Source organism: Dromiciops gliroides, chromosome 4 (assembly GCF_019393635.1).
Source record: "Dromiciops gliroides isolate mDroGli1 chromosome 4, mDroGli1.pri, whole genome shotgun sequence".
In the NCBI taxonomy this organism is placed as follows: domain Eukaryota; kingdom Metazoa; phylum Chordata; class Mammalia; order Microbiotheria; family Microbiotheriidae; genus Dromiciops; species Dromiciops gliroides.
In genome coordinates this window covers 124,842,739-124,913,567 of record NC_057864.1, presented here as the reverse complement: position 1 = coordinate 124,913,567, position 70,829 = coordinate 124,842,739, and the positions used below count along the sequence as shown (strand labels likewise).

Genomic DNA, 70,829 nt, shown 5'->3' with positions numbered 1-70,829 from the left:
ATGCCTTCTTCATAGCATCATACATTTAGATCTGGAAGGGACATTAGAATGCATCTAGTCTAATCCCCTCATTTTGGTAGGTAAAGAAAATGAGTCCCCCAAAGTTAAATGACTTACCCAAGGTCAAACAGGTAGTAAGTGACAGAGGCAGGATTTCAAACCTGGGTCCTTCAGCTCTAAATCCCATACTCTTCCCACTGGGCTGCACTTGACTCAATTTGAAGACGTTAGGTTCATTTCTGACCCTAAAGGACTCTATTGTATTTCCCTTTCTGTTCCTTCTGGGGATAAGGATTAGAAGTAGGAAGGGGTATGTCGCCTGATGAAGGTAGACCTTTTATTTCCAGAGGTCTTTAAAAGAGTAGGGTAACTTTTCTGGGTTGTCCGAGGAGGGGTGTTGACCAGAGGCAGAAGGATAGGGTAGAATGATGAGGACTCTGGGTCCCTTGCTGTGGTTTCCTGGTTCTAATAGGACTTTTGGGAGATCTCTGTGTGATATTGTGTGACATAATGAATGGTTCTGTCTTTTCAAAGCTGTGACAAGGTAAAGAATGTTTATTTCTCAGACGCAGCTTTGGGAGAGGGCACAATCAACTTTCCATTATTCCCTGGGGGTCAGATAACAATTTAGGCCCTTTGTTTGTGGATTATTTTGGCTCTTTGTTTCTTTCTACTTATCTGAATGCTTGCCTTTGAATCACTTCACTACTCATTAGTGCCTCCTCTTAGGGGAAGACAGGCTAAGTGACAGGAAATGAAGCTTTAACTAGCCTAATTAGTTACTAGCTGCTTCGATGGATGAAGGGCTTGGTGGTTCTGAACAACTAGCAAAAATAAGGCTTTTGGATTGTTTGTGGATTTTAATTATTTGGGTTTCAAATCTTTCTCCCCTTCCCTCCCCTTCCCACCCCTATTTACCCAACTTGTTTTCTTTCCTTATTTTCCCTTGGTAATTCCGTATGATTGAAAATTAGGTATTTGACCCGTCCTAGTCATAGAACATTAAGTACCGAAATCTGTCTTAACATTTCTCTTTAAATTAGAATCATAGGCATAGAATCAGAGACCTTAGAGACAATAGTCAAACCCACTCATTTAATAGAAGAGGAAACTGAGGTTCAGAGATTGCCCAAGGTCACACAGCTAGTCAATGGCAGGGTCAGATCCCATGGATTCCACTCAGGTGCTCTTTTGTTGTCCCCAACAATCTTAAAGACTTTGTCAGACTGGTTCAGGTTTTGATATTGAAAGGTCTGCGTAGGGGAGAAGCTATCTCCCTTTGGCTAGACTGGCATGAGTATTGGAAGAAGACAAATGCCTGAGAATCTAAAGAGGACCCTCACCTCAGCCACTGACCCCTCCTTGATCTTGGACTCCATCTTTCTTCACCTCTCTGCCTCTTTTTTTTTTTTTGACAGGTCGACAGTTTGACTTTATTAGCCAAAGGTAGGTCTGCCCCCCCTAAGTACTCTTGGGTGGGTGGATTCGCTTCTTCTTCACCACTACTGGCTTCTGACTCTGCAGGATGGCACTGGCCCGGCGCAGAGCGGCCATGCAGAGATCTTTCCTGTATTTGTTCTTGCGGATGATGTGCCGGACGCTGTCGAGCGTGGTCCGGGCATTTTTGTTGATAGTGGTCCTCACATAGGAAGTGGCAGGCTTCCTCTGACCAGCCTGGCGCTTCAGCGCCACCATGATGCCCTTGCCGTCTGCAGCCGGCTCTTTGCCCACCGTCTTCTGGTGGATCAGCCCGTTGTAGTGGAAGGAGTTTCCCGCCTTGAGGTTGTTGGGCTCGGTGCTGTACGTCTGCTTGTTGCGCTTGATGAGGAAGCTGGAGCAGTTCCAGAGGACCATCCACTGCAGATGGCCCGACATGGCGGCGGCAGGGGCTGCTCTCTCTCGTGGCTACTCCCGGAGACGGAAAGCTCTTCTAAAGAAGATCTTTAGAAAAAAGTCAGCGATACACTAGCATATCTCTCCTGTGCAAGACCTTTCTTTCTTTCTTTCTTTCTTTCTTTCTTTCTTTCTTTCTTTCTTTCTTTCTTTCTTTCTTTCTTTCTTTCTTTCTTTCTAGTGAGGCAGTTGGGGTTAAGTGACTTGCCAAAGGTCACACAGCTAGTAAGTGTCATATATCTGAGGTCGGATTTGAACTCAGGCCCTCCTGAACCCAGGGCCAGTGCTTTATCTACTGTGCTACCTAGCTGCCCCCAAGATTATATTTCTAAAATATCTCCCTCAAACTTGATGGAATAAGGGAAAGTTTATTGTCTCTTTTCATAGCCAAGTTATTCCTACTCTATAAATGTTGCTTGTAGGGGCCCTGCCTTCTGGCTAAAATGCTCATTTGCCAACTCTCTTATTGGATGGGATGCTGATAGCCTAGCTGCCATTTGTCTTTTGGCATATAGGAGAATTCCAGATGATAATGATGAGTGAGGCCTGGGTCCAAAGCTGGTTTTTACCAAATTGCTTGTAAAAGTTTGTTTCCTGAATTTTGAGAGCTTGCAAATGGAAAGACCATTTCTATGATACTCCTTCTTGCCTCTTGTCCCAAGCAGGAAGGTTTTTACATCACAATTTTCTATGTTATGATCATATTGAGGAAAGGGTTGGACTGTGAAGAAAAGAGAACTGTAGAAGAAGGTTAACCAGGATGACCTGAAAAAGATAGGTTAAGCCCCAGAGAAGAATCTTTCTGTGATCTTCCAAGGTTCAGCTATTTAGAGGAAGAAGGGACCTCAGACACTATCTTGGCTAACCTCCTCATTGTATAAACTAGAAAACTCAGGCCCAGATAATTAAATTAACTTATTCAAGATCACATTAGAGTAAGTATTTAAATGAGGATCCTTTGATTCCAGAACCTGACTTTCCCTACGGTTTCATTCTCCTTCCTCGGTCAAGCCTCTTGTTTTACAGATAACGAAATGGACCCCAAGAGGGCAAGGGACTTTTCCAAGGTCTCAAAGTCAGTTAAGAAAAGAGCCAAGGGGCAAAGTGTCACATCAAGAAAACAAGCATTTATTAAGTACCTACTAGGTGTCAGGCACTGTGCTAAGCACTGGGCATACAAAGAAAAACAAAACATAGTTATTGTTCTCAAGACTCAATCTAATGAAGATGACATGCAAACAACTATGTAGAAACAAGATATATACAGGATAGATTGTAGATAGTCACAAAGGGAAGGCACCAGCCTTAAAGAGGATCAGGGAAAAGCTTCTAGCAGAAGGTGGGATTTTAGCTAGGACTTGAACCGGACAATGTACTTGGAATCAAATAAGACAAAGTCAAAAAGGCATCAACAAGCATTTATTAAGTTTCTACTATATTCCAGGCTCATTGCTAAGCACTGAGAATACAAAGAAAGGGGAAAAATAGTTCTTGCTGTCAAGGAATTTACAATCAACTATGTACAAGCAAAATGAATATGGGATAAATTGGAGATAATCTCAGAGGAAATATACTAACATTAAGAGGCACCCTGAAAGACCAAATTCAAGTTCTAGACACTTGCCAACTATGTGATCCTGGCAATCACGTCACCTCCCCCCCCTCTCTTTCGGCATTGGGGGTTAAGTGATTTGCCCAGGGTCACACAGCTAGTAAATGTCAAGTGTCTGAGGCTCTTCAGGTCCTCCTGAATCCAGGGCCTGTGCTTTATCTACTGTGTCATCTAGCTGCCCAACATCACCTCTCTTGTGTTTAGTTTATAAACCTTAAAGCACTGTATAAAGTTTGTTGTTATTTTTCTAGGTGGTCAACCAAGCTATATTTTTAAGTGGACCAGTGCATCCATCCATCCATCCATCCATCCATCCATCCATCCATCCATCCATCCATCCATCCATCCATCCATCCATCCATCCACACATACACACACATCCACACACACACACACACACACACACACACACACACACACACACACACAAGCAGCAATGGATGATTAAGCACAGTTACTGATGAGTGCCTTATGGTAAGGGGATTGTTCCAGCCCACAGCACAAAGGTTCTCCACCTCTGTTTTTTCCATGAAAAAGCAAATAAACTTGCTGTCTCTCTGCTGTTGGCTAAGCAATGTATCTTTGGTTGTTTTCTTTATCTCTGTTGATTTAATCTCTATGCTAATAAAAACCATGGTTAGCTGTTAAAATGTATGTGCTAGCCTAGCATGGAAGCCCTCAGAAGCCAGGGCACATGGGAATTGAGCCTGCAGAGGGTTTTGAACTTGGACCTGGGACTGTGCTCTCTGAGAACCAAGTTAAACTGTGAACCTAATATCTTTCCTCTCCCTGGAGACTGAGATAGTGCACACCAAGGGGGATTGTGCCTCCCATGTCTTGTGGGAGTAAATTCGTATCTTCATGATTATACTTCTTGAAGTAAATATTTCTATGTTAAAGATAAAAAGAAATGTATGTGCTAATGTTGGATGCAGTGTGAATTGGGACAATCGTGTGAAACTACAGTATTTTGGGGCTATTGCTATCAACTCTAAGTTAGCTCTGCCAGATGGAAATTTCTACTGGGGCCTTGGAACTAGAAAGGGGAGTTGTCGACTCCTTTTTCATTATATCCCAGGGAAAAGGTAATACATTTACTGGGTTTCCTCTGGGCAAATGAAACAGCAACAGGGGCTGATTAGCTAACTGGCTGGGCTGGTACTGAGTCAGATAGCAACTATTTCCACAGCCTGGCTTCAAAGCAGAACCACTTCTTCAGAGGGATGGTACTGAGGAAAGGGTTAAAGAGCAAATTGCACCTCCAGTTGGGAAGGATTAATAACCAACACCATAATATAGCCTCCACTGCTACTACAAATATGTACATGTATCTCCCAACTGTAGTCTTTTGTTATCATTCAGTCATTTTTCAGTTGTGTCCAACTCATTTGGGATTTTCTTGGCAAAGATACTGAAGTGGGGGGCAACTAGGTGGTGTAGTGGATAAAGCACCGGCCCTGGATTCAGGAGGACCTGAGTTCAAATCTGGCCTTAGACACTTGACATTTACTAGCTGTGTGACCCTGGGCTAGTCATTCATGACCCAGCAACCCCCCCCCCCCAAAACAAAGATACTGGAGTGGTTTGCCATTTCCTTCTCCAGCTCTTTTGACAGATGAGGTTAAGTGACTTGCCCAGGGTCACACAGCTAGTAAGTGTCTTTGGGCAGATTTGAACTCATGAAGATAAGTCTTCCTTACTCCAGGGCCAGCACTCTATCCACTGCTCCATCTGGCTGTACTCTACTGTGGTCGTGGGTTTACTAAAATACATCTCTTCTAGCCTTAAGCACAGTGATATGAATACAGGAGACTTTAATAAATATTTATTGAATAGAAATTGGGAGATTGGTTTTATGGGGGGGAGGGGTGTGTCCAAAGAAAGAGCCTTTGTTTTGGAATCACAGGAACTAGGCTTGAATCTTTACTATGTCTTTATGATCTTGAGCATGTCGCTTCACTTTTTGGAAACCAAGATTCTTTGTCTAAAGAGGGAGTTGGACTAGATTTTCTGTAAGTTCCCCTTCCCTCTAAAAACTTATTCTAGGAACAGTAATTATACTATAGCTTACATTTATGTAGAACTTTATAAAGGACTTGATAGATATTTAATTTATTCTTTATGACAACTGTGTGAGATAAATAGTGCAAATATTATTAATCCATTTTTTATGGGGTGGAATAAAGGGTGTCCTGTACACAATACATTCATTGTTACCTTCAGTGCTTGTATGGAAGCTGGGTACTTTCTTATATGCACAGAGACCTAGACCAAGCATATTTGAAATGTATCCTTAAATTTCCCAGGGGCAAATCTGAATGAGGGAGGTCAAGTCAAAGAAAGTGTTTTGTTTTGTTTTTTGCCACCCAATATTGAGTCCAGCCCATATAAGTCTAGAGCTTCAGGTGGTAAGCCCAGGGGTTATAATAGTAAATAACTTCTCTAGGAAACTATTTTAAAGGAGATCATATTAATTTGTACCTATAAATTTTTGTATGTTTACTAACCCCCCCCAACAGTAATTTTTTATGATTCCTAAGTACTTAGAGCAGTGCCTGACACACAGGAGGTGCTTAGTAAGTGTTTATTGATTGATTACATTTTGTCTGTCCTCCAATTTTCGTAATTAGAATTGGAAGAGACCTCATAGCCTACCTTGTTCAACTTGCATGTGAGCAAGAAGTCTCTCTACAATATATCTAATAACTGCTCACCCAGCTTCCCTTTGAAGACCTCTAGTAACAGGAAGCCCACTGTCTTCCAAGGGCAGCCCATCTCACCTTTGGATAACTTGAATCGTTAGGAAGTTTGTCCTGACATCAAACCTAAATTGGCATCTTTGCAACTTCTACCCACTGATCTTGAATTAGCTCTTCAGGACCAAGCCGAACAAGTTGGATTCTTCTTCCCTTTAAACACTTCAAATTATGTCAGAGGATTGGAATTGAATAGCTTCAGCTGGTAAAGTGGAGTAGTAAAAACCTCAGACATAGGGTCAGAAGAGCTGAGTTCAAATTGTAGCTCTACCCCTTGGGAAAGTCACTTAAGTTCTCTGCACCTCATTTTCCTCATCTGTCAAATGCAGAATTTGAACCAGAAGCTCTCAAAGGTCCTCTCCAACTTTAAACTCCAACGTTCCATTGTGCCTCCTCAATTCCTAGCTTGACCCTCCCTGGGATATTCAAGGTGAGATCTCTGGCTTCCTCACTCATGTGAAAGGACCAGTAGTTCTTGAATCTAATCTACAAGCCAAAACATCAGCTATTTTATTTAGCCTGTCTCTTGGTGAGAGTTTATTGGAAATAAGTGCTGATAGTTGCTTTTTCTATAGGAGAACTCATTTTTAAAGGACTGAATATGTACCCTCAACTGAATGAAATTCATTTGCAAATAGTATTGATTGATGAATATAAATTAAGCGATTGAAAAATATTTTGTGGGCTAAATAAAAAACTGGGAATCAGACCCTGACTTTTATTCCTTATCTGCCAATATCCTTCCCTCTGGTTCTAGGGAAATAACAATTTGCTTCCTGCTTTAGTTTCTTTGTCTGTATAGGGAGGACAGCAGTACTTCCCATTTCTTAGAAATGAGTGAACAAATGAAGATAATGATTGTAAATCTCTCTGTAACTATAAAATGACCTAGAAACCCCTATTTAGGATAAATTGTCATGCAATAGTTCAGTCAGATACATAACTTAAAAAAAAACAAAACAAAACAACAAACCCCACCCCCAACAACTGTAAGGGACTAAAATTCTAGCTATACTATATAAAATCTAATGAGTGGTCGCCAATAAATTATAAGCTTTAGCAAGAGTATTTAAGTGTTTAAGTATTTATTACATTACAGAGTATTAGGATCAGAGAGAAAGGTAACAATCTAACTATTTCTAAGAGACCCTATCATCCAACCTACCATGGTGAGGTCAGGGACCAAAAAGAGCCAGAACCCCTCTGCAGCATCTGCTTCCTACTTCATGTACCCCTCCCAGAAATGGGAGGCTCCTCAAGTTGATAGGCTGGTAGTCTTGATAGACAGTACCCATGAACAAACGTCACTTCCTGACGCTAAGGACCTTGACCACATGGCTTGCCCTCAGAGGCCCTCACCTCATGGCGGAGTTCTACATTAAGTCTCCAGCAGGTGGCGTCATTCCAATCATTACACAACCCAACAGACCTTCCACCATTACCTCTCAACATTTTTTTTTCTATTGCTATATTTTTTTAATGAGTGTCATACTACCACTTCTCAGTTGCAAATAAAATCTTATTTAAGTTCATTTTGCTTGTTACCTAAACTTTCTGTCTTTGGCAAATAGATACCTTAGGACATAAGTATTTTATCCCAACAGGAGGACCTGAGTTCAAATCTGGTCTCAGACACTTAACACTTACTAGCTGTGTGACCTTGGGCAAGTCACTTAACCCCATTTGCCTCACTTAAAAAAAAAGAGTTATCAGGTATGACTTCCATTGTGTCACCTCTTTCTATGTTGCACATCTGGCCCCATTCTTCTTCCTTCCCCCCTTAATTCCCCAATCCCTGCCAGATTTCAGTTTCAACTTCCTTAGCAAGTTGTCCAGTCTCTTGACAAAAATATTATTCTTGATATGTATAGCATATACACCATATCTAACCCAAGGGCCCATGGTTCTTGGTATCATTGCCCTCAACATTAAAAAAAAAATCAAGTATTGCATAGTTTAATTCTTTCATTGAAGAAATCACATGACATGCAAAGGAATCACAGGTGCCCATTAATACCCACAGTAGCATAAAATATACAAATAGTCTTTTTCCAGTCCTTTAGTCTGTCATTCTCCTGCCCTGGTAAAGGTAAAGTCCCTTTGTGAGACTATTGAATGGGTATCTGCCTCTTTCCTTTCAGATAAAGAAGAACCATTAAACATTTCAGGGAAGTAAGAGAGGAGATATGTTGGGGTTGTTGTTGTTGTTTGCCCTTTGTTTTCAAAGGAGACCATGACATGGGGGTGATGTCATGACTTGCACTGAATTGGATTTAAGTGAGGGAGGGCTGTGCAAGGTCACCAACTTCACTCTCTCTCCTCCAGAGTCATCTGGGTTCAATGGCAAGATATATATCAGGATGCCTGGAGATGGTCCTGGATGTTTAAGGCAATTGGGGTTAAGTGACTTGCCCAGGGTCACACAGCTAAGAATAGGGGAAAACATAAAAGTGTTCTGCTTAGGTATGGAAATAGTGCTGTTTTCCCACAAAAGTGCTTTGCTTGATTGAAGAGTTGGGGGTGGGGGGTGGGGTTGGTATGAGAAGAAGGGAAAAAGTTCTAGCCAAGTAGTGTTGGGAATGGCTTCCAATGGGAGCCCACCATGGGGAAAACTCTGGATATTTGTAAGCTAATAGGGATGTCATTGAACCGGCTGTGAAATTTTGTTTTCTATTTCTTTCTACTTTTAAGTGCATTCTCTATTTTAATCTAAAGAGAGAAGATAAGGGTTGAGGAGAAATACCAAGAAACTTAGTTTGGGAGCCATTAAAGGGCAAGTTGGACTTTTTTTTTTCTCTTCTCTGTCATGGTCAAGCTCTTCCACCTTGTAGGAATCTCTCGGTGCCAAGTGGAAGGCTTGAAAAGCTGCCAGCTCCAATAAATTGAAGGATTGTGGAGATGAAAAGCCTGTTGCCCTTGGGCTTTGAGTACAATGACAGTTAGCTCAATTAAAAGAGACCAGTAACCTTTATCCTGAGCCTCTAATTTTGAATAATTCTTTTACCAAGTTGTTCTCCTTCACAATGTCTGAACTCTTTTTTTGTTTTGTTTTGTTTTTTGCGGGGCAATGAGGTTTAAGTGACTTGCCCAGGGTCACACAGCTAGTAAGTGTAAAGTGTCTGAGGCCGGATTTGAACTCAGGTCCTCCTGAATCCAGGGCCGGTGTTTTATCCACTGCGCCACTTAGCTGCCCCCTGAACTCTTTCTTAAAAACAAAGTCTTGGGGCAGCTAGGTGGTGCAGTGGATAAAGCACCAGCCCTCGATTCAGGAGGACCTGAGTTCAAAGCCGACCTCAAACACTTGACTCTTACTAGCTGTGTGACCCTGGGCAAGTCACTTAACCCTCATTGCCCTGCAAAAAAAAAAAAGAGAGAGTGTCAAAAAACAAAACAAAACAAAAAAACAAAGTCTTTTCAAGTTCTACAAAAGAATAGTCTCTTAGTACTGCAAAGTGAGGAACTCCCTCCACCCAAGCTAATGGACAACCTGTCTGATTTAGCAAATTACTCCTGGGGAGTTGCTGAGGTACATAGAGGATAAGTGATTGACTCAGGCTCACACAGCTAGTGCCACAGGCAAGATTTCAATCAAGGACTTGCTGACTCCAAGCCCACCACTCTCTTTATTATGCCATATGCTGTATAAGTTCCCCAATTTAGACAATGTCTAGGGAAACAGTCTATTTAATGTGGGGGGCAACTGAGTTGGTATGTCGTCCTGAGTCCTTATCACCTAAATACACCTCTTGCAGAGGTGTTCTGTTGCCAGTAATGCTGTCTTTAATCTTAAAACTGAACCCAGGCATTGCCCAGAGAGTTGAAGGTCTTAGTCATGACTGCTTGTCTTGATTTTGATTTTATTTTATCTACAGAATAAGGCTAAAATAAAAAATGAGAATTTGGAGCATAGTTCTGCATCTAGTCATCAATTCTTAATCTTTCATTTGAAGGTCAATCAGACCTTTGGAAGAGCACACTCTAGGGATTTTGAGATTCTTTCTCATAGATAGTGACTACCCTAGAACATGTACTGGTTTGTGACATTAACATAGCTATGTGATGAATGAATGAAAAATCCTTCATTAATTGCCTATATGTCCCAAGCACTGTGTTAAGCATTAATGGATATGATTAAAAAAGCAAAGACATTCCTTGCCTTTCAGGAGATTACATTCTAATGGGGAACACAACTCACTACATGATTTCCACACTACCCAAAAGATGCAGATCACTGAATCACAGAATGTCAAAGTGGAAGGCATGTCAGAAGTCACATGCTCCGAAGTGTACCTGAATAGAAATTCCTACTACAATATCCCTGACAATGGTCAGTCAATCTTTGATTGAAATTCTCATAAGAATGGGACTTTGGACAGCTCTAATTCTTAGGAAGTTTTGCCTTATGTTGAGTTTACATCTGTCTGTCCATCACTGTCATCTGCTGCTCCTTGTTTTGCTCTGTGGGGCCAAGCAGAACAAATTTAATTCCTGTTCTATATGATGACCCTTCAAATATTTGAAGAAAATAATTACATCTTCTCTTCTCTAGGTTAGATTGTCCCAGTTCCTTCAGTGAATCCCGTTCTTTCAAAGCCTTTCATTGTCCTGGTTTCCTTACCCTATACTTCAACACCAACTTTACTCTAAAAGACCATAAAGAAAGACCATTTCTTCCAGAGGGCTAGATAAAGAACAGAGTACGGAGTTACACCCAAGAAACTTGCTGTTGGAAAAAGCTCAATGTTTATTTGTTTTGTTTTGTTTGTTTGTTTTTTTTTTTTTGCGGGGCAATGGGGGTTAAGTGACTTGCCCAGGGTCACACAGCTAGTAAGTGTTAAGTGTCTGAGGCTGGATTTGAACTCGGGTACTCCTGAATCCAGGGCCAGCGCTTTAACCACTGTGCCATCTAGCTGCCCCCAAGCTCAATGTTTATTGAATATATATCTGGACTAATAACCCCAGCCTTAGAAGAGATAATTAATGGACCCCAGATATATTCATTGAGTAAATAAGTTGTCTTTTTCATGCTAGAGTTCCAGGAACAAACCTGTACTGAATCAAAACAAGATTATCCCCTTAACCTATGATAATGGGAGAGGAAAGGTGAAAGGGTGGTGGTGGAAAGTTCAAGGAAAGAGAACAGAACACCAGCTTATTAAATTGTGCTTAAATGATGTAAATATCACTTTGAGGAATTCTAAATAGATACTCATTAGTCATGGACCATTGTAGCCTTTTGGAAAACAGCACAAGTTTTTCTTGTGCATGGTATATATGTAGGTGTGTGTATGATTCTCCTGTCTTCCTAGAGTGACCCACCTAATGATGGGTAGGTCAGGACTTCTGTTCATACATATGCAAGGACAGATTCATAGATCTTAGGGTCATAATTTTTGATCTGTGAAGCTTTCTTTGCAAGTTGATGAGCACAGACATTAGAGTTGGAAGGAATTTTGGATATCATTGAATCAATCCAACTTCATTTTATGGATGAGAAAACTGAGGCCCAGAGAAATTAAAACTGATTTCCAACATTCTTGGAGCTGTAAGCTCTTTACTGACTATACTCCTTCCTAGCAAGTGAAACTTCTGGCAAAAGGGAGAGCAAGAAGGCTTCTTTTCCCCAGCCCAGTGGAAGAGAACACAGCACTTTTCTAAGCTCTGCATCACTAGGCTCTCTGGTGAGGTTTGAATGCAAGCACTGTCCTAGGTTCAGTTTGCTTGGTGGAGTTCAAAATGCCCTTGTTGTTTGGGGAAAGGCATTCTCCCAAGCTGTCATGTTCCGAATATATACAGCGACACAGGCTGCAATCTGTCCAGAGTTGCTATCAAAAGGAAAATAAGGCAGATCTCCATGTCAGCCAAAATGTCACACCTCATAGATTTAGAGCTGGATGAAGTGATTTGCTGACCTCTATACTACTCTCAGGGGGCAGATAAGTCTTCCTCTTATATAATCCTCCAGTCTTTCTTTGACATTCTAGCCAGGGCCAGGCATCTGCTAATATATAGTGGACCTAATCCTTTGGGTCTCATATGAAGCCCAGCCTTCTGCACACTGCCCATTCATCTCTGGAAGCAAGCCTATGGTAGAACGCATGAAGACTTTCTTTGCTTTTTATTATTTGTCTTCATCACCCCAATGACTTTTATCAGTATTTTTGTTGAATAATAACAGTAGAAAAATGTTATGGAATTGTACCAGGGGAGGCTGACTTTTAGTGTTGGTTGTGATGTCTAATAGCTTCATTCTTCTTCTTCAAGTATATCTACCTATTTTTCATAGCTTTTATAGTCAGGAATTTCTTTGAACTAGTTGTGTCAGACAGGTGTTTTTGAATGGACCAGACTGGAGAGTGCAACAGGTGGAGAGAACAATTGGGTGAGTAAAGAGTAAATGAGTATGCATGTACATAGGAGAAAGCAAAAGAAAGGTTGTTTGGGGTGAAAAACATTCTGTGGGTGCCTAGAAGAAAGGAGTTGAAAGAAAAGGGAAAGATAAACAAATCTGGAGAGAAATCATTTATGTTGTGACTAAGAAGAAATAGTGAGAGTGAAATGGAAAAGGGTCTTTCAGAGATGGAAGTATAAGGGCAGAATCAGGCTTATGAGGATAAGATGTAGAATTCTATAATATATGATTTTAAAAGCTTTCTTGGGAAAAGAATGGGTTAGAGAGGAGTACATTATTAATAAAAATAGTTAACATTCACTTAGTTCTTGAAGGTCTACAAAGGGCTTTATATACCTTATTTCATTTGTCCTTCACAAACTCTGTGACACAGATACTAGGATCTCTATTTTACAGAGGAGGAAACTTAGGGAGTGAGATATTAAATGACTTTCCTGATGTGACCCTGCTAGTAAATGTCAGAGGTGAGATTCTAACTCAGATCTGCCTGACTCCAATCCAGTTCTGTATCCTCTGTGGGAAGAAAGACTGGAAGCCAGTAGGTCTTTGTGACATCCCCAAGCTTCCCCAAAACTCACAAAAAAGCAGAACAATCTCTCCCAACCGCTGTTGAAGAATCTGTTTTGTGACTATACCATGAAGTGAAGGACAGAAACATGAATGACAGGAATTGTGCCACTGTCCTTTCCTCTTCTTTTACAAATCTTGTCTGTTCTTCTTCCCTAATATCTTCCTCTCTTTTCCAAAATATTTTGGGGTGAAGTTCTTCTGAACACAGGGCTAGGGCTCTATTTAAAAATGTATAAGTGTGATATGTAGAACTTAATATTCTTCAAACTTGGCTGATGAACAGATATTTCCCCAATCTGGTTAGGAGACCGCAAGGGAGAGGTTATTTCTTCTCTTATCCCTCAAGCTATTGATGTTCTGAAAGTCACTCACCTCTCTCCTGAATTTCTTCATAGGATTGTAGATTTATAGACAGAAGTCTCAGCAAAAAGTAGATTGAGGTCATCTAAAAAGATGGTATGAGTGCATATGATGGAAAAACTTTTCATTTTCTTTTTTCATGTGTAATCCTTTGGGTCCTAGCTTCTGTCTTTTAGTTTCCCTGGCTTCCTTCAAGAATTAGCTTAAATCTCACCTACTTTTCCATTTCCCAAGCTGCTAATGCCTTCCTTTCTAAGAGTGCCTTCCAGCTTCTCTGTATGTATCATGAACATACCAACTTATTTTCATGTTTTTTCCTTCATAAAAGTATAAGCTCCTTGAGGGCGAGGACAGGGTTTTTTATTCTTGTTTTTGTTGTTGCTGTTGTTGTTTTTTAACCTTTCTTTGCACAGTGCTCCAAAATACTTATTGATTTGACTTAACTTAGACCTGGTTGGATGAGGGGGATAGGAACAAAGGATCATAGATTTGGAATGGAAAGGAATTTTAGAGGTCATACAATTCAACTTCATTCTACAGATGAGCAAAGTGAGGCCCACAGACTTACCCAAGGTCACAGAAGTAGTAAGTGGCAGATCCAAGACTTGAACTCAGGTCCTCTGACTCTAAGCTCTAACTGCTGAGGAGTCATTGTAACAATATGTGGAGTGGGGACAAGTTTGAGAGATGGTATGAATGCTGATTGACAGAGAAAGACATCATGTCTCAGGATGGGAGGTGAGTACAGAGCCTGGGGCACTTGCAGCTCCAAACTTGGACAGAGCTCCCTCAAGATCACACATTTTAATTTGTTCCACTCCAGGGTAGGATGATGAAAAGTGACCTTTAGTATAAAACCAGAATTCAAGGTAACAAAAACTCTGGATAGCCGCTGCTTTGTTCCCTCCTTGGGCACAGGTATATGCCCATGGGAATAAGAAAGGAAATGACCATCTGGATATCTTGAGGACAGGCCGTATGGGGGCCTATTTGCCTTCAAATGAGTTGCTCTCTCCATTATAGTCTGGCATCTGAGTTGCTCAAGTAAGAAATACAACAGTCCTTGATCAGAATAATCCAATTCTCTCTCTGCAGGATTGAATTAAGAGGGCAGTGTGTTTATCTGACTGTGCAATCAATCAGACAAGTCTTTTCCTCTCCACCCTGTTTTGTAAAAGCACATGCTCCAAAAAACAAACCAGGAAAAACAAAGAGGGAGAAACTCATTAATGCAACATATTCAGACTGAGATGCTAATCACAAGCCCTTTAAAATGGTAGGAATTGGATCCTCTTCCCCTGTCTTCCACAATTCCACCCATCTATCCTTTTCTCTTTTGCTCTCCCTCCTCTCCTAGGTTCCTCTGGGGAATGGGGGCAACTGGAGGATGAGGATCTATTTTGAATTTAGGCAACTATAGGCAATAGAAAGTTGACTAGGAGCAGCTCACATTGAAGGACTGGTAATGAGGGATAAGTGGACTATGGGCAGGGTTTCAAGGCAATGCAAGGCAACAAGCATTTATTAATCACCAACTATATGCCAGGCACTGTGTGAAGCACTGGGGTTATCAATACAAGCATTAAGAAAGATGATCCTGGCCCTTAAAGAGCTGACATTCTAGTTAAGGAAGACAGCACATAAAAGGGAGTGGAACTGGCTCCCTTAGGAGGAACTCCCCTTTTGGAGAATGGGGGAGAAGGAAGGTTTGAGGGTAAGAGAGCCACAAGCTATGAGGGAAGTGCCAGGGTGAGATAACAGCTGAGGAACAGAAGTCAGGTGTGGAAAGATCCAGGAGGGGAAAGCTAAGGTGCTCTGCAGAAATGAAGCTGACAAACTTGCTGCATTGTTTTCTTGTGCATGAAGAAAAACGGACCTGAATGATAGAATTCTGGAAATCAGAGGAAGAACTGGGAAGGACCTCAGAGGTCATCTAATCCAACCTCCTGAGGAAACAGAGACCCAGACAGGAGGAACCACCTTGCTCAAGGTCACCCATGGTGGAGCTGGGAATTGGACCAAGCTTCTGGCTCCTAGGCTAGCAATCTTTCTTGTTGTTGTTGTTGTTCAGTGGTTTCAGCTGTGTCCAACTATTTGTGACTCTATTTGGAGTTTTCTTGGCAAAGATACTGGAGTGGTTTGCCATTTCCTTCTTTGGCTATGAGGCCATAAATGCCTCTCTTTCAAAGGAAGAGAAGCTGTACAATAATGATAGTAATAACTAATATTTATATAGCACATTGAAATTTGCTAAGCTTTTTATGTGTAGCATTGTATTCTTACATGTTATATAAGGTAGGTAGCAATTTTGTTATCTTCATTTTACAGATGATAAAACTGAGACTTAGAGAGGGGTAAGTGTCTTGCCAATGGTCACACAGCTAGTACATGCCTGATACCGGATTTGAACTCAGGTCTTCCTGTGTCCAAGTGCCTCACTATCAACTGCATAAAGTTAAAGAAAAATCCAGGGAATATTTTGTATTAACATGGAATAAGGAGGCAGTGTGGTCTAGTGGGAGGAGTATTGGATTTGGAGTCAGAGGACCATGTTTTGAATCCTGGCTCTGCTATTATATTGCCTGTATCACCCTGGGCTAGTCATTTAACTTCTGTGGGCATCAATTTTCTTATTTATAAAACAAGTGGCTCTGACTAGATTTACTCTAAGGTCCCTTTCATCTCTACATCTATGGTCCAATGATGCTCTCCCCTCTCCCTCAAACAGGTATAATGTTCTGTTTTTTTTTTTTTTTGAGGGCAATGGGGGTTAAGTGACTTGCCCAGGGTCACACAGCTAGTAAGTGTCAAGTGTCTGAGGCCAGATTTGAACTAAGGTACTTCTGAATCCAGGGCCGGTGCTTTATCCACTGCGCCACCTAGCTGCCCCCAGGTATAATGTTCTAGAAATCATATGTCCCCACCATTATCATGTAGTAAAAAGAGCTGGACTTGAAACAGTGGGATCTGAGGTCAAGTATTAGCACTAACTACATGAGTGGCCTTAGGAAAGCTACTTTTCCTCTCTCAATATCTCAATCTGTTCACCTGGAAAATGGATGATCTTAAAATTTCTCTTCCAACTCCTATGATATATTTGGTTTAAATGGCTCTAGTGAGTGCTCATATAGGATTAATCCAGGGAAGATAAGTTATTCTGCTAAGGTCACAAAGATAGTAAACAACAGAACAAAGAATCAAACCCAGGTTCTCTGGCTCCAAAATCAATGTTCCTCCCTCCCCCCTACCATACTATGTTGCTTCCTCTCTAAGAGTCTGTCTTCTGTTTTGCACTAGTATGTCTTCTACTCCCTGTTTGAAAGATCAGACCACTAAAGGACGCAGCTCTTTTTTTGAGATTAGATGGAGTTGGATCCATTGAACTCTACAAACATCCTAGATTAACACCATGATATGGCTCCATGACTTCTCAAATTTACGTTGGATGGGTAGACCAGGTGGACACAAGGCTGGTAATTGATTTTTCTATAGGAAAATTTCCTTTCCTATCATTATTTCTAAATGGCCACTGAAGAGTTAAGGGTGGGGTGAGAGGAGGTTTTCCATGTCCTTGCTAGCCATTGTTCTTGCCATTGGCAAATACAGTGATGAAAGATTTGAAGGAAGAGGACTGGGTTGATTTCCTTTTGAAATCCAACACAAAAACAGTGGATAATTTGTCTGGGCTTTGGGCTCTTCCAGCTTACATATCCTTAATTGTATTAAACACTTCAGAACCATCTGATGGATTGTTTCTCAGCAAAGCGATCTGTGTTGAAATGCTGGAGATGCTTATGGAAGGACTGGGAAGAGACCATGCTGGATCTGGGCTGGAGGGCTGTTGGATGGGGAAGGACTTACACAGGGTGCCTTGTGGTAATCTGCTGATGGAGAAAAAGAAACATAAAGTGCAGAGGGCTCATTAGTTTTGATGAATTGGGCTCCAAATAGTATATCATTCTTACCCACAGGATAAAATCTAGGCTCAGTCCCAAATGGAAATGGGTATTTGGACTTGGAGTCGATGACCCTTAAGAGAGGTGGAAATTGATAAAAACTCTCACTGCTTTTCAGGGGTTCAGTTGTGAGTAACTTTTAATTAAAATCCTGACTCCAGGATAGGGAAAATTGATTTATCTGCATTCTAGCAAGAAGGACTCCCTATTTAGCAGAACTTCTACGTATCTGTGTTACAGTGCTATGTGAATTTCTCGAGAAGAGTAATAATTTTGATATGGTTTCATTTTGTGATAGCCATTGTCAGTTGTTTATGTTTTCATAGACACTAGGCTGACTCAAAACATCTGTCTGACCAGATGTAAACTGGTTTCCTTACATTTAGCCAGTTCTCTGTGAGTAGAGTGATAGATTTTTGTGCCATGCCCATGTTTTGTGGCTATCTTTTTGTTGTGGTTTTAATTCTCTTAGTTTAATGAATGGATATCATTTTATGGAAATGTGCAAAAAACCGAGCTCTTAAAGAGTATACTTGGACAAATGTTAGAGATATTATAGTGGTTGTTGGCTCTATATATACCTCTTCTCCTTTGCTGGTTCATGTTCTGTAGCATTTCCCCTAAAGGTGGATTTATCACAAGGCTCTGTTCTGGCCTCTGTTGTCTACCCTCTCTCATTTGGTGCACTAATTAGCTTTTATTGGTTTAATTATTATCACAATGTGAAGGATTCTAAATGCTATATCTCTGACCCTGTCCTTGATCCTGAGCACCAATTTCTCATTGTCACCCACACATGGGATTTCCAACTGGATGTCCCACAAGCATATCAAACTCAACATACCAGATAGGTGGCTTAGGGAATAGAGTGCTAGACCTAGAGTCAGGAAGACCTGACCGAGTTAAAATCTGTCTTTGGACATTTTGGCAAGTCACTTAATCTCTATCTGCCTTTGTTTCCTCAACTGTCAAATAGGGATAATAATAGCAACTACCTTGCTTGTTGTGAGGATTAAATGAGATAATATTTGGAAAGTGCTTAGAACAATGTCTTTCACATAATGGTATATAAATGCTTATTCTCTCCCTTCCACTGCCAAAACTGAATTCATTATCCTTCCAATTTCCTTATTTCTCTCAAGGAACCACTACCCTCCCAGTCACTGAGATTGACAAATTTAGCATTATTCTTGACTTATATTTCACTCTCTTCTGTGTATTTAAAAAATATTTCATTGATATTCTTTCCTTTCTTTTCTTCTTTGTATCTTTATCACTAATTCCCATAATCCTCCATGTAACAAATACAACATATAACAAGTATAGACACAAACCCAAATTCATATGTTGGTCATGTATGAAAATGTACATTCTGTTCTGCATCTCTAGGCTACTATTCCTCTTTCAAGAAGTGAGAAGAATTATTCATCATCAATTTTTTGGAGTTGTGATTTGTCATTGCATTGACTGTAACTCTATCAAAATTGTTCTCTTTCATAGTACTGTCATTATACAAATTCTTCTCCTGGTGCTGCTCATTTTGCTGCACATCAGTTCATTTGGATATTTTCAGTTTTCTCTGAATTTGTCTCTTTTTTATTTTTAATAATAGTCCATAAAATATCAAAGTGGTATTATCAACATGCCATAATGTGTTTAATCATTCTCCAATTGAAAGATACCCCATTGATTTCTAATTCTTTGCTAAAGAGTGATACTATAGATGTTTTTGTACACATCCATCCTTTCCTTCTGTTCTGCTCTTTTTGGATTTTAGCTCTAGTCATGGTATTGCAGGGTCAAAAGATATGGACAGTTTAGTTGGGTATAGTTCCAAATTGTTTTCCAGAATGTTTGAACAACTTCTCAGCTTCACTAACAATGTCCTTTCACAGTCCTTCCAAGAAACTTGATTTTCCATTTTTGTCATCTTTGCCAATCTGAAAATTATGAGATGGAAAATTAGAATTCTTTTAATTTTAATTTCTATTATTATTAGTTATTTGGAGCAAAAAACCAAAAAACTAATAAAATAAATCCCATAATCATCCCAACTTATTTGTTTGTCTTTCCTTTTGTGACCCTTGGAGATGGTGGGAGTCTGAAGGGACACTTGTCTCTGGAAGATTTATCTGTTAGAATGTAAGCATCTAATCAGTATTTAGTCCTTCCAATTATGCAAATACATTTATATTTCTAGGTTTCTCTTGCATCCTCTATTGTGTTTTAAAGTTCCACCCAGCTTTGATTTTTTTTTCATCAGGAATGCTTGAAAGACTTATCCCTAGTTTTAGTATATTTTTGTTTGACCTAGAGGCTCTGGATTTTGCTATAACATTCTTGGGTATGTTTGCTTTGGAGTTTCTTTCAGAAGGTGATCACTGGATTCTTTCTATCTTCACTTTGCCTTCTGGTTCTAATAAGCCTGAGCAATTTTCTTTTATAATTTCTGAAATATGGTATTCTATTTTTTTTTGTTTGGTCATGGTTTTCAGGAAATCTGACAATCCTTAGATTATATCTTCTTGATTTATTTTCCAGGTTAGTTGCTTTTTATAGTAGATACTTAACATGTTCTAATTTTTCAGTCTTTTGATTTTGTTTTAATGTATCTTGTTTCATGGAACTATCTGTTCTGTTTTTTGGAGAGTCTATTACTTGGGTAAGGTTTTCCACCATCTGTTCTAAGTTATTTATTTTCCTTCTGTTTTTTCCCCCTTAAGAATTATAATTTCATTTCTATTTTCATTTAAAAAATCTCCTTCTTCATTTTTTCCAGTCACTTTTGGAATCCTTATGGCCAAGCCGTTCTTTTCCTGGAGGCCCTATATGACCTTGTTATAGGGTTATTCTTTTCTCCTGGAATTACCTCTTGGTCTTCTCCTAACCCATTGCATTTTTTCATTGTACTCATAGTTTTCTTCTATTAAGTCATGGAATAAGTTATGCTTACTTTTAGAAAAAAGAAGTTAGCCATTGCAATTTTGACCAAATTCTATCCAATTCAAAAAGAATTTACTAAGTGCCTACTGTATGAAAAGTGATTCCAAAAATGGATCATGAGACAGAATCAGATCATAGAATCAGTTTTCATTGGATTGGGACTTTGGATTGGCCTTATCTCGTATAACTGGATGAAGTGGGAAGGCCTACTTTAGTTTTATTATTGTTGTAATGTAGATATTTCTGCTGCTTCAGTTCTGAATGGGGTGGCCATGACTAGACCCTGCCCTCTGCCACAACTTCTGGCTTTTGTCTGCATCTCCTGGTGACCCAGTATAGGTACAGGACTTGGCCTGTTTCTATTTCCTTATCTTTGCATACTCCACAATTATGAGTTGACTCCTTCCCTCATGTAGCTCTGATGGGCCCCAGTTGGATGTCACAGATGTTACTGGTCTAAGACCTCTTGCAAGTCTCCTGGAGAATGCATGTCCTGTTGTTCAGCTAGTACATCTCTTGCTCTACCTCTTGGTACTTGATGTGTGAAATTACCAGCTCTTTCTTCCCATGTGGTTGTGTCTTTGAGGAATGTCTCTGTGCCCTTTTGCTGCTCTGACAGGGTAGGGTAAAGATCTCACTAGTTTCATGCCCCATTGATGGCATTTTTCTTGCTCTAGCTTCATGCCCCCGGCTGAGCTCCCTTTAGAGGACCCGCGAGTTCCATGCCCTGCTTACCAGAGGTTAGCCTAGCTTCTGATCCCCTTGATGAGTCCCTTCCAAAGTACCCATAGGCCTCTGACCAAAAACAATTGATATTTATTCTTGGCCATCTGAATTTTAAAAAACCATAAGGTGCTTCATCTGTCCTGATGACTGACTGACCACTATGGACAAGGCAGGAGAGCTCTGCTCAGCTGGATAGAGGCACTGTCTTCATGGAATATCCCATCCTTGCTATAGATAAATAAATCTCCTTACTGTTATATCTAAGAATGCTTCATTTTCTCCTAATATCAGATTAAAACTATCAGGGACAAGTCTTGAGTCAGACCTTTTCCTACTGTGAACTCCTCTTATAATATGAGCATGGGATTCTATCATAGTCTTGGCTATTGGCTAATAATAAAAATAAACTGGGATGTAAGTTCTACATAAAGATGAAATCTTCATCAGTCATCCATCAATCAAATATTTATTGAGTCCTCCTTATATAAGTTGCTTGAAACATATTGAAAAGCAATTAGATAATAGATCATATTAAACTCCCATTTGAATACAGCAGTTACTCTATCATAGATTTGTAAGATCCTTGTGATTCAAGTCCTAGACAACAGTTTGATTCTGGAATTCTACAAAGCCAGTTCAATTAATACAGTTCTCAGCCTTTGGAAACTTGCATTGATAATGACACAGACAATAGATACTTTAAGGAATATTACTTAAGGGCATTTTTTTCTTATTTATTTAGAATTTTATTTTTAGGGGCAGCTAGGTGGTGTAGTGAATAGAGCACCAGCCCTGGATTCAGGAGGATCTGAGTTCAAATCTGGCCTCAGACACTTGACATTTACTAGCTGTGTGACCCTGGGCAAGTTACTTAACCCCGATTGCCTCACCAAAAAAAAAAAAGAATAGAATTTTATTTTTTCCCAAATTACATGTAAATACAAATTTTGATATCCATTAAAAAAACCCTCTGTGTTCCAAATTCTCTTCCTCCCTCCTGCCTGTAAGAACTCAAGCAATTCAATATAAGCTATACATGAACAGTCATGCAAAACATTTCCACATTAGCCAGGTTGCGAAAGAAAACAGACAAAAAACAAAACTTCAGATAAAGGAACTAACAAAAATCTTTTGCTTCTATCTGTATTCAGGCACCATCAGTTCTCTCTCTGTAGATGGACTGCATTATTCATAAGACCTTCAGAGTTATTAAGGACAAACTATAAACATAGTCCTTTTCTTCTTCAATACTTCATCATAGTGGGTGCTACTGCCTCCCCTCTACCTCTTAGAATTCTGCTCAAGAGCCACCTACTACATCAAGACTTTATGTTCCCATTGTTAGTCAGTGCTTTCCCCAGTATAGATTTACTTTATTTTTATCTTGTTTTCATTCAGTATATAGTTATTTTTGCACATGGAGTCTTCCTCAATAGAATGTATTCTCCTTAAGGACTAGCCCTGTTTCATTTTTGTCCTTGTAAAGCCTCACAAAGTTCTGTGTTTTAAGTACCTTTTGGAGGTACTCAATAAATATTTGTTGATTGACTATTTCCTTACTGCTCATAAATGTTCCATGCCTTAGTGGGAAGTCATGAAGAATCGTTGTGGCCAAAAAAAAAAAAATCCATCTCCAGTTGGCCAGTCTTTTGGTGAGGATCCTTTAGAAGCCTTCTTCACTTGCCAGAACCTACTGAGCTTTCACTCTACTAGCATGTTGTTCAGTTGTTTCAGTTGTGTCTGACTCTTCATGACCCCATTTGGGCTTTTCTTAGCAGAGATACTGGAGTGGTTGGTCATTTCCTTCTTCAGCTCATTTTATAGATGAGGAAACTGAGGCATACAAGGTTAACAGGGTCACACAGCTAGTAAGTATCTGAGGCTGAATTCAAACTTAGGTCTTCCTGATTTTAGGCCCTACACTCTATCCGTGGCGCCACTTAGCTGCCCACTAGCATAGTTTTTTTTTTTTTTAGTGAGGCAATTGGGGTTAAGTGACTTGCCTAGGGTCACACAGCTAGTAAGTGTTAAGTGTCTGAGGCCAGATTTGAACTCAGGTCCTCCTGACTCCAGAGCCGGTGCTCTATCCACTGCACCACCTAGCTGCCCCTAGCATAGGTTTTAAGGAATGTAGTTAATGTGATGGCATGATGAGGTGTTGGAGGGGAAGAAAAACTATGATTTCATTGATGGATGGAGCCCCTTGTGATAGGATTCTTCTACTAATGTAGATGAGCATGTTCTCTGGGACTTATTCTTGAGAGTTGCCTGGGGCACTGAGAAGATAAGTGATGCATTTGATTGAGAGTTGAGTACAGAGTGTTACAGAAATTGCATGTTGCCAGAGACAGTTACTTGCTGCACTTGATTGATATAGGCTTCTTGGAGAGGTTAGAAGACCCTTTTGGTCCATTCTCCTAAATGGTATCTGGGGAACCTATGACTATAATTTTCTAACTATGGGGAGTACCTTATCACAAAGAGGAGGACTTTAGGCTGAGTCCAGAGCAACTGAGGCCCTTTGTAGCAAAATTAGTCAAAAATGAATGATGGCAAACTATAGATTATCATATTGTGACTACTATGTAAAGATAGACCAAAAAAAGTTGAAAAGATGATGCCTAAACTTTGTATGATAGAAGTTTGCAAAAGCATAAAGGGTTAGAGGCAAGATTAGGAATTCTGGCAACTGGGTCCAATTCATTTGAGCTGGAGCTGAAGACAGGGATGGTGGAGGTAGTTCTGAGGCATGACCCTACCTATTCATGGTAAGAAGCATATTGTAGACAGAGGTTATGGGAAGTGAAGACGTTGGGAAACCTGGAGGCTCAAGTATTCTAGGAGGGCAGGAGTTGGAAAAAAACCAAAACATTGAGAGCCAAGTACTGTTGTCTTGCAGGACATCTCCAGTCACGCCATCCTTATTCAGTTCCACTTAATACATTATTTCTACTTCTTCATCATCTGAGAATGGACTCTGCCACTCAAATCACCCTGGGCTTTCAGAAGTCCTCTTTGGCCTTTTAAATTTTTTTTTTTTGGTGAGGCTGCCCCTTTTTTGACCTTCTTATACACTGTTCTAGGCTACCACCACACTTTACAGAGGTGTCAAACTCAGGGTCAGCAGCTGTATGAAACCTGCAAAGCTCCCATTGTGGCCTGAACCAAATTAAAATGTGATTGGGAAATAATAAAATACTTAAAAAAAAAAAATAAATGTAATTGGGGAAGGGCAGCTAGGTGGCGCAGTGTATAGAGCACTGGTCCTGGAGTCAGGAGGACCTGAGTTTAAATCCAGGCTCAGACACTTAACACTTACTAGCTCTATGACCCTGGGCAAGTCACTTAACCCCAATTGCCTCACCAAAAAAATATGATTGGGGAGGGGGCAGCTAGGTGGTACAGTGAATAAAGCACTGGCCCTGGATTCAGGAAGACCTGAGTTCAAATCTGACCTCAGACACTTGACACTCACTAGCTGTGTGACCCTGGGCAAGGCACTTGACCCTCATTGCTCTGCAAAAAAAAAAATGTAATTAGGGAATGTTTAACAAAATAAATAAAAATACCATAAACCATAGATAATGCTAATTTGTGGTTTTCTAAGTCCAAATGCAGCCCATGTATCTGTTTCTATTTGAGTTTGATACCATCTATGACCTCTCTAGCCACAACACTTTCCTATATACCCACCTTCCCTTCTTTCCGGATCTCCAGGTCCACTTTATGGGTGATCTTCCTCTATTAGAAAGTAAGCTCCTTGAAGCTGTGGAAAAATTGGAACACTAATGCATTGTTGGTGGAGCTGTGAACTGATCCAACCATTCTGGAGAGCAATTTGGAATTATGCCCAAAGTGCAATAAAGATGTGCATACCCTTTGACCCAGCAATACCACTTTTGGGTCTTTTGCCCAAAAAAATCATGGAAAGGAGAAAGGGACCCACATGTACAAAAATATTTATAGCTGCTCTTTATGTGGTGGCAAGGAATTGGAAGTTGAGGGGATGCCCATTAATTGGCAAATGGCTGGACAAGTTGTGGTATATGAATACAATGGAATACTATTGTGCTGTAAGAAACAATGAGCAGGAGGAGTTCAGAGAAACCTGGAGGGTCTTGCGTGGGCTGATGATGAGTGAGATGAGCAGAACCAGAAGAACATTGTACACAGTATCATCAACATTGTGTGTTGACCTACTGTGATGGACTATATTCTTCTCACCAATGCAATGGTACAGAAGAGTTCCAGGGGACTCATGATGGAAGGGAATCTACAAATCCAGGGAAAAAAAAAGAACTGTGGAGTATAGATGCTGAATGAACCATACTACTTCTTTTGTTTTTGGTTCTGATGTTTATCTATTTTGAGGTTTGTTGTCATTGCTCTGATTTTTCTCTTATAACATGACTAATGCAGAAATATGTTTAATGTTATTATATATATATATGTATATATATGTATATATATAACCTATATCAGATTGCCTGCTGTCTAGGGGAGGGGGGAGGGAGGGAGAAAAAATCTGAAATTGGAGAGCTTGTATAAACAAAAGTTGAGAACTATCTTTACATGTGACGGGAAAAAATACTTTATTAAATAAATAAATAAATAAATTAAAAATAAAGAAAGTAAGCTCCTTGAGGGCAGGGACTATCTTGCTTGCTTTTATTTGTGTCCCTAGCACTTAGTCCGGTGCTTGGCACCTAGTAAATGCTTAATAAATTCTCTCTAAGTGCTCAGTAAGCAGAACACAGTGGATAAAGGGCTGGGCCTGGAATCAGGAAAACCTGAGTTCAAACCCAGCCTCAGACCTTACTAGATGTGTGACTCATTTGACCTGTGTGTCCCAGTTTCCTAAACTATAGAATGGGGATAATAATAGTACTTATGAATGAGGTATATGTAAAGCCCTTAACAAAATATCTGGCACATAGGTATGTAATAAATACTTATTCCCTTCTCTTTGGACAGCTAGGTGATGCAATGGATAGAAATGGGCCTGGAATCAGAAAGGCCTGAGTTAAAATCAGACCACAGACATTAGTTGTGTGACCCTGGGCAAGTCACTTAACCTCTGTCTGCCTCAGTTTCCTCAACTGTAAAATGGAATTAATCATGGCACCTACTTCACAAGGTTGTTGTGAACATCAAATGAGATAATATTTGGAAAGCACTTAGCACAGTGTTACCTGGCATGTAGCAGGAGCTATCTAAGGTTACTTCTCTCCCCATTCCCCTGTCCCAACCCCTGTCCCTTGTCTCTTGGTTTCTCACTCTCTTTACTGAGGGAGGAGGGAGGAAAACCCATAGGTCTGTAGATGAGGGCAAACTTCAGAGGGAAAGTTTACAGGAGGACAAATGAAAAATACTACTGTATATAACACAGTTATGGAGTTTTTTTTATCCAACTTCCCTCTCTCCCTAATTAACCTCTCCAAGAAGTGGTAAAGGCTGAATGTGTGAAAGGTTCAGGAAAAACCTGGCTCCACAGAGGGTTACTAAGGTTATTTAAGGGTTTTTGTAAAATATCATTATATTGACAACAATTAATATTGTGGAGAACAACTATGACCACATGCAATATGTCTTATTAGGGATGAGCTACTTGAAGGCAAGGGCTGTCTTATTTTTGTCTTTGTACCCTTAGTGCCAAACATACCAGGCAATTAATAAATATTTGTTAATTGAGTAGTTGATTGATGTCACTATTAGAGATTGGATTCTGAGAAAGAGGTAATTCCTAGCTCTGTGACCTTGAATAAGTCATTTAATGCTGTTTGCCTCAGTTTCCTCATCTGTAAAATGAGCTGGAGAAGGACATGACAAACCACTCCAGAATCTTTGCTAAGAAAACCCCAAATGGAATCATGGAGATTCAGACACAATTGAAAAATGACTGAACAATAACAACAGTTATTCAATATAAATGGATGTTTCTACCCTTCTCTATCTATAATCAAAGAATCATCATTTGTTCATGAATCATAGATTATGAGCCAGAAAGGACCTTTGAGGAGATCAAGACCAACTGATTCGTATTACAGATGAAGAAACTGAGGCACAGAGAGGTTATGCTGCACAAGAAAGCATAGCTAGAAAGCATCAGAGGTGGGATTCATGCCCATGTCTTCCTAACTTCAAGTGTAGCCCTCTTATCTATGAAAGCATGTTGTTCTATACAACTTATTTATATCTGTACGGTCATACAAAGTCCTTCTTGAACTCTGCTCCTTTTTCTTTTCTGACAGAAAAGAAATAACAAAGAGCGATGACCATTAGCTAAGGAACGATTGTCTTCTAATTCTCTCTCATCTGCCTGCTCTTTCTAGTGCTCATTCCCTCTCTCATTCTTTCTCCTAGAAGATCTAATTTCCAGACTGTGCTGTCATTGTTCTCTACAAATGCCTACTGATTTATTCTTGCTAGGCCTCCACTCATGGAGGGATTTAGAGCTTCTGCACATCTCATGATTGCTAGAGAGTTCACTAGATTTAAGTATGTTGGCTCACTATCTAATGTGGTTACTGGAAAAATCAATTTTCAAGCTCTTATGCTTAATACAGCTGGACATAGAGAATAATCCTCTAGGAAAGGGCTATTGGAAAGGTGACAGTCCCTATAGAAAACTATTATCTCCAGGGTATATACTCTCTCCATGTCAAATGAAATAGAGAACTGAGGAAATAATAACAGCTGATACTTGGACACGTCTTTAAGGTTTGCAAAGTGCCATGATGATGATGATGATGATAAATGATAGCACTTTTATATAGTGCTTTGAGTTTTGCAAAATACTTTATAAATATTACCTCATTTTATTCTTACAACAATTCTGAGGGGGATGGTGTAGGTGCTATTATTATTCCCACTTTATGGATGAGGAGACTGAAAAGTTAACTGACTTGTCCAGGGTCACACAGATTATAAATGTGTGAGCTAGATTTGAACTCAACTTTTTGATTCTAAATCCAGCATTCTATCCACAGTGAAATGATGTATCTCTAAAAGTCCTGATCATTCAGGCCTCCAAATCTTTCTTTTCTGAAATGTTTATATTAGTATATATATATATATATATTTGTGTGTGTGTGTGTGTATGTGTGTGTGTTTGTGTAAGGGGTTGGTGTGGTATGTGGGTGTTATGTTGTTTTGCTTAAGTAGGTTATATATGTCCATGTGGGTCTGTCTAGATGTGGCTTGCAGGGACCCAAGAATCTGTCTGTCTGTCTGTCTGTCTGTCTATCTATCTATCTATCTATCTATCTATCTATCTATCTATCTATCTATCTATCTATCTATCTATCTATCTATCTATCATGTTAGGACCAGAGGTTGGTCACTCTTTTCTCTTAAGAAGGAGGATACATGGGGCTAGAATTATATTTATCTGCTCTTATATATTATTAGTCTAGGGAAAGTAATTTTTAGGTTTAATTTAGACTCCCGAGTCTCTAAACTATATAGCCAAAGCTTCCTTCCCTTTCCACCAAATGCTAGTGCCACAAAGGAAAAGCATGGCTAATAGCAAATATACCCATTTATCCAAGTCAATAGGAAAGCATAAATCAGAGAAAGTATAATTAGGAGAATATATACCAGACACTAGAGTGAATGAGTTTTCCCATTGGAAGTGAGATAACTCCCCCAAGGGCACAATTCCCAAAAGTCTCTAGGGTGGTAAGCTGAGGAGAGGGACATGGTAAAGATCACCAGCTTCTTTACATGCTGACTTCTTCCCAGTCTTTCTCCCTTCCGAGCCCTGAAGAGATGTTGGAATGGTGCATCTTCTCTCTCAACGCTGGAAGCCTGAAGTGGCAGGATGATTTTTCCCTCCAGTTCTCACCAACTTTGCCTTCCTCTTACATAGACTCGAGCCACTGAGTAATTGATCCCCATGAGCAATGAGCGAGTCCCACAAAATGTGATCCTTTGATGTGGTTTGGGGATAATTTTGCGTGTATTCCCCATTTCCCAGTTTACTTTGAGGGGGTAGTTAATGGTCAGTGAGATGCCTTTGCATAAGTAATGCCACAGCCTTTGAAATACAGCACAAAATGGCAGAGCTCAATTGGACTTGAGAGAAGTTATGCCAAACAAGCTGAAGACTCGGGCAACTGCTCAAACCCTCCTTCTTTGTGATGGATACTTTCAGGGGACCCCTAATTATGCTTTCAGTAACCACAGCCTACTTCTTTTCCTCACTGCCTAAGCTCCCTCTTCCCTTTTAAAACAAAAGAAAATCTTCATTGCCCCCTACCATTTTCTTTAGTTATCATCAAAAATCTCTCCTCCCTTTCTTAGTCCAAATTCTAGAAAATGTCCCATCTATTCCTTTTTTCTGCCCCTCACACCCATTTCTCAGCTATCTTCAGTTTGGCTTCTCACCTCATTACTCACCTGGAACTGCTCTCTCCCAAGTTACCAATGATTTCTTAATTGGCAAAGATGACGAGTGGTCTTTTCTTAATTTTTATCTTTTTTGACTCTTCATGGAGAGTTGACACTATTGACCACTCTCTCCTCCATATTATCTCTTTTCAGGCTTTTCTCCTCCCTGTCTGGCTATTCCTTCTCAATCTTCTTTGCTGCTCATCATCTATATCATGTTCCCTAACTGTGGGTATATTCCAAGGCTCTGCCTTGGGTCAGTCCTTTCCTGTTCTATAGTGTATATAAGAATGCTCATTTTTTTGGGTGTTAAATTCAGAATAAAAATAACAATGAAACAGGAAAAAAAATAATGTTTCTTTGGCCTAAAGAATAGAAAGTAAGGGTTTGCTTAAGCACAGCCTTTGATAATTAGGATGTTGAGCAGTTATGTCTCTGTCATCGGGGAAACCAAACCACACCTCCTCAGGGAGATATCTTTTTGTTTTTGTTTTTTGTGGGGCAATGGGAGTTAAGTGACTTGCCCAGGATCACACAGCCAGCAAGTGTCAAGTGTCTGAGGTTGTATTTGAACTCAGGTCCTCCTGAATCCAAGGCTGGTGCTTTATCCCCTGTACCACCTAGCTGCCCCAGGGAGATATCTTCTATAAAAGCTGGTTAAGGGGCAGCTAGGTGGCGCAGTGGATAGAGTACTGGCCCTGGATTCAGGAGGACCTGAGTTCAAATCCGACCTCAAACACTTAACACTTACTAGCTGTGTGACTCTGGGCAAGTCACTTAACCCCAATTGCCTCACAAAAAAAAAAAAAAAGCTGGTTAAGTTTCATTTGGGAATAAAGAAAAAAACCATGTGTGTAGTGGATCAAGTTTTATCAAGTTGATTAGAGTGATCAAACACTGGATAGGAAGGAAGGCTAAAGATTTTTTGTTCCTGGAGATACTCAAGGAGCATAATGAAACTTGATTTGAGACCATCCTTAAGGACAAGGCTCCCAGGCTAGCTTCTGTGGTAGCTTCCATTAGCCAGGGGATCAATGCAATTCAATTTAAGAAATATTTATATATCAATATGAAGAAATATTTATTAAGCACCTACTATGTGCCAGGTACTGTTTTGGAGCTGGGTTTCTTGAGTCTGGGACTATCCATTCTATATTTCTGTACTTTTTTTCCCCAATCAATCAACAAACATTTAAAAGTACCAATAATCTTAGGGCCCTCAGCTAGGTTATAGGGATTAATAAAACAAAAATCCATAAGTGTACCACTCCACCCTGCTCCCCAACTTCAAAGTCAAACAAAACCCATAACAGTCTCTCTTCTCAAGGAACTTAGCCTTTTATTGGAGGAGGCAACAGGTATACATATAACCAAATTAAAAAAAATAAATACAAAGTAATTTTTGTCTGGATGGATCTGTGATTTCTTGGTTGCAGGAAGCTCCCAGGTAAGAAAACCCTCTACAGAAAGTCTTAGAAAGTTATTTGAAGCATTTAGAGGTTATATTATTACTTGCCTAAGGTATGTTGTCAGTATATATTGAAGGCAGGACATAGACCAAAGTCACCAGCCTTGAAGATGGTGTTAGAAAAGGAGTTTTTAAGGCATTTGAAATAGTGAAAGCAAATAATGTGGATGCAGGAGGAATTTGGGGCAATTCATTGTGGAATCAGGTATTAATTGTGATTATTCAGTACTACAATAATATATCTTTTCAAAATCTTTTCCTTTTACTAAGTACATTATTTTGGCTCTGTAACTATGTATCTAGACACTAATGTCAAAAGAGCAGTTGTAGAAGTTGTTTCGCTTCCTGGCCTGCCACATGAAAACACTGGCTGTATAATTATAATAACCAAACTTGACCTTGGAGAAGAGTTGAGAAAACACATCTCCTTCCCTTCTTTGCAAAGGTGGAGGACTATGTGTGTGGAATATTGCATGCACTACTGGACATAATTGATGTGTTGATTGGTTTTGCTGGTTGAATTGTTTTCCTCCCCCTTTCTTTTTTTTCCACTTTTTTTTAGACAATGGATTGCTGGCTAGGGAAGGCATATATTCAGAAATGCAGGTGATGTAAAAACAGAAACTAGCAACAAAATAAGGTTTAAAAAAGAAAATCTAAGTGAAAATACTGCACTACTAACAAAATCATTTGACTATTTTTAGAGCTCTAGATTGAACCAACCACATGACCTGTGATTGGCTGTGTAGTTTAGTGGACTTTCGACAGGACAGCCAACCATGTTCATGTACTGGCTATGGAGCTCAGGTGTGTGAGTTTGGTAAAGCCCTTTGACCTCCTTAGGTCTCTTTTGTAAAAGGGTGGCTTAGGGGTTGGGTGGGCAGATTTTTTAACTTGCTATGAGGAAGGGCTGCTATTTTTTGAGGGGGAGGGGAGGAGAGGTATTGGGGGGAATGGGATAGGAACTATAATGATATAAAAAAGAAGAGACAGAAAAGAGTGGAAATAAAGCATTTAAGAATACACAAAAGAAAAGTGAAGGAGGTTCATAAAGGTACACAGAAAGCAGGGCAGTGCTGGCAATGCCACATAAGTTTTTTTGTTTGTTTGTTTGATTGTTTTTTGGTGGGGCAATGAGGGTTAAGTGACTTGCCCAGGGTCACACAGCTAGAAAGTGTCAAGTGTCTGAGGCTGGATTTGAACTTAGGTCCTCCTGAATCCAAGGCCAGTGCTTTATCCTCTGCGCCACCTAGCCGTCCTCGTAAGTTTTAATATGTGCTTAAAAAACTGTATAATTAGAGACCCAATTCTTTTTATGGCCTCTTTATTAAGAAATGTTTATATGTGTTGATTTTTATCAAGTAATTAGAAAAAAATGGGAAGGGGCTAGAAATTGGACTGGACAATCTCCTGGGTTGGTGGTGCTGTGGACAGAGTTCTCAGGTCTGGAGTGGAGGGGCAATGCCCAGGGTCACACAGCTAGTTAAGTGTCAAGTGTCTGAGGCTGGATTTGAACTCATGTCCTTCTGACTCCAGGGCTGGTACTTTATCCATTGCACCACCTAGCTGCCCCCTCCTCCTATACTTTCTAGCTGTGTGAATCTGAGTAAGTCATTTAAGTCTGCTTCAGTTTCCTCAATTATAAAATGAGGATAATAAAAGCACATACCTTGCAGGGTCATTGTGAAGATGAGATAATATTTCTGAAGTAGTTAGCGCATGTTGTTCAGTCATTTCAGTCATGTTTGACTCTTCATGACCCCATTTGGGGTTTTCTTAGCAAAGATACTGAAGCAGTTTGCCATTTCCTTCTCCGCCTCACTTTATGGGTGAGGAACTGAGGCAAACAGGGTTAAGTGACTTGCCCAGGGTCACATAGCTAGGGAGTGTCTGAGGCCAAATTTGAACTCAGGAAGATGAGTCCTTTTGACTTAAGGCCTGGTGCTCTATCCACTGCTCCACCTGGCATGTAGTAGGTACTTAAATTTTTGTTCCCTTCCCTTCCTTCCTCTTTTCAGATCCAACAACATCTGAGTTGTACTTTTTGAGTAACCCTTATGGATACTGTTTGGTACAGCTTTTCAGATTTACACTAGGCCTGAAGGGATGTTGAAATGCCTGGAAAGATTGATACTGGGAAAATTCCATGAAGAAGTAAATGTTTAGAATGGCTTGTTAGGTGGGAAAGAGAGGATGTGGCAGAAAGAAGAGGATGTACCAGGAGGGACGTTCTAAGTGGCAGCTGTGGCTGCCTCCCTTTAGTATCTAATGAACTCCATTTCCCCAGTGCCTAAACTACTCTCTTGGAATCAGCAGTTCCATTTTAGAAAATGCATTAGTCATTTAGGTCACAGGGGGTACTATTTAGGCTCCTGGGGCTGGAACTTACTGAAGCAGTGAATGCAATGAAGGCAGTTTCTTAAGAAAATGATTGTAGCTACCCAGGTTCCTTACCTCACAATGTTCTCATTTGAACAAAAACAATGATAACGATACCGACTCATTTCCTGTCTCGCAGAGGTATTGTGATGATTAATGGGATCCTGGGATGGTGGAAAGAACACAGAACTCGGAATCAGGATCACATGACCACAGATTTATTGCTGAGAGGTACAGTAGAGTCTATTAAGATCAGGTAATGTTACTGAGTCAGTCCCACAGGAACCGACCTTACCTGAGAGGCCAGTATTCTCTCTTGTCCGGCTTCCCTCTGAGAGACAGAGTAGAGAGGGGGTGGAATGGGCCACTGATTAAGTCAAACATGCACAGTCTGGGGTCCGTCCAGTGAGGAAGAATTCCTGCTTGTCAGTAGCAGAACATATTATTAAAGGCCAGATACTTGGATGATTGCTGTTGTTGTTTTGCCGTTTTTTAGTCACGTTCAACTCTTTGTGACCCCATTTGGGGTTTTCTAGGCAAAGGGTGGTTTTTAATTTCCTTCTTTAGTTCATTTTACAGATGAGGAAACTGAGGTAAATAGGGTTAAGTGACTTTTCCAGGGTTGCACATCTAGTAGGTGTATGAGGTCAGATTGGAACTCAGGTCTTCCTGATTCCAGGGCCAGGTTCTATCCATTGTGCCACCTAGCTGCCCCCAATGATTATTATTTGTTAAAAACTCAAATGAAAGAGGATCAGTTTAGGTATATTGTCTCTTTGTATTCTCATGCCCCTAGAAACTTAAAAACCCTTTCATAGCTGTGCTCTAATTTTGCTAATAAAATATTCACATGATTAGGAGGGGGAAATTATTATGCCCATTTGGCAGATGAGGAAATGAGACACAGAGAAGGAAATTCAATTTAATTCAATTCATGGAACACATATTGAGCCTTCTCCGTGAAAGGCTAGAGGCAGAGGCCGAGGCCTAAGGGATTGAAGACTGGCCTCTGGGTTCAGTTGTTGTGGCATCTGGAGCAGTAGTGGTGGCCTTGAGCAAATCACTTGACCTCTCACCACCCTAGAAAATAGAGTAAATATCATGGGAAGGAATAGGATGGAGGGAAACAGGTGACTCCTCAAATTGTTGGGTGGTTGCAGATTTGTACTGGTGAAGGGCTTTTTTGTTTTGTTTTGTTTTGTTTTTTTGGTGAGGCAATTGGGGTCAAGTGACTTGCCCAGGGTCACACAGCTAGTAAGTGTTAAGTGTCTGAGGCCGGATTTGAACTCAGGTACTCCTGACTCCAGGGCCGGTGCTCCATCCAGAAGGGCTTTTTTGGAGGAAGAGCCCTCCATACCCAGTCATATGTTGTTTACTATGTACCAGGTACTGGGGAATACGAAGAAAGGTAAAAGACATTTCCTGTCCTCAAGAAGCTTACTGTCAAGTGGGGAAGACAACATGAAAATAATTATGTACAAACAAGCTATCTATAGGATAAATTAGAAATAATCAATGTGGGGGTCCAGCTAGGTGGCGCAGTGGATAAAGCACTGGCCTTGGATTCAGGAGGACCTGAGTTCAAATCTGGCCTTAGACACTTGACACTTATTAGCTGTGTGACCTTGGGCAAGTCACTTAACCCTCATTGCCCCCCAAAAATAATAATAAAAAAAGGAAATAATCAATGGAGGGAAGGTAGTAGAATTAAAGGAGATCAGGAAAGGCTTCCTGTAGAAGGTGGGATTTTAACTGGAACTTGAAGGAAGTCAGGGAAGCCAGAAAGCAGAGACAAAGAGGGAGAGCATTCAGGACATGGTGAAATCCCAAGTGTGGCCAAGCAGAATTGTGCAAAGCGCTGTGTTATGTTCTCGAGTAACAAAGCCCCCAAATGGTCTCTGCTCACAAGGAGCTTACATTTCCTTCTTTCCTTCCCTCTCTTCTAACCTCCTTCCATTCTCTTCCTCCTCCTTCTCCCCTTCCTCTTCTTCTTCTTCCTCCTCCTCTTCCTCCTCCTCCTCTTCCTCCTCCCCCTCTTTCTCCTCCTCTTCTTTCTCCTCCTCCTCTTTCTCCTCCTCTTCCTCCTCTCCTTTTCCTCCTTCTCCTTCTCCTCCTCCTTTCTTCTTTCCTGCCTCCCTGCCCCCTTGAAATAAATGCCATAAGAAATGCTGAGAGGAATGATTTCAGAAAGACCTGGGAAGACTTGTTTGAAATCATGCAAAGTGAAGTGAGCAGAACCAGAACAAATGTATTGTCTGCTAAACTATTTATAGTCTAGTGGAAAGAACTCTGTACCAGGGGTCAGAAGCCCTGGATTCAAGTCCAGCTCTATTTACTTGCTATGACTTGAGATGCATCCTTTAACCTCTCTTAGCCTCAATTTTCTCATTTGTAAGTTTACAGAGTTTGTTGCTGCTCATCCTTTGTTCTCAAGGAGTAGCGATGCCATCATAAGTGGGATGTCTTGATTTGTGGGTGAATTGGATTTAAGTGAGGCAGAGAGTGAACAAAGTATCCACCTCACTCTCTCTTCCAGAGTCATCAGAGTGCAGTGGCAAGACAAAAGTTAAGACTAGGTAGTAGCCTGGGATGCAGTGAGTGATCTTGACCTTTCTAAATCAAGGTCTTTCCGGGTCTCAGTTTGTCTGAAGCTGTACCCATTCAGTGACTAAGGGCTAGATTAGAATTAAGATGGTCCAATTTCCCATCCTAGAGATATCAGTCTGGGAGGGGAAGACCCTTAGATAAGCCATCAATACCGAACAATGAGTTTAGGCTGGGCTTATTATTGACCATTCAATGAAAGCCAGAAAGGTACAAGGTGTAGTTAAGAAGCTGCATTTAAAACACTACAGATTGGGGACAATGAGGATTAAGTGATTTGCCCAGGGTCACACAGCTAGTAAGTGTCAAGTGTCTGAGGTCAAATTTGAACTCAGGCCCTCCTGAATCCAGGACTGGGTGTTTTATCCACTGTGACACTTAGCTGCCCCCTAGACCTATATTTCAAGAAGTAAAAAATGAAAGGACAAAAGTAAATTGTCCCAGCTTTTTTAAAAATTAAAAGAAGAAAAGAAAAGAAGTAATAACAGCATTTCCCAATTTCTGTTTGAGTTGGCAGGTTGTGTCCCCAGAGGGAAGCTACTACTACTTTCAGATAACATAGTAAAGAAAATTAATACAAAACCTTCTCCTAAGAACAGCATCTGTGGGAGGAGTAGGCTTAAACTCAGACCATAATAATAATGAGACACATGTGTAAGAAATATGTATGACAAGGTTTAATTCACATCACCTGCTCTAGAGATCATTTTCTCTCTTTAGAGACCTCATGCAGAACCCTTGTTGTTGTTGTTGATATTTTGTTCTCAATGAGAACTAATGGTATCACAGTGTGATGTCATGACATGCGTGTGAATTACATTTGAGTGAGGCATAGTTGCTCAAAGTTGTCAGCCTCGCTCTCTCCTCCAGAGTTATTGGAGTTCAGCGGAAAGACAAAGGCCAAGATGACTAGCCATGGGCCATGATGCAGTGGGCAACCTTGGGTTTACTTACCTCATAGGGTTTTGATATGTATCAAATATGAAAAAAAAAACCCAAACCACACTTTGTAAGCCTGTAGTATTACATACATGTAAGCTGTTATGATTTCAGTAACTTTAGACCTTTTTCAGATATTTTAAGAACCAACCCCTAAAACTTTCAGACAGGGAAAGCTTTATTGCAAATGGAAAATTCTGGCTATGTAGCTAGCTGTGAGCTAAACATTTAACTATATCATATGGGAAGAATTAATAACTCCTATTATAAAGTTCCTTGTATTTGGTCAGTTTGGAGCCTTCTTTAGGGAGTTTCAACTTCCACTGGGCTGCTGTTTTTGCTCTTTTGGCCCAGACTTCTATCTTTGGCAATTTCTATGTGGGTCAGGGGAAAAGTGGGTTTGTTCCATAGCCAAGGGATGGCATCATTCTGGCCATTACCAAACTGGATTCTAGATAGAGGGGCTAAAAGCCCTTGGGTCCTCCCCAAATCCTTGGGACAGGGTTGAATAAACTTCCCATGGCAGACCAGGCAAATTCCCAAGCTTCCAGGATACCAGATAGAGTTTCCAGGCGTTTCTGCCCCTATCTTTCTATGCTTGTAAAAAAATATAGATCATGATATAGGTCACTGGGCAAAGGCCTAAGACCCTTCGAGGTTGTCTGACCTTGGCTGTCCAGTCCTCCAAGGAGAAATTTTAGCTAGCTCTTGCTGTGATAGTCCTGCTGCTGAAAGCACTTTCCCAGAGTTTCACATTATTCATTTCCAGCAAGTCATTTTAGTTGATTGCCTTGTGGTCTTTTTGAACGAGGTATTTTAAAAAATAGGAGAAGATTTAGGGGGTTGGCTTACAATCAGAATATATCCATCCTGAATGATACCAAGGGCATTACAACTGCTAGCTTTGGATGGAAACTTGTTGAAGTTTCCATCCCTGCAGATTTTTAATGAAAGACTAGACAACTTATCTTTCTCAGACCATTTAGCTGGAGCCCTGCCTGGGGATGGGGGGCAGGGGATTGTGGATCAGAGGACCTTGAGGTACCTTCCAGATCTTCTTTTATATGGGTTGATGGTAGTTAGAAATATATAGTTATAATTATGCTGGAGATAATTTACTTCAATAATTTGTTCATCTGTCTAAATAGTTGACTTAATGTGTTTGTAACTGTGTGGGTCTTGCCTTCCTAAATGTATTGTAAGTTTCTTGAAGTGGTGGTGGTGGGGGGATACCATGTCTTTTGCTTCTGTATTGTCCCTTCCTCACTCCCCTAGCACTTAAACTCGAAGGCTAACCAACCCTTTATCCAACATTACATGTTAGAGCTATTTCTCATTTAAATAATTGTGAGTTATTAAAATTGATAGAGTAGAAACAGTAATTTGGAGCTAAACAAGGGTGAACATCTTAACTCATGAGGGGTAATGGAATCAGGTCCAGAAGAGACTTTGCTGACACAGGATGAGATGGTAACAGTGGTTGGCCTTCTGGTACTTGTTCCCACCCACTGCTCCCTATCCCATTGATCTCTGGAGCTTTAATCAGCCATACCCTGTTATGTCCATTTTTAGCCTGACCCCTAAGGTCCAAGGGGTGCTCATCTATGTTGCTTTAATGGAGTTCATATCAGACAAAACATTAATAGCTCATAATCACGCAGAGCCCCCAGTTTGGAATATGCCCAACATTCAGGCAGAATTTTGAGATTCTGTCCTAACTTAAATTTACATTTATCCCAAGCTAACCCTTGTCTTTATTATCTTTGAGGCAAATATGAAGGATACAAGAAACTTTTTGTTAAGTGAGAAGAGTATATTAGGATATCTTTTTGCCAGATAAACATGGAGAGTGGGGAGTTGGGGAAAATATCATCTTCTTTTGTTTTTTTCTCTGTTTTTGAAGAGTTAAGTACAATAGGTAACTTGAAATCAAGTCTTCTGTTCTGAGGTGCTTGTGGTTAGTGAATCTTTACTTTCTCCTTTTGCATTCTCTCCTCCCCTCCCCTCCCCTCCTCTCCCCTACTACTACTACTGCTTAGTTCTTGAAATCCTGGCTCCTTTCTCTTATTCTGTGTCTTGAAGACTATGTATTTCTCCTTAAGAATTTTGGAGTGTAACTTAATTTCATTTTCCGGCTTAAATATCAAAATAACCCCAAGTTATACTAAGAGTTGAGAGGAGAACATTTGAACTACAAATCCCAGATGCCAGTGAGTTCTCATTTACCAGCTACCATTGGCACCCCCTTAGGTAATCTTCAATCTATTCTATATATCTTGTATGTTATCTCCCCTGTTAGAATTTAAGCTCTTCTAGGGCAGGAATTGTTTTTGCTTTTTCTCTGTACTCTTAGAGTTTAGTACTGTGACTGACATAGTAAGCACTTGATAAATGTCCATTGATTGTCAAAAAACAGTAGGAAGAAGAATGGCCAAACAAAATTGTGTCTATGGAAAGTAATCTACTGCTGCCATGATCACATTACTATTCTGTTACAGGAATAGCATATGTGTGATAGTTACAAGCTGTGAGAAATAATTCATTTGGACTCCTACTCTATTCCAATCAGTATTAATCAGTTTGATATGGTTCCATAGGGCGAGTGATTATAAGTCCTGTATATTAGGCCTCAGAGCTATGAATGGCAGGTTGTAAGTTCACTTGCTTAATCATAGGAAGCTAACTAGAGGCACTCCACTCTTGTTGAAGGAAAGTGGGAGATAAGTGGCGGGGGGGAGAGGGGAAGGAAGGAAGGGCAGATTGGGGGATGGAGCAGTAAAAAGCAAAACACTTTTGAGGAAGGTAAAGATGTTCTGCATAACTGCACATGTATGACATATTGAATTGCTTTATTTCATAGGGAGGGTTGAGGAAGGAGGGAGGAAGAAAATTTAGAACACAGAATTTGCTCAAAGACCTTAATCTCACCAGAGTGGGCTCAAGGAGGGAATAACATACACACCCAATTGGGAGGAGTAATCTATCTAATCCTACAGGAAAGTAGGAGGGGAAGAGGATAAGGAGGGAAGGGTGAAAGAAGGGAGGGCAGAGCCAGCATGGGACAGTCAGAAGCAAAACACTTTTGAGGAGGAATAGGGTAAAAGAAGATAGAAAATAGAGTAAATATCATGGGAAGGAATAGGATGGAGGGAAACAGTTATGATGATTGATTATAATGGCAAAATCTATGGTACCAGGGGGCAGCTAGGTGGCGCAGTGGATAGAGCACCGGCCCTGGAGTCAGGAGTACCTGAGTTCAAATCCGGCCTCAGACACTTAACACTTACTAGCTGTGTGACCCTGGGCAAGTCACTTAACCCCAATTGCCTCACTAAAAAAAAAAAAATCTATGGTACCTACTTTTCTGGAGTATTGTGAAGAAAATTCTTTGTCAAGTTTAAGGTACTATATAAAAGTTACGATGAACAGGATGCTATCAGAAAAACCTGGAAAGACCTACATGAACTGAAGCAGAGTGAAATGTACTGTATGCAAAATGTAAGATGATCTGCTGGGAAGGATGTGGTTATTTTCAGCAAGGCAATGATCCAATATAACTCTGAAAGACTTATGAAAATTGCAATCCATCTACAGAGAAAGAACTGATGGTATCTGAAAATGGATTGAAGCATAATTTTTTTGGCAGTTCCTTAATCTGAAGTTTTGTTTTTATCTGTTTTCTCTCACAACCTAGCTAATGTGGAGATGTTTTCCATGACTATTCATGTATAACACATTGAAGTGCTTGAGTTCTTGGGGTTGGGGGGTGGGAAGGGAGGGAAGAAGAGAAGTTGGAACACAAAGTTTTAAAAAATTGATGTCAAAATTTGTTTTTACATGTAATTTAGAAAATAAAATTCTAAACAGAAAAAAAAGAGATAAGGCCCTGGAAGAAGGGGACATGTCATTTTGTAAGGAAGATTTGAGGTGCATTTCATCAGAGGGAACCATGTACTCTTTAATAAAATGCCTTGGATCAAAGCTCTGTCTCAGTTTCTTTTATTGTAGGTTGGTCAGTTTTAATCCCCACAAAGCAGGTAAGATACTTGAGTCATAAGGTGTATTCTGGGGCCACTTGGTGAGTATCACTGACTGACCAAATAACAATTTTTATTGTGGGCTTTGCAATGCTGAAAAGCTTCAGGATGGTGCCAAAGAGTAGGATATAAATTCCATACAATATAACAAACATTGATTAAGTATTGACTTCATGCAGATCATCCTCTGAGATGCTAAGGGAAATGCTAAGATAAGTAAGATACAGTTTCTGTCCTTGCAGAATTTGCAATCTAGTGTGGAAATAATGTCCAGACATGAAAACAATAGAACAAAACTGCATGAAAGGTAGAAAGTACTATGAATAGAGATAGAAGGACCCTTTGTGGTCATCTAGTCCAACCTCTTCCTCTTAAATATGAAACTGAGAGCCAGAGAGGTTAAGTGACTGCTCCAGGGTCTCAGAGGGGTATACAGCAGAGTCACAATTCTAATCCATATTCTGTATCTTCGACTTTGGTGTTCTTTCCACTGTACCACACTGCCTCTGAGGCTCAAAGGAAGAAAGATCAGTCCAACTGGGTAGGTTAGGGAAGTATGTGTTTTGGAGGATGTGGAGGATTTCAGCTAGTGGAGGTTTGTGAGCTTTCTTGGTGGGTTTAAGAAACAATTTAGGGAGGCAGCTAGGTGGCGCAGTGGATAGAGCATCAGCCCTGGATTCAGGAGGACCTGAATTCAAATCTGACCTCAGATACTTGACACTTACTAGCTGCGTGACCCTGGGCAAGTCACTTAACCCCCATTGCCCTACAAAAACAAAACAAAAACAAAAAAGAAACAATTTAGGAGGGGCAGCTAGGTGGTGCAGTGGGTAAAGCACTGGCCCTGCATTCAGGAGGACCTGAGTTCAAATCCAGCCTTAGACACTTGACACTTACTAGCTGTGTGACTCTGGGAAAGTCACTTAACCCTCATTGCCATGCAAAAACAAAAACAAACAAACAAACAAAAAAAGAAACGACTTAGGCAAACACATATGTAGTGTGAGTGTATATTGCTTTGTACAGTGATTTGGTTGGAATATAAAGTATGTGGAAAAGACTAGTAGGAGTTAAGGATGAAATGTGGTGGTGTCATATTGTGGGGGACCTTGAATGCCAGACTTAGGAATTTGGACTTTAGGTAGTAGAGGACCACTGAAGGATGTTGAACAGATCATGAGATGCTCAAATCTATGCATAAAGAAGATTATTCTGGCATCAGTATGAAGAATGGATTATATGTCATCTTAACTAGTAATATAAGATACTTCTTTTCAAATATTGCTATCACTTCCCAACAATTCTTCCTCCCACCCATAGAATCCTCTCATATAACAAAGAAGCATGATTAAGCTGAACAAGCCAACATATTGGCAATGTCTGCTAATAGGTGCCTAATTTTACAACAGTCTATCCCTTCTATGCTGAGAGGAGAGAGACCTGCTTCACCCTCAGGCCTCTGAAGTCATTATTTACTTCTATCGCTGTTTCCTTTGCATCTTGCCAGGTAATTAGAGTAGGAATGGAAAAGATGGAATATATAAAAATAACATTATGGAGGTTAGATAGACAAGATTTCACAACTGATTGTCTATGTATGGCATAATAGTCAAAGATAACATCAACACTGGGAGTATGGGTGACTGCATGAAGGGTGGTACCTGAAAAAAACCCCATCAGAATGAAGGATTGTTGTAAAGTGAAAGATATTATTGGATTTTAGACATATTTAATGGGAATATGGATTGTATATCCAGGGGAGATGTCGAGTGGTCAGTTGAAGATGTATGTTTAGAGCTTGACACAGATGATAAGGCTTGAAATACGAATGTGAGAATATCTGCATAGTTTTGCTAATTAAAGCCAGGGTGAGATTTCCAGAGAAGAGAAGGTTAGAGAGAACCAGAAGGAATTCTAAAAGTCAAGGAGTTAACACAAGACAGCAATCAGTGAGAGACAGAGAGGGGGAGAGAGAGAGAGAGAGAGAGAGAGAGAAAGAGAGAGAGAGAGAGAGAGAGAGAGAGAGAGAGAGAGAGAGAGAAAGAGAGAGAGAAATAAGGAGGAGGAGGAGGGAGCATAAGAACCAGGAGAGTGTGGTGTCTCAGAAGCTATGAGAAGAGAATATCAAGAAAGACTAGAAGGTCAATAGTGTCAAATTCTATTAAAAGGTGTTTTTTTGTTCTATTTTTTAAAAAAGAATTGGGAGATACAAATATATTTGTAGACAGATAGGAAGGAGCCACAAAAAAGAAAGAATAAAGATGTTTGAGAAAACAAGGATAATTGATGAACAAGGTCCTATCAGAAGTGGGTAAGTTGGGTTTGGGATCAAGAACACAGGTTGGCTAAATGTAGAGATACCACTTCCTTAAATATGGGAAGGCAGGAAGAAAATATGAGTGCAGACACTAAGATGTTTTGAGGTATATGGTAAGAGACTTAAAGAGCTGTTTAAAAATAAGATATATCCCTTTCTGAAATGATTTAGGTGGGAGCTGCTTAGATTCAGGGGGATGAATTAAATATCTCTTGAAGATTAGCCTAGATTTAAGATTCTGTGGTTGTTTTTTCATTGGGAATTTTATTTGTCTTGGGAATTTTGTTGATTTTGAGATTTCTGAAATTGGTCTAAAGGTGTTTTTAGAATTTAAAACCAAGATGGTAGAGAAGGAAAATGGTTTTAGGGCTGTTGTCTAGGCTTTGTTTTTAGGTTTCTTTTAGTTTTTTGACAATGGTGTAATGACAATTCTCTCTCATGAACTTTTGTTCTAGGCTAGGTCTGATTTAGGCTGGCCCAGTGGTTCAGACTTGGGCTTGGAATTGAGGCATGTACAGACCATCTAATATTTAACAACAACAACAAAAAGAATTTTACTTAACAGTAGTCAAGAAAACATACACATTTAGGAGATAGCACCAGATCAGGCAGATACACCTTCTATTGTCTCCAATGGAAACATATCTAGTCCAAAGGGTATGTTGACTCACATGGCAATATGACACCTGTCAAATCTGAAGGGGCCTGGCTTTTCATGGGTTGGGCTTTTTATGCCTTGGATGACCAGAAAGCTGCACCAACAGCTGGGGTCCTAGTTCTTTAGACTAATTAAGCCACAGTGATATTTTCCTGACTTTTAGGGGAAAACTAGTCCAGTCCACATGGCAGGATCCCTAGATTTGTCTTCTACAAATCTGTTCAGCAGATTAATGGTTTATAAGGCATTTAGTGTTCATAAAGTGAAAGGCAATATGGAGATGCAGGAACTTATTAAATAACATGCACCATATCACAGTTTAGTCTTCTCTACTCAACTGTGGCCCCTGTTATTAATTAACTTAAGCTTGTAGGGCCCTGCAACGTATATGATCATAATCATAACATGTTGTAAAACCATTTAATGGTCAAAGGGAGATCAAATATTCCCGAGGACCTATCCCTCTCACATATTGTATCACTTACTCTCCATCACCAGATTCATTTTCAATTGTAGGACCAGTGCATCTTTATTCTACACTGCTGATGTGGAAAAGAAGGATGACACACATATTTGGCAAAGCAGTAGGAGAATAAACAATATAAGATGAATAATATGCCTGAGAGTATTTTGGCTTATGTCTTGGCAAGATGCAAATGAATGGGCATTATTAATGTGTGTGAAGGCACCCATGCTGTGTGTGGATTAAGAAAAGAGAAAAGCACTCATAGAAGAGAGCCAGGCTGTCTGCAGAGGAAAAATGTATGAGCCAAGCTAATTTCAACCAAGGCCATAAATAAGACCCAAGAAGATTTGGGGGACAGGCATATAGGACTGGGAATTGGAACTCTGGGTTTCACCTTGGGTTCTTGGAATGAATATGGGCCAATCAATTTACCCATATGCCTTCAAGGGACATTTGAGTGTATTCTTTGGGGTTAGAGTCAATAGATATTTATTAAAGACTGTTATGGTCCACTATGCTAAGCAGTGGGGATACAAAAAAACACATAAGACAATTTCTGCCCTCAAAGAGCTCATAATCCAATGTGGGGAAGATGACTCAGGAAGAAGCTAAAAAGGGGGAAAGAGGAGAAATTACTTAGCTGGGGGGGTGGGAAGAGGAGGAAGAGATGATGAAGTCCTATAGTCAAGGAAAGAGGTGATCTGAGGAGGTGAGAGTTTCAGAGATGAATTCATCTTGTAGAATGATGAATTCTGGAGATCATGAAATGCAAGAAAGCGAGATGGGAAATGACGTCTCAAAAGATTAAAGGATATTCCAAAGATCACACAGGTAGTAAGTAGAAGAGCTGAGATTTGAGCCCAGGGCCTCCGACTCTGAACAAATCACTCTTTCCATTGCATCATGCTGATTCTCCTATAGAAAGGAGTATGATACAAATTAGTCAGTTGCTTGGTAGTTTGTTTGCTCTAATATATAAAGACGTTGGGGCAGCTAGGTGGCGCAGTGGATAAAGCACCAGCTCTGGATTCAGGAGGATGTGAGTTCAAATCCGGCCTCAGACACTTGACACTTACTAGCTGTGTGACCCTGGGCAAGTCATTTAACCCTCATTGCCCTGAAAAAAAAGAGAAAAAAAATAAAGACATAGACTCCTTCTTCATTTCCTATCATCTTACCACAGCAAGAACTGGCATTGGAGTTGGAGGAATTTAATTTAAATCTCTAGAGGGCACATGGGTGAGGATGGCAGAGGAATAAACAGAAATGACATTGTAAAGAAATACTTCTACAGATCACCTGGAAAGAAGGAATTGGATTTGGATTTGGGTAATCAAGTCACAAACCTGGTACGGAGGCATGACATCACTGGTACATCACTGGTACATCAATTACCAGGACATCTGGGGGAGCACCTTCTCTGCCTTAGGTAGAGCAACTGATAAACTAATATAGCATGCCTTAATGATAATTTCATAGAATCATGACATCTCAGAGTTGAAAGCGACCCCAAAGGCCATCTAGTTCAACCTGTATCTGAACAAACACCTCTTCCACAAGATACCTAATCAGTGCTCATCCTGACACTGCCTAAGGACATGTTACTTCATTTTGTTTTCTGTTAGGAAAGAGAACATGTTTGACTAAAATCATACTAAAATAATACATCAAGTGTATTACCCCACAAGGCAGCATGAGCATTTTCTTGGTTGCCCATAGGACTGGAGGAACTAGAACCAGATTACTGCCTCAAGAAACTGTTGGCATCATGGTGCTTTTCTTGTCCTGTTTTATAGAAGCTGTTCATTTCTGGCTATAGCACACGAATGCCTGACTGCTCTTTCTCTGAGGGAACAGTGACTGTGTTGGTTGAGCCTTAGATTTCTCTTTGTGAAGGGGACTGGAGGAATTATTGAAGGAGTGTCTGTCAGTCCTTCTGATCAGTGGGGACTCAGGACTCATTGAAGATGGGATTATGCTATGCAGTACAAGTCTGGAGAGAAGTTTTTTTTATAAGAAGTCACCTTCATGGCTTGAGCTAATGGCCAGGCTCCAACTGGAAGGGTTTACTATAGCACAGAATTTAATGTTTATTGAGTGCCTACCTTTTGCTAAGTGCTGGGGGAAGCTTTTATTGTCTGCTACATAAAATAAAAATGAACCAAAGTTAAGAATTGTAGATTCACAGAAATTCAGAATGGGAATGAGCCTCCTAGGTCATCTAATTCATGCTGTACTTCAAATAAGAGTCTTCTCCATGACATCCCCAACAAGTGGTCCTTCAGCTTCTAATTCAGCATCTCTAGGGATGGAACCTTTTGTTGGGACAGACCATTTCCATTCTGGCCAGCTCTGATTGTCAGCTAGTTTTTCCTTATCTGTAAAATGGAATTAATAAAAGTACCTAGTGCATAGGGTTGTTGGGAGGATCAAATAATATAGGTAGGATATTTTGCCAGCCTTAAAGGGCTAGATAAATGTTCGTTCTTATTAGTAGAATGATTGGGAATGGATCTGTGACTTCATTGGTATGAGGATCTCCCCTTTGCCAATGTGGGTCAGCACTTTTTCTTCAACTTAAAGCTTAGGGTCAGCAAGGGTGACCAAGCTACAGGCCATCACTCAAGTCTGTCCAGCCTATTTTTGTTTGACCTACTAAACTAAGACTAGCTTTTACATTTTAAAATAAAATTTTATCATATTTAAAAATGTAAAAAACCATTGTTAGCTTGCAAGCTATGCAAAAACAGGCTGTGTTGGATTTGGTCCTTCGGTCTTATTTTGCTGGCCTTTGTCTTAGAGCAATGAAAGATTAAATGACTTGTCTGAAGTCATGTGGCCAGTATATGTAAGAGACAAGACTTGAACTCAGGTCTGCCTGGCTTCAAGACCAGTTCTTTATCTCCCACATCATGCTATTGTTTAGATAATTCTTATATTGGACAGAAATCTGTCTCTCTGAAATTTCTACCCATAGTTCCTTGTTCTGTCTTCTGAGGCCACCATTACAAGACCAACTTCTTTTTCATATGACAAGTTCTTCAAATATTAAAAGATATCATTTATACCCTCATCTTTGCTTCAAACCTCAAAGTGTTGAACTGTTCTAGTCTCTGGTGTATGTGTATGTACTGAGGGTCTGGCACATGTACGGAGTGCCTCAGATGGTGTCTCTATTTGGAGGATGCTGGGGAGCAGATGGCATCTAAGTGGAGGATGATAGGGAGTTGTTTCCGTGAGAATTGCAATGATGTGGAAGGGAAATAACTTTGAGAGACGGTAGAACATGTGTGGATTTTTTGTAACTAGTTCTGGTTGTCTAAACACATAATTGGGGTGGAGTGGGGGGAATTTTTTGATTGGCTGTATTGCTAGAATAATTGGTGGCTCCAAAAAGGCCTGAGTCAGCTTTAGCAACTCTCTTTGCTTCATTTGAGTCTGGGGAACTCAGTGACTCTCTGTTCATGAGAAATCATGTGGTAAGGGGAAGTACCTTGGGGCCTTCGCCCACTCTGACTCAGTGTAGTTACTGAGAAAGAGCTTTAGGCCCTTGGAATTTTTGTTTATTCCTTAATGTTCTAGGTTCTGGGAATGGAGACCCCCACCATGGGAGAGCAAGCTATAGGAAACTAGAAGTCAGAATCCAGGCTGGGTGTTGTAGTATCTCAAGGATCAAGGAGTGATCTGGATCCTTGCCTGTAAAAGTTGAAATAAGGACTAAACTGTCAGTGATACCATTGTAGGAAGTGAGCTAAGTTTGAGCCTACTTCCTCAGAGCCCAAGGTGGTGTGGGGGAAAGTATACCCTGAAAATATTAGGGAGAATGCTTTTACATTTATTCTTGCTATATTTGTGAACTAAATATCCCATAGGGCTTGTTCCCTTCACCCATTTATAAGATACTCCTGGGGTTTCCATTCTCTGGAGAGGTCAAAGTCAGTCTTGACCAGCAGGAGGTTGGATTAAATGAATTCTACTGCTTCAAGATCTTGACTGTATAAAAAAGACAGGACTGTGCATTTAAAAAATTTTTTTTAGGAATGTGAGTTTTAACAAAGAAATGAGGAAAATTTAGGTTGAAGGGGAGTATCTAAGGATATGCTAATTATTAATGTGAGATTACAGATTATTGATCTGATGTGGCTACTGTCTATAAGGAATGAAGAGCAATTATGAAAGTCATCCAATGTACTAATGCTCTACCCTTTGTTGCTAACTATTATTATTTTTTGGGGGGTGGAAATTAATTGTTGAATCAAGGGATTCTAGTTTTATTATGGTGTTCAATATACAAAAGCATATTGACAATTCCATTAGCAGCATTTTGATTCCAGATGTAGCTAAGGGCTCAAGCTCATTTGCATAAGACTCTCCTCATTGGTGGAGATTAATTATTTGCTGCCTTCTGCTAAGGTAAGGGAGAGCTTAAGAGAGGAGAGACTTTCATTCTTTAGGTTTGCAGCTTTGAGAAAGAAGAAACGCCATTGATGATTCTTTTCATCAAGGGATCCTTGAAGAAAAAAGAGACTCTGGGAAGAAGCCTTTGTATAAAGGAGCTGGCTCCTTGATCACATCCCTATCCATACCTTAGCACACTAAAGACTTCATTGTTATTATTATTATTATTATTATTATTATTATTTTTTGTGCAGGGCAATGAGGGCTAAATGACTTGCCCAGGGTCACACAGCTAGTGTCAAGTGTCTGAGGCTGGATTTGAACTCAGGTCCTCCTGAATCCAGGGCCGGTGCTTTATCTATTGCACCACCTAGCTGCCCTCTACACTAAAGACTTCAGAGAATTTTCCCCAAGTGAGATCTAGAGGGAGACTCCCCCTCACATTCTCTCATTCTCTTTCTCATCTGCTTCTCTCTCTGTCTCCTTCTCTTTCTCAGGTTAGCTGAAATATCTTACTCCTAGTGGGACAGCTCATTCACTCTATGTATTGTCTAGTATATTTTCATCTGTATAGTTTCTCTGATTTCTTTTTTGTGATAGCCTTGGATTAAATATTTTACTTTGCTATTCATTATATGTATAAATGGCATTTGATGCGAAGGGAGTTGGACCTTGGATATGTATAGTGTGGTAAAATATGAAAGTTTTTAACAGTCGGCTAGGATAACTGAAAGACGCCAGTTTTTCAAGGACCACCCTTTTGGGGAGGAGATGAACAGTCCGCCTGCTGCGCATGTCATACTGCCTGCCGGGTACAGTCCGCCTGCTGCGCATGTCAGACTGCCTGCCGGGGTTTTTTTTGACTTCCGGGGTGGAGAGAAGGGGAGTAGCCTTTTTTGCCTGCTTGGCGGGACTCCTGGCGGCGCAGCACAGACGGTCTCCCTCACTCCAAAGGTGGCCTTTTTTGGTTTGGTGAGTTTTTATAAGAAATATAGACTAAGCCTAGATTTAAGACGATTTCTACTGTATTTCTACTTTCCTATCCTTCTAATCAACAACACCTTATTTACAATAAAGGCTCTATCTAGAAAACCAGAAGCTTCTTCCATTTACTAGTCTGGGAGATAAATTAAGGGAAAAGTTAAGTAGGGGAGATTTATGATCTAATATCCAATTTTAAATTTCACAGTTTGGCGACCCCGAAGGGACCTTAAGGACCCTCCCACCCTCCCTAGTTTGGCCATAAGCCGGCTAATTCGGTGGATTTTCCGAATACCCCCCCCCCCCCCACGGACTTTCCCTTTGTCTAATCTCCCTTAAAGACTTTAAGCCTCTAAAAGTCTTGCTTTAAACAGAAAAGCCAGCCCAGTTTAAAGGGCAAGATGCTCGAATATTCTACTATCCCTTTGATTTTTCTCATCGGAATGTATTGGGACAGCATAACGTCCCGACTTAGAGGAATAGTTTACTCAATGGTCCTTCAAAACATTATTGGTTTTTTCCTCATTCAGGCAGCAAAAAGTTTTTTGTATAATAGTATAAGTGAGAATCTTTGGGAAAATACGTTTAATATAAGTAGAAATTTTATGCCTGCAATTGAAATACCTTTTAATACCACATCCATAGTTCATACGACTAAGGATTTTATTTTTTTTGGGTTTTTTTTTGTCTTGTTTTGTTTTTGTTATTATCATTGTTATGATATGGGGGAAATTCTCACATATGGAGAGAGTCCTCAAAATGAAATACTCACATATGGAGAGAGACCTCAAAATGAAATTCTCACATATGGAGAGAGACCTCGAAATGAAATTCTCACATATGGAGAGAGACCTCAAAATGGCTGTTTCTACTAGAGATGATCCAAGTTTAGAATCAGATCAACAGAAACTACTCCCTCTACAGGAAGCTATAGAACATAGTAAAAAGGGAGTGCCAATTCAAGTCAGAAAATATAGCCCCTTTAGACCAAGTGACTTGAGCGCATGGAAATCTTTCATCCCTAGTTTTGAGAAAAATCCAAACACTGTAATTTCACAGTTAAGGACTATATTTAATGCATATCAACCCAGTTGGGCTGATGTTACTTGCCTTTTGGAAACTTTACTGTCCCCAACTGAGATTACAGATATTATCTCAGCAGGAAATGCCCTTGTTGCGAAAGGTAAGGCCAATGTGGAATGGCCTCTAAAGGATCCAGAGTGGAATTATAATGATGATAGGGATTTCCAAAGATTAAAAGATGCTAGAGAAACACTTCTGAAGGGAATGGAATCTTGCTCTAGAAAACCGGAAAACTGGCAGAAATTTTTAAGCCTACCTCAGGAGGCTAATGAAAGACCAAACAGATTTTATGATAGACTTTGTGAGGCCGCTAGACAGTACACCAGATTGGATCCAGTAGATTTAAGAGATTCCTATATCGTTCTCAACACATTTGTTTATAATTCACTGCCAGAAATACGCAGATACTTTCTGAAACAATGTCCAGACTGGAGAAATCTCACAGTAGATAGAATTAAGGAACTTGCAAATTATGTCTTTGACTCACGTGAGGAAGATCCAGATCACCCTAAACAGAGCATTCTGGCACCAGCGATTCCTAGTCAGCCATGTGAACACCGGAGCAAGGACACTAAGGTGTGTTGTTACTGTCGTAAGGAGGGGCATGAATTGAGAGAATGTAGGACTTGGAGAAGAAATTCTAATTCTAATTACAGGCGAAATCAAAATAGAAATAGATCTTTTCGGAGGAATACAGAAAGGCAGTACCAGAATAATGGTAACCAAGGTCCCCCTCAGAAGAGGACACAGGAATGACGGTGTCTTGGGGAGGAATGGAACATAGATAATGAAAGCCATATATTCCCAGATCCGGATTTTTTGAATGCACTTGTGCCAGTCCATTCACCTCCCCAGAGTAATGAACCACATGTCACCTTAAAAGTGGGGGAGACTTATTATGATTGTCTGCTAGACACAGGAGCCTCTAAATCAGTATTAGTAAGCAAACCAGATGCTGGGTGTAGACCTGTAGGATATTTGAATGTAGTGGGAGTCTCAGGAAAGAGCCAGAGAGTGGCAAAATTGAATCCTCGCATGGTATCTATGGGGCCCTTAACAGTAGAACATTCATTTTTACTCATGCCTGATGCCCCTGTAAATTTATTAGGTCGTGATCTCCTTTGCAAGCTTAGAGCAACCATATCTTGTGCTCCAGATGGGGCTGTCTCCTTACAATTGCCAGAGGATACTGTTCATTTATTACCAATTTTACTTACAGAAGCTCAAGGAACAGCAGGGGAGGTATCCAAAATCCCCTCTGACATTCCTGAGTCTTTATGGGCCTCATCCCCTAATGAGGTGGGGCTCCTTAAGTCTGCCATGCCTGTTACCTTTAAAGTTAAGGGGGGACCACCCCCCTCCATTCCACAGTATCCATTGTCTAGGGAAGCAATAGAAGGGATCACCCCTATAATTGAGGCTTTGAAAAGCCAGGGTATTATTATTCCATGTCATCACTCTCCATGCAATACTCCCATTTTGCCAGTTAAAAAACCCAAGCCTGGGCCAGATGGTAAACCTGTTTATCGCTTTGTGCAAGATCTTAGAGTGATTAATAATTATGTTATTCCTAGACATTCTATAGTCGCAAATCCGGCTATGATAATTTCCTCAATTCCCTATGAATCTACATGTTTCACAGTGGTAGACCTTTGCTCTGCCTTTTTCTCCATACCAGTACATGAGGACTTCCAATATTTATTTGCTTTTACCTGGAAAAATAGACAGTGGACCTGGACTAGACTCCCACAGGGATTTGTAGACAGTCCCACATTATTTTCCCAAATTTTACAGCAGGATCTGGCCTCTATTACCTTTAAAGCCTCCACACTAGTACAATATGTTGATGACTTACTTTTGGCCTCTCCTAATGCTGAAATTTGTCAGGAAGATAGCCGTCACTTACTGCTGGAGCTGCACAAGGGGAAATGCACGAGCCGATTCTGTAGCCAAGCTTGCTGCATTAGAAGCTCCTGAACATGTATTTAACCTTTCACCTTCTGAGGATATTCCTTCCAACCTAACCTATAGCATCAGCTGAATGTTGTGGTTCATCAATTAAATCAGCCTTTATTGAAAATCAGTGGCACGACGATTCTGAAGTAGAAAAGTGGAAAAAGAAATTTAAGGCGAAACAGATCAATGGCATCTGGGTGTCTCCGGAAGGTAAGCCATTTCTTCCCCGGAAATTCTACCACCAGGTATGCCTCTCTGTTCACAGAAAAGGCCATTTTGGTACACAAGGCATTGTAGACTCTATTAAGAGAACCTGGATAGCACCAGGTGTGACTAATACAGCATCTCGAATCTGCTCGGGCTGCTCCACATGTCAGTCTTATAATCAGTATGCTTTTAAGGCCAAAGCTTATGGAGGGCGTCCTCTAGCATATACACCTTTTGAGCACTTACAAATTGATTATATTACTATGCCAAAAGCAGGACATTATAAATTTTGCCTTGTTATAGTTGATCAGCTCACTCGGTGGGTGGAGGCCTTTCCCAGCCCCCGAGCCACAGCTGCCTTTGTTGCCAAAATTCTTCTTAAAGAGATAGTACCTCGTTTTGGCCCACCAGCCCTCATCGATTCTGACAAAGGCACACATTTCACTGATTCGATTTTATCCCAAATCTACTCTTTCTTGGGAGTGACTCCAAAATTCCACACGCCCTACCATCCACAAAGTTCAGGCCAAGTCGAACGTATGAATAAAGAGCTTAAGAGTATGATTGGCAAATTATGTACTGAAACCCATTTGAAATGGCCTGATGTTCTACCATTGGCATTATTCTATCTACGAAGTAGACCAAGAGGAGAACTTCATATATCTCCTTATGAAATGCTTTTTGGTCACCCTCCTATCCAAGCTAAAACTTTTTCCCCAGTTTATACATCACTGGTGGGAGGTGATACTTCTGTTGCTTCCTATATACAGGAATTACAGACCAGGCTACGTGAACTCCATGAGGCAGGAGCTGTGGTCCAGGCAGGACCATTAGACTTTTCATTGCATAACTTCAACCCAGGAGATAAAATATATGTAAAGAATTTTCAGAAAACCAGTGGAACTCAACCTGCCTGGGAAGGACCTTTTCAGGTATTATTGACAACTCCTACTGCCATTAAAATTGGTGAAAAAGACTCATGGATTCATTGCTCTCATATAAAGCCTGCACCATTCATAGGTGAAGAGATTTCAGATAGACCTGAGGTAGACGCTAAAGAGGTAAAAACCCTAAAGATAGCAACTGTTAAAGAGCAAAGAGAGTTCAGAGGAAAAAGGCAGTTCCCATTTAATAATCCCACTGATCAGTTAAATGCTTTGGGACTCAGTCTTCGTAAAGTATCAGGAGATGGAAATTGCCTTTTTAGGGCTTTAGCAGACCAGCTAGAAGGTCACTGTAGAAATCATCTCAGACACAGACAAGAAGCTGCTTCTTATATGATTAACCATAGACAAGAGTTTGAGTCTTTTATAGTAAATGACTCCCCTTTTGAAGAATATGTTGATGAATTAAAGAAATTTGGAAAGTGGGGAGGAAATGATACAATTGTAGCATTTGCTAAGCATGAACTGTTTTGCTTTATTAGCTTTTACTATCTCCTTTCTGTTATATACTATCTGTAACATGTACTCTCTGCAGAGGCTCTCCCTTTGCAAGACTAATGTCAAAGCGTCGGTTCATGAGGAAAGAAAAAAAAATCGTCCCTCTGGACAAAACTTTCCTCTCTTCCTTTTCTGTATTGTTGTTCGCATATTATTAGTCAGCAGAAGTTATTATATTCTTTTTACTGTTCCATCAAGGAAACATTCCATTTCTTGAGGAAGCAAAGGGGGGAAATGTGGTAAAATATGAAAGTTTTTAACAGTCGGCTAGGATAACTGAAAGACGCCAGTTTTTCAAGGACCACCCTTTTGGGGAGGAGATGAACAGTCCGCCTGCTGCGCATGTCATACTGCCTGCCGGGTACAGTCCGCCTGCTGCGCATGTCAGACTGCCTGCCGGGTACAGTCCGCCTGCTGCGCATGTCAGACTGCCTGCCGGGGTTTTTTTTGACTTCCGGGGTGGAGAGAAGGGGAGTAGCCTTTTTTGCCTGCTTGGCGGGACTCCTGGCGGCGCAGCACAGACGGTCTCCCTCACTCCAAAGGTGGCCTTTTTTGGTTTGGTGAGTTTTTATAAGAAATATAGACTAAGCCTAGATTTAAGACGATTTCTACTGTATTTCTACTTTCCTATCCTTCTAATCAACAACACCTTATTTACAATAAAGGCTCTATCTAGAAAACCAGAAGCTTCTTCCATTTACTAGTCTGGGAGATAAATTAAGGGAAAAGTTAAGTAGGGGAGATTTATGATCTAATATCCAATTTTAAATTTCACAATAGTTTGGGGTACTCTTCTCCATTAACAGAGTGAATCAGGAGTGCAGCTTAAACTTAAAAAATATTTCCCCTATACTAAAACTATTTAAGGAAGATAGATATAATTCTAATCTGGTATCTCATCTCTGAGGAGAGCAGAGGGGCAGGATCTCATAGCTCCATCTCTTAGTCCCCTTCTGGAAAGCATTAATATCTCCTTTGAATAAGGGTGGGTGGAGGAGACTCTAGAGATATCTTTTCATGTCTCCCTGTGACCCACATCTAGAGACCTACCACACATAATAGACACGTGACCTATATGGGCAACACACACACACACACACTCACACACACACATACACACACATATACACATACACAGACTTTTTGTATACAGTAGACAGCAGAAAAAGTAGAATCAGAGGATTTGGGTCCATATTAATCTAATTCAGCCTATCCCTACAACGTCCCCAGTAAATCATGGTCATTTAACTTAAATTTAGCCAGTGTTCACATCTCACCTTTGCCATTTACTATCTATACATCTTTGACAAGTTACTTAACCTTTATAGGCCTCAGTTTCCTCACTTGTGAAACAAGTGACTTGGACTATACAACCTCTAAAGTCCCTTCTAGCTAGAAATTTATAAGCCCCAGACACCCATACAATCTTATATGGGTCACCTGACCTAACCTTTCTGATTCACTATTTCCTTGTCTGTAAAATGAGGGGTTTAAAAAAAATCCTTTCAATTCTAAGTTCTATGATTCCAAAGCCTTGCATGAACCTGTTCATCAAACATACTTTCTACAATGCTGAGTTCTTTTTAAGGCAGAAGTCCTTATTTAAACAATTAGCCTTAGGAACAGAGGGCTAAACGTAGCACTACTAATTTTCCATTTGTTTTAGGCTTTCTTCAGATAGTTAGTTGGTTCTTGGCAGTGACAAATCCCATTAATAGTTCATTGGGCCTTAAACAGGTGGGAGATTCTGAAATCCAATTTATTCCTTGTAGCTATCACTATAGGCAAATCACCCTGTCTTCTCACTGATACCAGGAAAAGGCCATTGGAATGCCTCATGAAGTTATGTTAGGAATAAGTGTGTCATTTATTTATAGTGTGCATCAAAACCAGTTAACACTGTCACATCAAAAACCTGGGATAACACTAGAATCGTAACTCTTCATTAATAGCATCGAACAATTCTACCTACATGCTTCAGAAGAATCACAAGTACTGATGACATTAAATGCCATAGGAACATTATTAGCTCTTAACTCTCTGCTCCCTCCATACTTTCTCACCTCTGGATTAGCAGCCAGCAGATTCTCTGCAAGGTCCTCCATGGTAGCAGCTAAATTCTAAGGTAACTGAGGGACAGAATTTGATCTTTGCTCTTGAATCTGTTATCCTGTTTTCCCCGATCATAGTTACTGGCAAGCAATGAGCAATCTCTGCCAATCGTGGTAACAGGACAAACCTGATCATCGATCATTCAGCTGGACTATGGTCTTAAGGTCCATAGGACCCAGCACCCTCAGGCTTCTGTATGCAAACGGAGGATAGAACAGATCCACAAATAACAGGCATATGATGATAATACAATGATTGGTGATGGTGATACAGTGTGCTGCATTGTTTTTACCTGGCCGAAGGGAATGATAACCCAATACTTTTCTTGAATTTGTTCATGCTCATGGCCCCTTAAAAGAGGTGTGTGATTGACTGCACAGAATGATGGGTTGGGAAACAGAAGAACAGAGTTGAGGTTCTACCTGAGACATGACATTTGATATGCTCTTTACATCCCCATTTTTCATTTTCCACATCTGAAAAATGATTTTTTTCAACCCTTCTATGTCCATCACAGAATTCTTGTGAGGATAAACCAGTTATTGGTCATGAAGTGCTTCAAATTAAAACTATTGCCAGGGGGTAAAGTAATAGAACCGGGAGGGAACTTAGGGTTCATCCAGAGCCTGGGGTTTTTATTTTCATGCACATGATAAAAACTCTAATATTTTTAGTTTTGATGATAGGATTAACTTTTTGAAGTGACTTTTCCTTTAAAAAATGAGTTGTTTCCACATTCTTATTTTTAATATATGTATCCCTATCCTTGCTTTCAAGATATACCTGAACAGGTGAAACACTCTTCATGATAAATAAAGCCAGTTTAATCCAAGATCAAAATTGTAATGTAAAAATATCTTTAAACATAAAACAACATTTTTATCAGATGAAGACTATTTTCATGAATATAATATTTGATTTTCTTATGGACATTAATTGTAGGGATCTTTAGTCAAAAGCACAATTTAATTAACAACATACATATCTACACAATTATACACAATTATAAAACCATTGGAGTAAAAACAACAACAATAACAACATACCTTTCCCTTCTGAAAATATTCAAAAGAAAAAGAGACTCAAAAATAAAAATAAAAATCCCATTGTTATCCCTAATAGATCAACCAAATAAGAGAATCTTCTTAAATGTACAAATCCACAAGAAAGAAGCACCAGTCACCATCAAATGTAATCTTTTCCCCTTGAAATACTGTAATTTTAGATATCTACTCCTTTTGTTTCCTGCTTGCTTCCCAAAAAGGATAAAAGACCTGCTACAATTGCTGCCTCTTATATTCAGGACTTGAATACACATCTATCTCACATTGATTCTTCAAGGTTCATTTGGCTAAAAAGCTGGAACTCAGTTTTTTTGAAGGCTGTTCTCTGGAATTTCTTTTTGCACATTTTTTTCAAAGTTGATATTGTCAAGAGTAAATTTAGCTACTTCATTGGGCTTTTACATCCTTCATGACATGAATTTCCACTCATCTTTGATTTTTTGATAATGTATCTTTAGTACCCCTCAGTGGTGAAGTTCAGCATCAGCCTTAAGCCAGACAAGGCCACAATTGAGGACAATTGGCAATGCTCTCTGGAGCAGGGGTTCTTAACTTTTTTGGTGTCCATGGTGCCTTTGGTCACTTGTTGAAGCCTATAGACCCTTTCTCAGAATAATATTTATGGCTACATTTGTAATTTGAGGAAATGCTAAATTTCAGTAATATTAATAGCTAACATTTATATAGCACTTAGTATGTGCCAGGCTCTGTGTTAAGTGCATAACAATCGCACAACAACCCTGGGAAGTAGGTGCTATTAGTATTCCCATTTTACAAATGAAGAAAATTGAGGCAAACAGAAGTTAAATGACTTGCCTGGTGTCACACAGATAGTAAATGTCTGTGTCTGAATTTGAACTCAGGTCTTCTTGATTTTTAACCTAGGACTCTATCTGTTGCACCAGTAAGAAGTTAGTGAAAATAGAAATTTAGGGTTTTTTCCCCACCCAAGTTTACAGATGCCCTGAAATTTATCTGTAGACTCCTTGGGAGTCCATCGACCCAAGGTTAAGAACTTCTGATCATTTTGTAGAACGACCAAAAAAACTGAGTCATAAGAGGTAAAGTGAAAGACTTAGCATTACATTGCTTGTCAGGGATAGAGCCAAGAGTAGAATTCAGATCTTTTGCTTCCTAGTGAGTTTCTAGGACATCACCTAGAACTGAGGATTCATTGGACTACTGTCCTGGTCCATTAAAATGTAATTGACATACAACAGCAGCAGCAACAATAACAACATGAAATAAATAGGATGTGATATATCACCAGAAATTTGAAGATTTCATTTCTTCATAAAAGGTCCCTGGGTACTTTGTCAGTCTAGTGCAATGATTCTTAAGTGGACTTTGTTTTATGTTTAAAGATTTTTGCATTGCAATTCTCAAGTAGACCTGTTTTCTGAAAAATATTTGAATGGATTGTATTTCTTTTTTTGCATTCTTTTTTCTTTTTAATTTTTTCCAATTACATGTAAAGATATATTTTTTTGAGTTCCAAATTTTTCTCCCACTTTCTCTTCCCTCCCCCCTCCCGAGGACAGCAAGCAATTTGATATAGGTTGTACATTACAATCATGTTAAACATATTTCCACATTAGTCATGTTGTAAGAGAAGAATCAGAACAAAAGGAAAAAAATGCAAGAAAGAATGGACAAGAACAATAACAAAAAAGCAATAACAAAAGTGAAAATAGTATGCTTTGGTCTGCATTCAGACTCCACAGTTCTTTTTCTGAATGTGGAGACCATTGCCAATCTTAAGTCTTTTGGCATTGTCTTGGATCATTGTATTGCTGAGAGGAGTTAAGTCCATCACAGTTGATCATCATACAATGTTGTTGATACCGTGTACAGTGTTCTCTTGGTTATGATCATTTCACTCAGCATCAATTCATGTAAATCTTACCAGGATTTTCTGAAATCCACCTGCTTATCATTTCTTACAGAACAATAGTATTCCATTATATTCATATACCACAACTTGTTTAGCCATTTCCTAATTGATGGGCAACTCCATAATTTCCAATTCTTTGCTACCACAAAAAAAGCAGGTATAAATATTTTTGTACAGATGGGTCCTTTCCCCTTTTTAATGATCTCTTTGGGATATAGACCAAGTAGTGGAATTTCTGGGTCAAAGACTATGCACAGTTTTATAGCCTTTTGGGTATGGTTCCAAATTGCTCTCCAGAATGGTTGGATCAGTTCACAGCTGCACCAACAATGCATTAGTGTTCCAATTTTCCCACATCTTCTCCAACATTTCTCATTTTCCTTTTTTGTCATATTAGCCAATCTGATAGGTATGAGGTGGTACCTCAGAGTTGTTTTAATTTGTATTGCTTTAATCAGTAGTGATTGAGAACATTTTTTCATATGGCAATAGATAGCTTTGATTTCATCAGAAAACTGCCTGTTCATATCCTTTGACCATTTCCCAACTGGGGAATGACTTGTTGAATGATTGCATTTCAATGCAATCAGTTTCCTTCGTGATGCTATATATTTTATTTTGTGTACTTAACATTTTTCTGAAAAGTGGTCTGTTGATGCAGACAGCATAGGGGGGAAATCGGCAGGCTCCGGAGACTCCCCTCCAGAGCCTTCCTTGCATTGTTTCCCAGTCCTGAGAACAGCTGTTTGAAGTTAGCTTATTGCACTTCTAATTGGGGCTGCTGAAGCCAGGTTAGTTAAAGGAAGCACAGAGAATATCACTGGCATGTTTTGGACAAAGTGGGCTGTTAGAATCTGCCCATCTGCAGGGAGGTTTGTATTTGCAGAGAGAGGGAGAAAGGAGCTGGGGGAGGTTTTCTGGCATGGCTGGGCAAAATGAACTTGGGAGTAAAGGTCCCTGGGCATATTCCTTACCTTTGCCATCACTTACTTTGCTCATTGCCCTTCTTTGGGAATGGAATGAAGGGAATTGTTGTATAATAGTGCTTAACATAAATTATAGAATTTGATCCTCATAAAACTCTATGATATGGGTAATGCAAGCATTATTATTTCAGTTTTACAGATCAGGAAACTGAGACTCAGGGTAGTTGAGTGTCTTGATTAAGGTTATATAGCTATAAGTGGCAGAGCTAAGATTTGAAATCAGGACTTTTGACTATAAATCTTTTACTTGTGTGCATTTGTCATTTTGTTTGTGGTCAAGCTCTTTACTGCCCAGGAGCCAGTTCCTTTAACACCTAGGAAGAGAGGATATGATAAAAATTCAAGTAGGCAGATATTACATGCCTGAATATACCCTCTGTGCCATTTCAAAGAATGTGGCTTTGCTAGTGATAATTGGCTCCAGGCTTTCAGACATTCTGGGACCCTGATATTTGTGTTGAAAATAACATTTCTGAGGATGGCTAGGCAGCTGATTTTCATGATACTAAGCTAGCTCATACCATTAAAGGGTGTGTGTGTATGTGGAGGGGCTGTCATATGTTGTATTTTAAGGGTCTAGTAGAAGTTTATAGACCAAATCAAAACAGGGCTCCAGGGATATGCAAAAAGATACCTCTCTCTTCTATCTGGAGACAGCTTACTGGTGCAGTGCATAGAATACTTGAGATGGAGTCAGGAAGATCTGCGTTTGAATTCTGCGTCAGACACTTATAAGCTATGTGAACCTGAACAAGTTACTTAATCTTTATTAGCCTCAGTTTCCTCACCTGTAATAGCATTTTACAGGGTTGTTCTGAGGATCAAAGGAGATAATACACACACACATATCTCTCTGAAAACTTCAAAGTGCTATATAAATGTCAACTATCAACTGATTATCCTCTATCAGGATATTGACTCTTATTGTAGCTAGGGTAATAAAAAAACCAAGTATTTATTAAGCTTCTACTATATATAGTCACCAAGAGCAAAGAAAAATAGGTATGGCAAAAAAATCTTCCTTTTAGTATAGTATAAACCAAAGGTTCTTCATCTGGGATTGATGGACCTTAAAAGGGTCTCTGGATAGATTTCAGGGTGTCTGTGAACTTGGATGGGAAAAATTTACATATTTATTTTCATTAACCTTTAATTGATATTTAGTATCTCTTTCAGTTTTAAGTTTTAAAAAATGTCCATAGGCAGGTGGCTAGGTGGCACAGTGGATAAAGCACCGACCCTGGATTCAGGAGTACCTGAGTTCAAATCTGGCCTCAGACACTTGACACTTACTAGCTGTGTGATCCTGGACAAGTCACTTAACCCCCATTGCCCTGCAAAAAGAAAAAAAAAGAAAAAAAATGTTCATAGGCTTCACTAAACTGTCAAAGGAACCCATGATGCAAAAATGGTTAAGAACTCCTGATATATACTCTTAAATTTATCTCTTGCCCTTTGTGTATGTGTGGATAGTATAACTTGACTGTGTAAAAATGGTAGAGGATATATTTGTGTCATTAATCACTTTTTTCCTTGTTCTTCCTTCTCCTGTTTCTGAATGCAGTTCTTCTCGATACAAAGAGTAATTTAGATTTAGAATTTGCAAAAAAAAATGGAGATAATTTCAATCATGCAATTATAGAAAAGTTAAAGTTGGAAGGGATTTTAGAAATGATGTAGTCCATTATCAAGAACCTTCAACCCTTGACTGTAAGGGTCCCAAGATCTTTGACAAAGGCTTGTCTGAGAAAATAGGGGTTGAGCCTGGAAGGTATTGTCAAAGATTCCGTTTTTGCTGGTTTTCTGACATAGAGTCCTTTGGTATTCTCTGGTTCAACCCTCAGGCAACTTGCAGGACAGCCCAATGCACAGAAATTAACTCAGGGTCATATATAAAACAGTGGAATATGGCCAAAGACACACAGGAAGTGTTTCCCTTGCATCTCCTATGAACACCACATCCTGAGAGCTGCATTGCTTTGCTATAAAGAAATCGTACCTGCTTTTCTTGACCTCTTTTCTTCTCATAGATAGATCTGCAATTACCAACCCAGAGAGAGGCATTGACTCTCCTTGCTTTTCTATGCTGTCTCAGGCAATCTGAGAGAAGGGGAGAAGCTAGTATCCTTGTTAGGCCTATAGACAGCCACCTTCTTATCCCACAAGTAAGATGTCCTGCCTTCTTGATTGTGATAACTAACACATAGAGATTTGGTGGCAGAGCTAGGACCAGAACCCAAGTTTCTGGTTGATTTTTTCCCCCCACTTTCTTTTTCCTCCTCTCTGTTACCTCAGGCAGAGATTGTCAAGGACACATCCTTGTTGAAGGCAATTTCATTTACATGACCTCCCCAATCTATTACACTTGGATGGCATGCAAGACTTGCTGCTCAGTGTTTGAATGAAACTCATTAATTGTAAGAAGAGTTGGCACTCCTTACTGCTCAGCTCTTGAAGGAATGCAAATTGTATTTCACTGCAAAGCTCAGAGGAAGGAAAACCAACCAACCAAACAGAAAGCAGAATGTTGGATGGTGCTAGAAACACCTATTAATGTCCCTTGACTCTCTTTTGTTAACTTAGGGTCATAAGATTTAAAGCTGGAAGTGATCTTAGACACCACTTAAAACCATCCTTTAATTTTTCAGATTTTGGGGCAGCTAGATGATGCAGTGGATAGAGCACCGGCCCTGGATTCAGGAGTACCTGAGTTCAAATCCAGCCTCAGACACTTAACACTTACTAGCTGTGTGACCCTGGGCAAGTCACTTAACCCCAATTGCCTTACTTAAAAAAAATTCAGATTTGGAAACTGATTTAGAAAAGCTGGGTCACCTGGCCACAGGTCACAGAATTAGCCAAGCAAGGATCTCTATGAACTTTCCACTACATCATGGCTTCCTTGATAACAAGGTGTCAGTATCCTAAAGATGTGTTCATTTGTGGATGAAACAAGGGTTGATTGAAATCAGAACTCCTGTACTTAATTGGTGTATTAACAATTCCAATACAGTCAATATTCTCAGTCCTTGATTTTCTTCATGACAACATCGACAAAGTTTAATCCTCTTGATTGCCTCCTGTCACCATCAGTTGAAGTGTACTTTGGAAAGGCAAACTCATTTTAAAATCAGCTTAAGTGAAACAAATGTAAAAAAACAAAAAACAAAAAAATCCCAAACCAAACCAAAAAAGCAACAACCAATTCAACCCCAACCATACATATGTACCTTTTAAAACAAAATATATTATTATTTTTCTTTCTTTCTCTCTCCTTTTCTTTCTTCCTTTTGTGTTTTTAAATTATTGTTGTTAAGCAGGATTTAAAAAAAAACAATAGCGACTTATATATTAATGCCTATTGTACCCATTTTGGCAGTAATTATTTATTATTAATATCATATTTACATATATCGGTAAATAATTGGCCGAGTGGCAGTTAACACAGGCAGAAAAGCCTCAGAGGACCCATGCTGTTTCTCAGAGAGCCAACACCTGGTCTCAAGGCTTAAGAGGAAGAACATGCACCAAGCAACAGCATTCCAAGCCAAGAGCAAGAGCCACGATGGAGCCAAGATGGCGACCCTTGAGTTTTCAAGGATTTTTATCATCTTTTGATAGAGGTCGGTTATTATACACTGATCAAAGTTAATTGGTTAGCAGCATTCAATTCCATTGGTTGACATGATCTTAGGGTGATCCAAATTAAAATGAGCTATACCTGATGACATAATGATCTAATGGAAGAGACCCTCAGGAAAAAGGTGAAGTCCAGTCAATTTAGCTAGACAAAAGAGTCTATCTCCATTTCTTTTGTTCACCTGGGCTGGTCCCAAAGAACTGAACTTTTTGAAGTGGGGGAGAGAAAGGGACTGAAACTAATCTGGATCCCCTCAAGAAACTCATTATTAATAATTATTTTCTCATTCTCTCTCTCTCCCTCCCTCCCTCCCTCCTTCCTTCCTTCCTTCCCCTACTATGTAGAAATATCTATCCCTGGGGCTGTGTCTAAATATTAATACAACAAACATTTATTAAGCATCTAGAGCAATCAAAGCACTGTGCTAGGTAGAAACAAAGTTTAGATAATACACAGTTCTTGCACTTATGGAATTTATCCAACTAGTTGAAGAATATAACTCCAGTTTAGAGAGCTATAATATGCAATATTACATGATTAATGAGTTACAAAACAAAATGTTTACGTGAAGTCTGAGAAGGGAAGGACAGAGTGAGGTAGGGATTTAGGAGGAGATCAGAGGTTTCCTGGAAGAGGTGACATGAAAGAAAAATAAGAATCCAACAGGTGAAGAGGAGGAAACAGCTCAAGAAAAGGCATGAGACATGTGTATTATAGGCAGTGAAGTGTCCGATTTGATTCCAGTGTGGAACATATAGAAGAAAATAATATGGGATGAAGTTGACAAGGCAGGGTGTCATCAGGTTGTGGAGAACATTCAATTCTAGGGGGAATTTCACTTCAGGGGGAATAGTGAGCCACTGAAGATTATTGAGAGCATGAACGCCATTACTAGATAGATCTATGTGTCAGATTGTTCTGCCAACGGTATAAAGGATGGATGGGAGATAAGTAGAGGGAAGACCTATAAAGAAAGTATATCTATCTATAATGGAGGTCCTGGGCATCAAGCCAAAGGTGGAGAAAAGTGGGACAAATCACAGTTAGCTTTTGGGTCCAGCCTGGCTGTGTTCCAGTAAGAAAAGAGAGACCATGCTGTGAGGGGAGAGACCTTGGACCTCCTCCAATGCTTGGGAATTTCTGTATTCTTGCCCCATTTTGGGGAAGGAGATTGGAGGAAACTATGAATAGGAGGAGACTTCATGCTAGGTTTTTCAGTCATCTAGTCAAGCACTGAGGCCCTGAAGTAGGGAATGACCTTTGAAATCTAGCCTATTGGTAGCTGAGACAGGGGCTCATTCAACAAGAATACAGCATTTGAATGTGAACTTGGTGGGACCAATGTTATATAGAAACTATGTTAAGTCCAGTCCCTGGAGACCAAGGCGGTATTGGGAAGTGTGTGTCCACAGTCAAAGTACTGGAGGGAAATTTTATGCTCCTAGTCTTGTAATAACTTCAAAGTGACTATCCATTTGTAAAAGCTAATTGTTGATTTGTTGTTGTTGATCCTTTAGTATTTTTTTTTTATTTTTAGGTGAGGCAATTGGGGTTAAGTGACTTGCCCAGGGTCACACGGCTAATAAGTGTTAAGTGTCTGAGGCTGGATTTGAACTCAGGTCCTCCTGACTCCAGGGCCAGTACTCTATCCACTGCACCACCTAGCTGTCCTGATTCTTTATTCTTAAGGAGGACCAATGACATCAGGAAATGGGGAGCTAATCACTGGCAGTTAATACTGGGGAGTGGCAGAAAATACCAGAATTGGGGCTTGTACTGATAGTATTAATGAAAGATACTCCCTCAGGGGTTCCCCCAGAAACCAGAGGAGGGGTGATTTAATTGGTTAGCCAACATAATTGATACATTTGTATGTGAGCGTTAAGTCTTTTTTGGTAGTAACTGAAGAGGGTCCACTCTTTCTCTTAAGGTAGTATTTTAGTTACTGCCTAGATGCCTATATTTTAGGGCCTCCAGAAGGCAGAATATAAGGAATTATCCTGATTTGCCATTTGCCATATTACCCAAAACTATAATTAGGGATTTATTGCTGGGGCAGCTAAGTGGCACAGTGAATAAAACACTGGCCCTGGATTCAGGAGGACATGAGTTCAAATCCAGCCTCAGACACTTGACACTAGCTGTATGACTCTGGGCAAGTCACTTAACCCTCATTGCCCCACAAAAAAAAAAAAAGGAATTTATTGCCCCAGAGCAAATTCAAATGAGTTGGGAAGGAGGTGAGGGCAATGACCTAGAGATTGAACCAAGGGAGTAGTTGCACCAGGATGGGTCAGCCCATCCCCCAGAAAGTCTGGCTTATATCCTTTTGGCATTTGCAGGGGAAGCCCTGGTGGGATGTCAGTGGGGAAGTGGTAGTTTAGGTTTGAGGACTGCAGGTTGAAGCATGGAGATGGCATGTGGATGTGAAGGTTCCTATGACGTTAGTGCCCTAGGCAAATTTCCAGTCATTCTATTCTAGTTACAGCTCTGAATATTCTACAGAGATAGCTTTGTTCAGTTTATGGTTTAATTAGCATAGAAAAATCAAGAGCAGACCACAGCATAGGCAGGGTGGCATCATGAATAAAGTGCTGGTCCTGGAGTCAGGAAGACATGGTTTTGAATCTGATCTTTTAATTGGCTCTTGATTCACTAGATTTTGGTAATTTTTAGCTTCAGTTTCCCTATTGGTAAAATGGAAATAATACCCATAATACCTGTTTCATAGGATTGTTGTCAGTAAGTCAGTGAGCATTTATTAAGTGCCTTACTAGATGCCAGGTACTGTGCTAAGCCCTGGAGATTAAAAACAAAAAAATAAAAAAAGCAAAAGCATGGTCTCTGTTCTTAAGGAGCTTACAGACTACAAGGAGGCAACTATGGCAGCTAGGTGGCACAGTGGGTAGTGTGTTGGCCTTGGAGTCAAGAGGATGAGTTCAAATCCTGCTTCACATATTTAGTAGTTGTGTAACCTTGGGTAAATCACTTAACCTCTATTTCCTCAACTGTAAAATGACACACCAGTGTTGTGAGATAACATTTGTAAAGTATTTAGCACAGATCAATACAAATGCTAGCTAATATTAGTAGTAGGCTTCCACCAGTCACAAATGACCATGGATCAGTGCCTTGAAGAGCCACAGGCCACAGTGTGGCTGTGCAGTCTGATATGGGAGCCACAGCTCCTGCCGCAACAAGGACATCAGAAAACTGCGCTCTCTGTTGCCCATTGGCCCCCGCGTCTCATTCGTCTCTCTTCCTCTAGAGCTTGAAGGCCCATCTCGGCTGTGTGCAAACTGCTCCTGAGTACTGCACTCCATCGGGTGCGGTCCTTGACCATCTCCTCCCAGCTGCCGATGTCTATTCCCAGTGCCCTCAAGTCTCGCTTTTTACTACTTTTATCTATGTACATATGAGACATATACAGTGTAAATGAGAGGTAATTTCAGAGGAAGGCACCAGTAGTAGTGTAAGGTCTAAAATTCTAGCTGTGATATCTAAAATCTAATGAGTGGTCACCTTAAATTAGAAGCTTTAGCAAGAGTTTAGCCTTTTAAGTATTTATTAAAGTGCATTAGAAGTTAGTGAAGAAAGAGAGAGGGAGGTAAAGCAGCCTTCCTCTAACTATCTCTAAGAGCCAGCCTCCAACCTCCTGCCAAGCCACAGTTTGGAACTGAAAAGACCTTGCTCCTCCGAGGCTTCTCCCAGAAGCCTCCTGTGAAACACACACACACACACACACACACACACACACACACACACACACACACACACACACACACACACACACAGAGTTCCAAGCTAATTGGCTGGTAACACTGATTGACAGGACTAACAGGCGGCAGACATGACATGCGTTCTTTTCATGGTGGAGCTTCCCTGAAGTATCTTTCTCAACAGGTTGGTAGCGCTCTAATTCTCACAGTAGGAGATTAGGAGTGGTGAGGTGGGCTAAGAAAGACGTCTTGTAGAATATAGGATTTGAGCTAAGTCTTGAAAGAAACCAGGGAAGCCAGGAGGGAGAGCATTCCAGGCACGGGGACAGCCAGTGAGTCAGTAGATTGAGAGTTATGTAGTAAGGCTCTAGTGAGATAATGAATGGTAAGGTGCTTTTCCAACTTTAAAACCCCATATACAGTTCAGTTATTATTATGACTAGTGAAGCTTCTACCAGACTGTGGCTCTTCCCTAGGCACTGCAAGTGACACCTCAGAGCTTCTCTTGTTTTCTTCATCTCACTCTGTTCTAAGCTGCTTGCTGCAAGTGAGGGATTTTCTTCTGGGAAATGGGCCATAAACCAGGTTTAAAAGAGAGAATTAGGCAAGGCTATGGAGAGAGGGTGTGGCATTGCATATTATGGAGGAGGAAAGGAAGAATCTGGCACATTCACCTTTATAAAAAATTAATCCATGTTAAGATTACTGTAAATGAATTATATCCTTGAGTAATTTTTCATAAAATTGTAACCACAACACATTCAAATCAGAAAGGTTATTTCTATCGCTCTTTAGAAACAATCCCTAAGCTTGCAGCACATATTTTTTCCCTACATTTTTAATAGGAGGGAGTGTAATTACTGAATGGGCATTCATTACGGAATGCATCAATAATGCATTGAATTTTGCAACACAACCCCTGCTGCCTTATCATTGACTTGAAAGGTTGGGAGTCTGAAGATATTCAACCAGGGTCTTGCACTGGTTTATAGCTTTAATGTGTTGAGAGTAGAGGAAATGAATGACAGGACTGGAAGGTTAACTATTGACATCAGGATTGGAGAAGGGGATGAGGACAAATTGAGGATGGAGAGGAGATGAGTCTGTGTCATCTGGATTTTATAAAAATGAACCGACTCATTTCTGTCTTTTTTGAAGCTTCAACTTTTCTCCCCCCCCCCCTTTTTTTTTGGGTGAGGCAATTGGGCTTAAGTGACTTGCCCAGGGTCACACAGCTAGTGTCAAGGGTCCGAGGCCAGATTTGAACTCAGGTACTCCTGAATCCAGGGCCGGTGCTCTATCCACTGTGACACCTAGCTGCTCCTTCATCTTTTCTTTCTGTCCTCATAATATAGTTTCTATCAACACTTAAAATAAGCTTTGTTGTTATTTAGTCATGTCTCTCTCTTTGTGACTTCATGTATTGGCAAAGATACTGGTTTGCTATTTTCTTCTCCTGTAGATTAAGGCAAACAGAGGTTAAGTGACTTGCCCAGGGTCATATAGCTAACAAGAGTCTGAAGCTGGATTTGAATTCAGGTCTCCCTGACTCCAGGCCTATCACACTATCCACTGAGCCATCTAGCTGCCTCCTTTAAATAAGCGATTGATTTCTATTGAGCTCAAAGTAAATTGAAGATCTGAAAGTGATTTGGTTGGTTCATTGGATTTCTGTTAATTGTCACAAGGCAGCAATGTACTTCAGGCATCTAAAGAGCTAATTTGTCTGCTGAATCTAATAAATAATAATAGGTGGCAATTCCACAGGACTTTAAGGTTTATAAAGCACTTTTCTTACATTATCTTATTTAAGACAATCCAATTCAAGTCAATCTAATCCAACAGGCATTTGGTAAATGCCCATAATGTGTGAGGCATTAGACTAGATGCTGGCAGTATAAATACAAAACAAAAACTACTCCCTGTCCTCAAGGGTAGGAATAATATACTACATATGCTATTATTCCCATTTTATAGATGAAGACACCAAAGCTTAGAGATATAATTTACTTGTTCAGGTCGCTTAGTAATTATAAGATATAGGATATGAACCCATTTGTTTCTCTGGACTCCAACCCTGGTGTTCTCTCTCTCTGACTCTCTCTCCCTCAAGGATTTTAATTTTTTGTTATTCTGAACCTTACAAACATCAATAAACATGAACATTTCCATAAACAAAGAAGATCAGAGAAAGAGGATTGTATGTGGAATTGTGAATCTATTATGTATAGCTTGTTTTTTAAAAAAAGCATTTGATATATTCAGTATGTAAGTTCCAAAGCTGTTTTGCTTGTCTATGCCTTACTCTGGATTTCCTTTTCTTTTTTTGCCTCTAGATTAAAAAGAAGTTTCATTGATTCTCTTTTCTTTACTTTCTTTTCTGGGCATCACTATCACTAACTTTACTCCCCAACCCCATCCTCCCCCAAAGCAATCCTTTGTAACAAATAAACATAGCTGAGCAAAACAAATTCACACATTGGCCATGTTAAAAAAATGTATCTCATTCTTCATCTTTGGTTCATCACCTCAGTCAAGAGTAGGGAAACATCCTTCATCATTGCTCTTTCAGAATTGTAATTGGTCGTTGCATTCATCAGGATTCTTAAACTTTTGATAGTTATTTTTTCCTTTACAATGCTATAGTCATCTGCAGGGGTCATATTCTCCCGATTCTGCTCACTTCATTTTACATCAATTTATGCAAATCTTTTCAGGTTTCTCTGAATCTGAAAGGACCTAGCTTCAAATCCTACCTCTGACCTCTGTTACCTATGTGACTTTGAGTGCTTTAACCTATTTATACCTCAGTTTACCTGTTTGTATAATGAGGGTTCAACTAGATATCCTCTAATATCTC

General features: G+C 40.0%; 1 protein-coding gene and 1 long non-coding RNA gene across 2 annotated transcripts; both read right to left on the bottom strand.

The window, feature by feature from the left end:
- Window positions 1–1,461: 1,461 nt before the first annotated feature.
- Window positions 1,462–1,878, bottom strand: LOC122725853 (60S ribosomal protein L28-like). Its single transcript, XM_043963200.1, has one exon. It carries the CDS (start codon window positions 1,873–1,875, stop codon window positions 1,462–1,464), a length of 414 nt encoding a protein of 137 aa, XP_043819135.1. The 5' UTR covers window positions 1,876–1,878.
- Window positions 1,879–19,188: 17,310 nt separating this feature from the next.
- LOC122752735 lies at window positions 19,189–56,658 on the bottom strand. Its single transcript, XR_006356202.1, has 3 exons — window positions 56,618–56,658; window positions 24,922–24,994; window positions 19,189–19,499 (listed from the first exon to the last, which is right to left on the bottom strand). It is a non-coding gene; the product is annotated as an uncharacterized LOC122752735 (long non-coding RNA).
- Window positions 56,659–70,829: the final 14,171 nt, after the last annotated feature.

Bases quoted from the DNA above. Each gene is read 5' to 3' on its own strand.
- LOC122725853 (XM_043963200.1), bottom strand. From the start codon at position 1,875: ATGTCGGGCCATCTGCAGTGGATGGTCCTCTGGAACTGCTCCAGCTTC.